The sequence below is a fragment of the Eleutherodactylus coqui genome, chromosome 1, assembly GCF_035609145.1.
Source record: "Eleutherodactylus coqui strain aEleCoq1 chromosome 1, aEleCoq1.hap1, whole genome shotgun sequence".
Lineage (NCBI taxonomy): Eukaryota > Metazoa > Chordata > Amphibia > Anura > Eleutherodactylidae > Eleutherodactylus > Eleutherodactylus coqui.
This window is the reverse complement of record NC_089837.1, coordinates 290,552,477-290,624,565: the sequence shown is the minus strand read 5'-3', so window position 1 is coordinate 290,624,565 and position 72,089 is coordinate 290,552,477. Positions and strand designations below refer to the sequence as shown.

Below are 72,089 nucleotides of genomic sequence, written 5' to 3'. Positions count from 1 at the left end.
AGTAGCATTTGCTACTGTCAAAGTTGCATCGCATGCAAACCGCGTTTTGATGCGATGCAACAGGGAGGAAGGCTCCATAGAGAAACATGGGCTACAAAACCTCGCATGTCGCGGGCATATCGCCGAACCTGCGATGTTTGTGTGTCGTTTTGTAGCATGCTACAAAACCTCTCATGTGTGAAGGAACCCATAGGAAACCATGGGCTTCTCATACATGTGATTTGCAGCATCATAGCAATGCTACAAAATCGCGTGACTTTGTTGCCCGTGTGAAGGAGGTTTAAATGTTTTGTTTCTTGTGTACATTTCACACTTTTACTGACTGACATTCCTTTTTCATATCTGAAGCAATTACAAAACACCGTATTTTTGTTTATCATAGGTCCCAAACTTAAATGTTTCTAGAGGTTTTGGTCAACCAATGTGGACTATTACTATTCTGCATATTTATTTTCTATTACCTCCTTGCATAGGTCAAAATTGATACCTAAATAGGAACAAATAGAACAAATTGTATCTTCCTCAATACCAACTAATCTTCTTGCATGGATAAATATATATATATATATATATATATATATATAATATTTTTTTATGCACTCAGAGATAAATTAAACAATCTGTTATCCTTAACCCCTTAGTGACCAAGCCTGTTTGCACCTTAATGACCAGGCCAAATTTAGGAAATCTGATATGTGTCACTTTGACATAGAATAACCCCGTAAAGGTTTTGCATATGCAAGTGATTCTGATATTGGTTTTTCGCCACGTTGTACTTCATTTAGGTGGTAAAAATAGACCGATAGAATTTGTGTATATTTATTAAAAGTGCCAAAATTGGGAAAATGTTGAAAAATTCAATTTTTTCACATTTTCAACTGCAATATCTCAAATATGTGCAAACACAATAGAGACATTTTTGATCAGCTATATACTTCCATCTGTTTATTTTATTCTGGACGCACAATGGAAAAACGTATGTTTTTTTTTAAGCATTTAGGAGATGTACAAATTTAACATTAATTAACATTTTGAGGAACATTTTGTTTTCCTACACCAAGCCAAGATTGCAAAGACTCATAGGTATCAGAATGATAGATACCCCCACAACTAATGCCATTTTAAAAACTACACCCCTTATTGTATTTACTGAGGGGTGTCATGAGTATTTTGACGCCACAGTTTCTTTTTAGGAATTAATGCACTTTAGAGGAGAAAAAAGAAAATTACATATTTTTGCAAATAAGTTATTTTAAAGACAGGATTTTTCTCTATGGTGCACATGAAAATGAGGATACTTCCCCCCCCCCCCCCAAATGGATACCCCAGTTTGTCCTGTGTTCAGAAACATACCCATTGTGGCCCTAATCTTCTGACTAGATGCAAAATGGGGAGCAAATTGAAAGGAGCAGCCAGTGGCTTTCAGAACAGACATTTTGCTTGAAGGCATTTTAGGCCCCATGGCGCACTTGGGACCTCCATGAATGACCCCATCTGGAAATTAGACCCTTTAACGAATTTATCTAGGGGTGTACTGCATATTTTGACCCCCACAATTCTTAAATGAATCTAAGCAAAGCAGAAGGAAAAAATTAAGATTTTTATTTTTTTTAGCAATTGTCATTTTAAAAATGGCTTTTTCTGTACAGCACACACATGAATGAAGACTTTCACCCCAAAATGGATACCACTGTTTGTCCCCTGCTCAGAAAAGTACCCATTCTGGCCCTAATCTTCTGTCTGGATGCACAACGGGGCCCGAACTTAACTTTCAAATTTCACGTGATCGCCATTATTCATTGGATAATGGTGAACACGTGACTGGAAGCCGCTCACCGCGGCCCTCGGTTACTGCTCTAAGCTCTCAGCTACCTTTAGCAGCAAAGAGTAAGAAGATTTTAAATTTCCCAGGCCCTACCCAGCTTCTGTGTCCGCCGTTTTGACGAGAAGTACATTCGCCGAAGCTGGGGAAAGGTCCGTGGATAAGGATCCCGTCGGGGAACATTGCCGGAGGCCTTAGGTAAGTAATTTCACCTCCCCTCATGGTTCGGATTCATGATGGGAGGTGAAACTTTAGCTTTTTTAACTTTTACGTAATTATGGTTATTCATGGGATAACGGCGATCAAGTGACCAAGAACCGCATACTGTGGCCCCCTGTGATATCTCCAGGCTCTCGGCTACGTTAGTAGCTTTTGTGCATACAGCGGCTCCCAGTGACAGCTCCGTGCTCACGGCTACTCATACTAGCCAGGAGCAGGGAGTTTTTAAATTTACCGAGCCTCCCGGCCCCTCTGCGTGTGACGTAATGACGTCTGGCACGCATGCACAGACACCGGCGTCAGGTCCTGCAGGGGTCCTGGGACATCGCGGAGGACTGGGATGAGTACCCTCAGCTCCCCTTACGGATCCAATACCAGTGATCGCGTGACCGAGGGGTTTCCCGCAGCCCCCATGACAGCTCCAGGATGTCGGCTACCTCCAGTAACCGACAGCAGGGAGCGGTCATGTCCAGAGGGAGCATGTTTTTACGTCGCTGGGGATTAAATCTTAGATGGAACTGTTTATCGGACGGCCGTGAAAACGCCAGCCTATATACGCTTGTGTTAACAAGCCCTTAGGATGAATGCACATGGCGAGATTTTACACGGAATTTCCGCCATTGCATGCTGCCACAGGATTGCATTGATTTATGCAATCCTATACAGATAGTCGTGATTTTGATTGTGGAAAACACGCACAATAACAAAATCGCGGCATGTCTTATTTCAGTGTGAGCCTCGTAAAGCAGAGCGAAGACGCCAGACAGGTAAGCCGCGGGTCACGGCAGTAGCACGGATTGCATCCCGCTGTGGGAATCTGACCCGGCCGTCTGCATTCACCCTTACTCTTTCCGGATACTTCAGAAGACAGGCTAGACATCTGAAACAATAAGCAGAATAAAGGATACTTTACATAGGGCGGTTTTCCCCACATTTTCGCTGGAAATAGTGCATTTGGGCAATATTGTCCCCTGTGCATGCAGCAAAACTAAAAACCAATCGACTGCAGGTGCTCAATGTTTGAGTGGCTCCAGTTAACTGTGAATAGAGGCAGGTGGGGCAGAACGATCTCAACCTGTTCCACCTTCACTCACTTGGACTATTGCTTGTATGTTAACACAGGACCAATAGTTGGGCAGTTGGGGGATGGCTGCTGGGTGCTTTTACACCTGACTGTTGTCCTGCGTAAAGGGGCCTAAAGTAAAGTCTATACGAAGCACTGAAGCCAGGAGAACAAAGAGAGGACACGGGTGCCTTTACATAAGGGGAACTCTGCATCCTAGCATAATCAACCAGAAGGCAAAATCTAGACAAGCCTTTTAACATCTAACAAGCCTTTTTAGCTGCAGGCAACCATCATCGACTATCAGCAGGTGAATCTTTATACTGAGCCTGGTCTACAATATAGGAAACACCTCTGGCAGCCAAACTTACACAGGCCGGCCAGCCAGCCAGGCGTCCTCCCTATGAAATCTCGGTGGATTTTGTGCAATCTGCAGATCCTGGTTGCATCCACTTGTGAGTTGCACTGCATCCCCATTGACTTCAATGAGATCTACTATATTGGCATTCAGGAGACCTAGCTGTGTGCCAAATGTAGAAGGCTAGTACACGTAATGGCCTGTAGGGGGCGACAAAAAGGCATTATGGTACTAGAGAGTAGAGGTAACCCTTCTGGGTGTGGCAAAAAGCAACTAAAAGTGTCAGTTCCTGTAACACTCAGGGGAAAGTTGACTGATAGCCAGAGTGAGAGGTGGTGTACAGACGCCGCATCAGGAATTAGGAGTCTGAAGTCTGGCATGGACCAGTCAGGGCCCGTCTCAAGTCTGACAGAGGACTCCTCCTCTAGATTCCACAGGTGAGGGATGGTGACGGAGACACTGCCTGTGGGTTGTGAACCCTTAGCATTATAATCTGTACAAGTGATGCTATGATATGGAATAAATGGTGGCAGGCGCCCGATTTAAAGAAATTCATGTCTCTGGAGCCTGTATGCACGTGGTGTTCATGCCTGCTAAAAGGAAAAGATAGCGATCCATTAGGCAAGTAACCCCAACTTGCCACACAATGTTGCCATCTACAAAGTCTGGAAGTATGGAGAATTAAAAGTTTGGCGTGATCCAAAGCACATTTTGGGGCATGGTCATAGTGGACTATCGCCAGTTTGAGCAAGAGATGGAGGAAATTGAAGAGAGTGCATCTCTCATAAGGTATTTGGTCCAAGTTGATTACAAGTTTTGTATTTCTGTGCTTTTAATTAGTTAGTTTTGTGGAGGATGCCAAAGGAGAAGGAAAGTAAAGGAGGTGGGGATTCAAGATCAAGGAAGGCATGTTGGAGCATAGTTAAGTGAAAACTAAATCTAGTAAGTTGACACCTTTACGTGTTGAATTAGTGAGTTTGTAACTTCCTAAGAGGGTGAAAGAGAAAGGATAGTAGCTGAACAGGAGAGTGGTTATCTTACCTGAAAGTAATTGATCATTAAAAAATGTTTTACTTCTGTTTTTTTTCATATCAAGAATGCTCTTGACCTCATAAATGCGTTCAGAGTTACTTTGGGCTGTAGCAGACTTGGAATTTTGGGAATATTTGTTGCGAACCAAAGGTTTAAGAAGAGAAATGTAGAAGGAATTGGGTATGCGCAAGAAGGAAATCGCAACTTGTACCATATGGGTTTTTACTTTTTCGGATACCTTGAATGGTCCCAAAAATCGAGGAGCTAGTTTATAGGAGGACACTTTTAACTTGCTTAGACATGTTTAGAAGAAAGCTATACTTTGTCACCTGAAAAAAATTGTGGAGGGTATCGGTGCTTTCAATCGGCAAACTTTTTTATCTGGGTAATTGCTCTCTCCAATGTAGACTTGGTCTCCTGCCAGATTTTGTAAAAATTCTCCACTAACAACACTACTGCCGGATCTTCAGACAGGGAAAAGATAGGTGGGAGAATCCTGAGTTGATGACCTACACAACAAGAAAGAAAGACTTATCAGTGAAGACGGAGACATAATAATTATGAGAAAACTCTGCCCAGGGAAGCAGATTAGAGCAATCGCCTTGATGTACGTTGGTAAAGTGACGTAGGTAATTAGTCAGGATATGGTTGGTACGCTCAAGGTAGGTGACTGAGACAAACTCACACCAATAGGCAAGGAGAAAGATTCCCTGCTCAGCTAAATAAGAGGGCAACGGCCTATCACCCTGTAACTGGGCTGAGAGCAGTGGGGCGGATTACCTTCTAGAGTTCTAATAGAAAGTACACAGTTATGAGTCCACTCATATAGGAAGAGCAGAGCACTGCCCGCATCTGCCCAGAAAAGCAAGAAGGCGGCATACACAATTAGCCAACCTCAAAAGGTTCCTATTATTTACTCTATACTCTGTTAGTATCCTGATTCCCATCCTGCTGAAAAATACTGATACATGGCCTTAATGGTGTACCTTTGGAGAATCCCTACAATTCCCAGATTTTTCCTGCTGACATGCCTTCTCCATGCAGTGCCACAGTATCTGTGCCTGCATCCTGCTTGCCAGAAATTCTATTCCCAGTACCGCTGACTCTTGAAGCTAATCAGCTACCGTGGCGGTCAAACACTGTACTTCAGATCTTGGACGATTCTTCCACTTCTCACTCTACGGCAGTGGTTAAAGCACTCAGCAGTCCCCTGCTTCATAGAGTTCCCGTGCTACAGGTCGCCATCTTCACCCCTAGGCAACTCATATGGCACCACAGATCCCTCCTGTATATGTATCACACTTTCTCTAGGCACTCCATAACTCCCCAGGTGCCTCAGAACCAGAAACCGTGAAAAGATAAACAATAGCTAGGGTCAATAAGTAGAGTTCAGGGAGGCAAAATTTGTGTAAATGTGTGTATTCTATGAATATAGCTCAGCTGTAAGCACTTTTGCCTTTTAGTGCTGGGTTCCTAGGTTCAAATCACATCAAGAATAACATCTACATGAAGTTTGAAAAACTCTATTCAGATGTTGCCTTTTGTTAGATTTGAACATACAATTCTAGTACTGCAAAGCAGCAGTGTTAACAATGAAGTCGCCACAATTGTCCTGTGCCAGAGAACTGCATGGCAGCAGTGCTAACAATACATGTTCTTTATTTTTCTTCCTTCTTCTCCATCCAGGGGAAGAAAGTTAGAGAAGAATAAGGGCTAATTCCCATGGGCAGATTACGGACGCGTATCCCGCGGCGGAAATCAGTGGCGTTGCCCCGCAGCTATTAGGTTCTATTGAATCTAATAGCGCAATGCTCACGGTGCGGAATTCCACCGTGGAATTCCGCCCTGTGAATTTACCCGTACTTACCCACTCAACACAGCGGAAGATAGTGTGAAAACGCTTCCCCCCTACCGCGTCGTGACGCTGTAGGCGTGTCATATGACGCTGCCGGCGCGTCATGCACTCTACTGCGCATGCACGCCGGAGTGTCATGCGAGACGTTGGGCAGCAGATCCGGAGGTAAGTATGGGGTCTCTAAGGGGGGCGCCGTGATGGGCTCCGCTGCGGTATTCCGCTTGCGCAGTCCGTCACGGCCGTGGGCATTAGGCCTAAGGAGGAAGGGGAGGAAAAAGATGAAGGAGAATAAGATCCTTTCCTCCTCCGGGGTTCTGGGTTCAGGTCTGATTATGGACATTTGCATGGTGTTTGTATGTTCTCCCTGTGCTTATTCTTATTTTTCTTCTTCTACCTTCTCCAGAGGAGAAGATGGAGAAGTGAGCTGGCTTAGTTGTCAGCACTACTGCCTTGTGATGCTGTAGGTTCAAATAAATACAAGGGCAACATCTGGATGTTGATTTTACAGTACGTTTTCTTTGTGTTTATGCTTCCCATTCTCCTCCTCCTCTCAAGCAGAAAGGAAAAGTGTGATGGTTCAGTTGTTTGCACTGCCAACTTGCAGTGCTGAAGTTCAAATCTGTCTAAGGGTAACATCTGGATGTTTTGGTTTTTTTAATGTTCTCATTTTGTTTATTCTTGTTCTTTTTCCCCTCTTCTGGCATAGTACAGACAAGTGCGGTGGCTAAGCTGTTAGCACTGCTGCTTTGCAGTGCTGAAGTTGTAGGATGAAAGCTGACCAAGGGTAACATGTGGATGGAGTTTTTCAAGAACCCTCCCTCTTTACAAAAAATCCACACAATTTTATCACCTGGACGATCAGGATGAGTAACACTAATCGTAGCACCACGCATCAACTCTCCTGCATAGCAGGGTGATTTCCCCTTGAGCCCACATAGATCATAAAGAGTGGGAATTGTGGTCTACATGATATCTGGGGAACAGGAACAGCTACATAAGGCTTATATAGTTAGCCCCCTTTGTGCAGTCACAATACCTGAGGGTTCCACAGGTTGTGTTCCATAGCAGAAAGGGAATATTAAAAATCTTATCCTTCTCTATCTCAGACATTTGCCAGCCACTTATTGCATTACGGATTTCCCCCTTAGTTGAATTAGATGACTTCTTAACTTCCTCTTGTGGAAAAGTGTGCAGCGATCTTGTCCTCTCACCTTCCAAAGCAGACTGGTATACCACACAGCCTTTCAAAACATTTGCAACCTGCCAAGCCACGGGTCACCTGGATCTCCTATAGATTTTCCCCCTATCCATTTCCCCACCCATGAACTTCCATTCTCTGGCAAGAATCTGGAATTCAATGAACTATCAGAACAGACACTACCGCATGGTACTTATGGACAATTTTTGAGTCTACTAATACGAAAAAACTTAGATGTTCTACAAACATCAGCTGACTACTCCTTATTCTAGCATATACCCTGCAATGGGCCATTTAAACAAAATGAGAATCTCACGATTCTCGTTTGCCCGAGCAAACAAACTAGTGACACCATCACCAGCTTTTTCACACTTGGGTTGCCTGTTTAGAAGGTTGGACTCTTGCAGAGTATCGTGTAGTTCTCGCTCACTTATCTTTCACATTCCTATGAGTAAATCAGGAAGATGGAAAAATACCTCTGCAGTCCCACCTATCGGGTGGCAGCATGGTAGGATTCTGACTTGACTAGTGAGAGGCCCGTGATGTGGGTCGGGAGGGTATCAGCTCTTCTTAAGGTGAGCAACTAGAAGGTGTGTGGAGACGCCTAGGAGGTAAGGAGACCTATATGGCCATCCATGCTCCTCTTGGAAATATATGCAAATAAGGAAGACAGAACAATACCTCTGCAGTGCCACCTATTGGATGGCAGCATTCTTTCAAATCAATGTCAGACCCTTTAAACAAGTCTTTAAAACAATTTTGGGGAATTGAGGACCAAGCCAGAAATCCATACAGCTGTTTTGGGGGTTTTGCCCCTCATCAGTGTACAGTAGGATTCTGGCTTGGCTAGTGAGAGGCCTGTGACGTGAGTTTCAGACGGCATAAAAGTCAGTGCAGGCTCGGATCCGTGAGGGGAGGTGAAATTACTTACCTAAGGCCCTCGAATTAGTCCCCCAATGGAATCTTTAATCACGGACCGTCCCCATCTTCTGCTTATGTGCCTGTCAGCAAAATGGCAGCCGCAAGCGCAGAAGCTGGAGAGTGCCCAGGAAATTTCAAATCTTCTTGCCCCTGGCTACTAAAGGTAGCCGAGAGCCAGGAGCAGTGACTGAGGGCCACGTTGAGCAGTCCCCGGTCAAGTGATTTCCGTTATCCAATGGATAATGGCGATCATGTAAAAGTGAAAACGTTAAAGCTTAATCTCCCCTTACCCATGCAACCCGTGAAGTGTGATGAATCTTCTTACAAGAAGCCTCTGCATTTGAACCCTGACGCGATCATCCTCCAGGGACGCATGTGCCCGTCATTTTGCCCAAAAGCCAGGGAGGGCCCGGGAAATTTAAAATCTCCTTGCTCCTGGCTACCAAAGGTAGCCGAGAGTGTGCAGCAGTGAGCGGAGACCTTGTTGAGCGGTCCCTGGTCACGTAAGTTCCATTATACAGTGGTATACAGTAATACACAGATCAATCAAATGCATTGGATTACACAATTCCACTCACATTAGTCGGTCGGAATTAGGTAATCCACTTGCAGAAAACAGAACGCAGCAGGTTCTATTTTACCGTGGATATCCACGGCATGAAGGCCCATTGTATGTTCTGGTATTTTTTTGTGCATAAAGACATAAGATTAAGGCCACAATGTTTCTGAACACAGGACAAAAAGGGGTATTTGTACATCTACTAAATGGTTAAAGGGGTTGTCCCGCGCCGAAACGTTTTTTTTTTTTTTCAACAGCCCCCCCGTTCGGCGCGAGACAACCCCGATGCAGGGGTTAAACAAGAACACCGGACAGTGCTTACCTGAATCCCCGCGCTCCGGTGACTTCTTACTTACCTGCTGAAGATGGCCGCCGGGATCTTCTCCCTCGGTGGACCGCAGGGCTTCTGTGCGGTCCATTGCCGATTCCAGCCTCCTGATTGGCTGGAATCGGCACGTGACAGGGCGGAGCTACAAGGAGCCGCTCTCTGGCACGAGCGGCCCCATTCAGAAAAGAAGAAGACCCGGACTGCGCAAGCGCGTCTAATCTGGCGATTAGATGCTGAAAATTAGACGGCTCCATGGAAACGAGGACGCTAGCAACGGAACAGGTAAGTGAAAAATTTCTGATAACTTCTGTATGGCTCATAATTAATGCACAATGTACATTACAAAGTGCATTAATATGGCCATACAGAAGTGTATAGACCCACTTTGTTTCGCGGGACAACCCCTTTAAAGAAAACTAATGTATTTCAAACTTGCCTCCAGAATAAAGTAAACAGATCGAAGTATATGTTATCAAAATATGTGTACAGTATGTTTGTATATATGTGACATATTGCAGTTGAAAATGTGAAAAAAATGATACATTTTTCAAACGTTTCCCAATTTCCGTGCTTTTAATAAATATACACAAATTCTATCGGGCTATTTTTACCACCTAAATGAAGTACAACATGTGGCGAAAAACAATGGCAGAATCACTTGGATATGCAAAGCCTTTACATAGAGTAAATAGAGTTATTCTATGTTAAAGTGATGTCCAAAATTTGGCCTGGTCACTAAGGCACAAACAGGCATGGTCAATAAGGGGTTAAGAGCTCTGGGGTGGATGCCATTTGGACCGTTCGCCTTATTCAACTTTAAATGCACAAGTTCACCTACAATATCAGCCTCCAACAACAGTGAATCAGAGCCCTTACGAGACGGAAGGATCGTCGTTGAAAATCAGTCACTTCTCGTTCAGGACTTGGCACTCCTATGTGAAATGCTGAGCGTGGAGTGTTTAGACTTACCAAGAAGTGAGGGAGCCGACGATGATACTTATCCTGGCTGCAACTGAGTGACAAAACTAAAAGTGAATGAAAAGCGAACAATGGCTCAACTTTGGGCCGAATGCACATGGCCAGGTCGGATCCCGCAGCGGAGTTCGACCCTGTACCTGGCTGGTGACCCCTGTGTACCTGTCTGGATTCTTCATAATCTGTATTCTGGATGTAGCGGTCGGTGCGCCGGCACACATGCGCAGTACAGATTATGCCGCGCCATCTTTGGATAATAACGCGGATTCCGCAACCCTTCTGCAATGATTCGGAAGGGCCGCGGATCAAACAGCTTCCGTTGACTTCAATGGAAACTGTCCACGTGGAATCCACGCTGTAATAGAACATGCTGCAATTGTCCCTCCGCAAGCAGAAAATTGCAATTGACTTCCGCTCGTGGATAGGGAAAAGCGGTTTTCAAAAGCGTGTTTATAGGCAGTATTTGCTGCGGAATCAAAAGGTGGACGCCTGCTCCAGATTCCGCAATGCAAATATGCCCGTGTGCATGTGGCCTTAGATGTAGCTTTTATTGTGCACTTTCATTCGCTTGAGCGAATTTTGAGCGGCAATTGTTACATGTAAACGGGCCTTGAGCGTGTACAGTGCATGTGAGACGCTGATGGGAGATGGGCAGGACAGAGAAGCTGATGTGATATAGTTGGTAATAGCAAGGAATGACATGTAGTTTTGGAAGCAGAAGGTGGTGTTTAGTCAGTCCAGGCTGACTGAAGATGGATCTTGTCTGACTATTGCTTTAACACTTTGACAAATTAAAAATCTGGGCCAGCATCATGGTTTAGGGCTCGTTCACACGGGCTACAAAATGCCTGTATGTGAAGCCCATAGTTTCCAATGGGTTCTTTTGGGTTACAAAACCTAGCGATGATCTTGTAGCCCATGTGAACGAGGCCTTATTCTTTACTGCTCTTACCCCTGATTGTCAGCTTGCCTGTTTATGATGGGATTCATCTTCATCATACGATTTTGCTGTTGTAGAGTCCCCATAAAATCAGTTGCTTCTAAGTCCTCATGTCCACAGCACGAGCGGATTTCCGCAGTGGATGCACTAAATTTATTTTTTTATTGCTTGCGGGAGATGGCGGATTGCAGTTTTTTTTTGTGCGGATGTACGCGTATGCACTGCAGATCATCCATGCAGGAAAAATCTGCAGCCCCACCTCCGAAATAGATTTTAACCGCGCGTGAGCCGCAATAAAATGGAGCATGCTGCGATTTATTATCTGCGCATGGCATCCGCAAATCATTTAAAATCAAATCCGCAGGTGTTAAATGAAGTGTGGATGCCCCATGCTTCTCTATGGGCGTCTTGAACTGCAGATCTCCCGTGCAGATTCCGCAAATCAACTCTGTGGACACTGGGCCTTAGGACGGTGGATATCCATCAAGGTTATTATGAATATTGATCAAAAACAGTACAAAGGAAAAGATGGCTAGTTAAAAGAGGTCTGGTGCCATCTTATTCTTCCATAGCCATATCCTATTGATAGCTGGAACAGAACAGAACTTTAGACATATCTTTTACTTTCCTCATAGTACGTTCCGAGCCCTGAAATAAAGCTGGTTCATCGGCTGATCGCTCATGAAGAACGTTTAGACGGGCTGATCCTATGTGAAGCGCTGAGCAGGGAGGGTTTCCACTCAGCGAGAAGTCAACAATGATTGTCATGCTGAGTGAAAGTGAGTAAACTGCAAATGAATAGTACATGATGGTTGTGCATTTAGACGTGATTATCGTGCAAATTAGTTCTTTTGAACTGATTTTTTGCTATAATAGTCCCATGATAATGACCCTAAAGTCACTGCCAGACATTGCTGGCAGCGGCTTATTTCCCTTGACAACAAAAGCTCAGGCATGTAGAAATGCAAAATGTGATTGTTCCCAGCAAGAGAAACCAAGTATTCTTGTAGATATGATACCTTTCAATGGCTAACAAAAATACATGATGTTATAGTGAGCTTTCCAACCTCTCGGGATTCTTCCTCAGGTATAATGAAGTAGATTTAAAAAAAAGCCCATATTCTCTCTCTCACTCACTCACTCACTCACACACACACACCCCTAGCTTCCGACTGGCTCAAGCCTTGAAGGTCCTAGCAGCGTGGGGATTTACTTAATGCTAGGATGGAGGGTTACGCTTACAGCTGGTTTCAGTATTAACCCCAACACTGAAACCAACCCTAACCCTCCATGCCAGCCACACCATCCGTCTCCGTGTCTGGCACGGCTGCAGAGTGCAGGCAGGCCGCCGGTCCCTCACTGTACGAGTCCACAGCCCACTGCAGTAAGTCAGACCCATAAAAGCCACTGGAGCACCGTTACTGAGTGGCAGGACCTGAGAGGGAGGAGTGGTCGGCCTGCGAAGCAGGCTGTATCTGGTCACCACCCACACTTCTGGTGGCAACAAGATACAAGAATACCTGCTTATTGCTGCAGAATCTGGAGGGGAGCACTTGCTCGAGATTCTGCAGAAAAAAAAATCTGCTAGTGGACATTGGGCCTTAGTGTTAGGGGGTCACCAGGCCTGTGTGTTATCTGTGCTATAGATTTCTCATACTTCCCAGTCAAGCATAAATCCTCTTGAAGAATTTAGGCCTCTGTTGAAAGTGTCAAAAGTTGCCATACGTTTATACTCCCAAATTCTTCTATGGTTTTGAGACTTGAAATTGCCTGTTAATATGGTGACTGTCATGTGTTCTATGGTGTGTCCCTGACGATAAAAGTGCTCAGCCACAGGGAATCCTGTTTTTCTGTTTTAATTGTGTGGATCAAGGATTGAACACTCTTGATCCTGCTTTCCCTCATCTGCCATGGGAACACCCCATACACATTAGATGGACATCAGTCCTGCTGAAGCAGGTTCGGCTACCATTTGTGTAATGTACAAGGCCACGTATTCTGACACTGCTATTGGGGAGGTGGGGACCTGTAGACTGTTTTACCGGAGGGTCCTCCCTTGACCCACATCCACCCCGGTGAGGCCTCAGCAGGTCTGCATGACTCTAGAACAGGAAGCCTTTTAAATATCTGGCTTTTTGCACTTTCCCAGTATTGAGACTTGTTCCATCACTAAGCTGACAATCTGATAGCGGGCGCTGCGGCCGGCGACTGTCATACGTTGTGGCACATTTTTGTTCACTGTGTAGTGTAGGATGGGAAGAACGCTGTGAGCCCTTCAGATTGCCAAGGAGCATTTGTAATTACCTCAGTCTTAATATTTTGAATATGAAATGTATTCCAGTTCAGCTAATTAGCATGATCAGTGTGAAGGTGTTGATTAATTAGCAGTGCAGCGGCCACGTGCCTGTAGTAGCTGAGGACGAGCAGCAGCATTGTGTACATACAGCCGAGCACATGTGTAGCTGGAGACATGTGATCCCGCTCAAGTCCACTGATGTGGCTCCCTGCACTCTCCCGGCTGAAGCAGCCTCCTCCCTCCTTTGTCTGGAGCCCCACATTACCGCCCTCCACACTCCTCTTTCTCTCGCGCGCTCCGGGTTTTGTGAGCTGCCACGCTCTCCCGCACTGCATTATGGGGCAGCCCGGCCAGTCAGTGTGATCAAGAATGAAGATCCGGGGAAAAGCGCCCCTCCCCCCGGCCGGCGCTCTCAGCTCTTTGTGCCTGGGTCTGGGGGTCACAGGAGTAGCTCCACTATTGGCTGCGGTCAGCCCGAAGACATGGCGGCAACATGCGCGACTAATATCGTCACTGTGTTAATCACTATGGCTTCTGGGCTAGTCCTACAGACATATACGAGCTGTACATCCACAGCCGCCGCACACAGCAGCCGCGCATGAACGCAGCCATGTGACCACGTACATATATGTGCACAATGCTCGGGGCGCCGCACGTTACTTGGTTAGAACACAATGAAGATCAGTCCTGAGCGAACACACACCTTGTGACGTAGCGACGCTTCTACCCGCCCTGCGCTTGTCACGTGACCCACCTCCCTCCGGGTTCCCGCGCTCCGCCCCCGGGTCTTACTGCCCGGATCGACTTGGTTGTCAGTGAATAGGTGACGATCGGATGACTCCGGATCTTATCTCCAGATCCAGGTCTTACTGTCCGGCTCTATCTCTCCTTATTTATAAGCCTATAGGAGGAGGGTTCATTCTCTGCGATCCAGCGCCGGCCCTTGCTCCCTTTTCATTGTGTCCCTGCACCTGTACTGACTCCAGATTCCGGGCTTTGCGGAGCCAATGAAAGCGGCGTGCTGCCATCTTGAATCCAGCTCCGTGTTTTCCCTCACTGTCTATTCTGTACCCAGCTCCCATTTCCCCCTTTTTTTCCATCCCCATGTGAGACAGTGACCCACCTCCGGGTCTTACTCGCGCCATGGCTATGTGAGCGCTTCAGGGCTGTGCTCCCCTTGTAGGCCAAGCATGAAGGGACCGTCCAGCTCCACTTGTGCTGTGTGACAGTCCTCCAGATCCGGAGCGCGCTCCAGTCCCCAGGCTTTATTTCCCCCGGTGCCCGCTCACAGGTCCATCACCAGTGCGAGCTCCAGTTCCGGGACTTGTAACCCTCCTCCCAGGCTCTATAGAGTATTCCGGGCAGCGGCAGGACTGTGCTCCCGTCCAGGAGTCCGGCCCGAGGTTTCCTCTGTGTGAGCAGGAAGCTGCCAGCCCGGCTCCTTCCTCGTGCTCCAGCAGCCGGGTCTTGCGGCCTCCGCCTCCCCCAGTCCAGGACTCCCAGCTCCGCGCTTTGCGGCCTGTCTCTCCTCCTCCTCTCTCGGTAAAATGGCCTCTCCTCCTCCTCTTCTCTACCGCCTCGTGTCCGACTAAACGGCTCCCCTCCTGCCCGAAGCTCGCCTGACGCCCGGGGGGGGAGGCCGCCTCCATCCCCACCCTCCTCATAGTGCTCCATGGCCGCCCAAGTGGCACCGGCCTCCGGCCCCAGCCTCGGAGGAACCCCGCCCGCTGCCGGTCCCGAATTAAAGAAGAGCCCCGGGGACCCCCCTCCTTCTGTCGAACCTCAGGCCGAGGCCCCGGCTCAGGCCTCCGCGGACTCCGACCCGCCCGAAGCGGCCAACGGTACCCGAGCGGCGTCGACCTCTTCGCTTCAGGAACCCGGAGAGGCGCCTGCGGCCTCCGCCGCCTCGTCGCACACGCCCGGGGGATTCGGTTTCTCCTCCTACAACCGGGGAGTCTTCCAGTCTGGCCCGGGCCTGGACTACCCGCCTCCCAACGAGGCCTACAATTCCTATCCGGCCTACCCCAATCGGGCCTACCAGCCGGGATACCCCCCGCCTCGCCCGGCTGCCTCCACGGGCAAACCCCCGGCTCCGGCCTACCCTCCTCCGCCACGGTTCGGCCCCTCGCAGCCAGCAGCTGCCACACCGACTCTAAACCAGCTGCTGACGGCGCCCAGCCCGGGGCGGGGGTACCCGGCCTACCCCGGCGGAGACTACTCGGAGCAGCACAAAGGACCCGAAGGCTATGCAGCCGGCTGGGCCGCGGGTCAGAGAGCCGTGCACCCGCCCGGGAGCCCCGGCAGCAGCAGCGGCCAGAGCATGCCCAGGACGTCGCAGGTAATGCGGGCACCGTGTGCTGGAGGGAGGGGGTGAGGGGCGCCGGACCACGGGAGGCATTGTGTGGGGCATCTGCCTGCAGACAATGAGACATGGTGGGACACAGGGCTGCTGTTGTGTGGGAGGGGGTGCTGAGCGGGTTAGGGGGTCTGGGGTAGGGGGTGCTGCCCAGTGTGGGGGGTCTGGGGTCCTGATATAGGGGGGCAGGGGCCTCGGTGTACATGGTGCTGCCCAGTGTAGGGGGTCTGGGGTCCTGATATAGGGGGGGCACGGGCCTCGGTGTACATGGTGCTGCCCAGTGTAGGGGGTCTGGGGTCCTGATATAGGGGGGGCAGGGGCCTTGGTGTACATGGTGCTGCCTAGTGTAGGGGGTCTGGGGTCCTGATATAGGGGGGGCAGGGGCCTTGGTGTACATGGTGCTGCCCAGAGTAGGGGGTCTGGGGTCCTGGTATAGGGGGCAGGGACCCCAACCAACAGGCTGCTGTCAGTGTAGGGGGCAGGGGCCTCTGGGTAGGAGGTGCTGGCCAGTTTGGGGCCTCAGGGTAGGGGCAGGCATACGGGGTGCTGCCCAGTGGAGGGGGTGTGGGGCCTGCTCCCTCTTACTAAGCAGTTTCTCAATATTGCTAGTAAGATACCAGTTACCTGAATCTTGAGGGCCTCCATATTTGTTCGCCTTCCTTCTTGGCCTCTTGGCAAACAATTACCGCCCTCATACCCCACCTGGCCGTACACCCTAAACTGCACCCCAGCTTCTCAAACTGTTTAGTAAAGGACTATAATCTGTGGCCAGCGAATTCTTCCTTGCGGTCTGTTCAGTTGTATGGCTGGACAGGTAGCCATTGTGCTCAGGAATCTGCCTCTGGTGCCTCATTGTTTTGGGCTTTCTGACATCTATTGTCAATCTATTACAAAAAGTGCAGCTGGCTCTTGCAGGGGCTACATACCCCATTTATTCTACCTACCTCCCCTAGTGCAGCTGGGATCATATCTGACAGCGGCCAGTTGTAGCTTTGCCTGCCATTAGTGTGAGGTTGTAGGGTAGGCTCTAGAAGGCAGACCACGGCCGGAGACTACTTGTTGGTATCTGTCTTTTTGGCTGACACCTTCATCAAACATCTCGGTGCCAGTTCTTCCTGGGACTTCTCCAACCTTGGTGTAATAACCTTGCTGCGGACACTTACATGTCACGCTTCAGGTGACCCCCCCCCCCCCTCCCAGTTTAGTAGCTTCCAGTCTGGGGTAATGTTTGAAACTTTAGGATCCACCTTTTACCAAGGTTGTTGCGCCTGGTTTCAGTCAAAGCTGGTGCAAAAAAATGTTTAGACAGATTTATTAATGGTTTGCGCTAAAAGGACTGCGCCACGAGGCCGCGGCTCACATGTGTACGGTTGATGTGCTCCAATCTTTAGGCGCAAGTTAGTGGTCTAAAGTGAACTAACCAAGAGTTTAGTCTAAGTAATAGAAAAGTGTCTCTAGCAAGATGATCTTGCAGTGTTAGGCCTCCTGTCCACGGATGATATATCACTGAGTTACCCGCGATGATAATCCGCACGCGGATAACGCAATGAACGCTTTCCATAGGATAACGAAAGAAAGCGCAGCCCAATGTACACGAGCAGAAAATCGTCACGATTTTCCGCTCGTGTATAAAAATCCCTGTGGCGGCTCCCACGCTGGTATATCGCAGCGCCCGTGGACAGTCGGCCTTGCTGTAAGTTCATATTTTCTCACACTTAACTATTAGCGCTAGCAAATGTGCAGCAATGGTTTAAAGAACGCATTCAAGATTGATCTGATTGTATCTAAAAAGTTTAGTGCCAGTGTTGTATGAAATGTTGTAAATATTGACTATCTTGTTTTATGTTCACATCCAATGATGGGCAGGGATGTATACCTCCCCCAAAACCTGTTGCCTTCGTCCGCTTCTAAAATGTTTTTTTTTCCCCACGCCGAAGGAACCTCACTTAACTTTAAGTGGTCCTCTCCCAAAGATGACCAAGATCATGGTGATTCGCCAACCGGCATTATTATATTTACTATTGTGGGAGTATATGTTCTCTATATAAGACAATGGGGAATAAAAATCTGGATCCATATATTAGTCTCTTGTGGATCGTTCTAGAATGCTGAATTGGCCTGTTGACAAGCAAGTTTTCACTTATCTTTATCCCCTGTTTCTTATGTGGCTTGTCTATCAAAAATCCGGCCCGTATGTGCACCATCCTGAGATCATGATCAAATGACTTTAGCTGATACAGCTTCACAAAAACTAAAATCAGGATTTAAAAAAAAAAAAAAAAATATATATATATGTGAGTTTTGCCCCTTAAACATTCCCACCGTGTTATATGATGTAAAAATGACTTTTCCAAGCTTGTTTTTGTTTTTTGTCCTCTGTAGCACGAGATACCTTTTTGTAAGTTTCCTGTACCGTTGTGCTAAAGAGCCCAGAAGTGTCTGCGGGGCGTATACGTCCCTCCAGCTGTCCTGCTGAATGGTCACTAAGTCAGCCCTTATGCTGCTAGTGGCATCCACTGAACCTATAGAGAACCAGTGCATGCGCAGTATGTTTCCCCTTTCATGAGCAGAACAAAAAATTGTCTTGGGTGTGCCAAAATCATTAGTGTGCCCACTCTCTGCTGGAGCATCCTGTGGGTGAAGTTTGAGGACTAATTTAGAAAAGGCTTTTCATGTCACTCGCTTAAGTCTGGTGACATGTCCGCTTTAAGGATAGTATTATCCCCAAATGGTGGCTCAGTGGTTAGCACTGTCGCTTTGCTGCACTGGTGTCCTGGTTTAAATTTGACCAAGAACAACATCTGCATGGAGTTTGTGTGTCCCGTTTTATGCATAGACCTCCTCTGGGTACTCAAGTTTCCTTCTACACTACAGAAAATGTACTAATAGATGAACTGTGAGCCCCAATGGGGACGGAACCCAATAGCAAGTGTTGTAGAGTGCTGCAGAATATGTGCGCTATGTACATGTGATACAAAGCAACGTGCCCACCTATAGGGGAATATCCACTCGCAGTCTAACGCTCATCACTTGAGAAGTAAAGCATTTAGCAGAGTCCTGTCTCTAAGGCCTGTGTCGCAGGAACGCGTTTTTTGCCTCCGCAGTACGCAAGGAATAAAACCATTGATTTCAATGGGTTTGTTCACACAATCGTATTTTGCGTGCACATTTTGTTATATTTTCCTGCACATTTGTGCAAAGAAAGGGCACACATTGAACTAATTACACTAATTGCCCATTTCAATGACTAGGAGCATGGTTGCTTTTTTTTCCCGACAACTTGCAAATGTACACGATTTGCACCTTAAAAAAAAGTGTAGTATGACACGCACGGGCGCCCATTCTGCAAATAGATGGTGCGAATGCTCTTACCCCCCTGTAAAACCAGGTCTAAGGCCTTAGGTATGAGACTTCATGGTTGCACACAGTGCCTATCCTTTAGAGCCCTTTTACTCAACCCGATCATCATTCAGATTCTTTCTAGATGGCAGGCATCTGAGTGATGAACAGGCCGTGTGATGTCTGCAGCGGCTGGCCGGCAAACAATATTTGGTCCTTTGGTTTCTGCAGGCATACAAATTAACTGACAACCGGCCAGTGTAAAGTGCCTGTCCATCTAGGAACGACATCCTGTTTACTGTGAATGGAGGGGTCCGGCCTGAGTCTATGCAGCAGCAGATCCTTGCTGCTGTGTGAAGGCATAGGACTATCGCTAGGATGGCTGTCGGCACTAAAGCGCCCCACAGTCATCCCCTCGGTAATCAGGGCTTTGGAGTCCCATTTTGGTAGAGTTGGTAGAAATGTACCAGTTCTAAGTGTGGCTTGTAAAAATATGGTATTAATTGAATGCAGACTTTGTTGCATATTTTTCTTCATAGGAATTTAGGAAAGTTGACATGTTCAATAAATATGTTCATCTAAGCCCATATTTATCAAAATCATTCATATCTAGGATGTGGAAACGGCAATAGAAAACCAGTTATTGCCTCTCCTCTCCATTAGCCCAAGTACCATAATGCCGCTTCTAGTTGGGATGAGTGTGTGCTGCACGGTCTGCACATGCCCAGCAGTCATCTCTACAGACCAGAGGGTCACAACGCTGATGAAAGGCCTGAAGTTATCTTTAATACAGTAAACTTAAGACATGTCGTATATGAAGGAGTCAGTCTGGCAAAATTGAGTGGTCTTAGTCGGAGGTTTGGCTTCCCAACTCCACAGCCCTGTATAGTAATCCACAATTGTAAGCTGTAGGTACCCTGTTTACTGACTTGTGGCACTATTATAGCAATATACAAGCTACTTCTGAGACTTCTATAGCAGAAAAGATAATTAATGTTCATTAGAGCCTAGTTATTGATGTGTTTTGCCAGGCTTGTGTACTGTTCGGGTTTTCTGTCATTGGTTTACTTACTATAAAGTCTACAGACCCTTGGAGATGACAATTCTTCCTCACAGCCACTTAAATGGGCGTTTTGAAAAATCTGGCTTACAAGTGCATGTAAATATTGTTCCAAGGGTTTTACATGCTGCTGTCCATTATAATGTTTGATTGTCTCCATCAGTACATTACGAATATAGCAGTTTGTACTGAAGTAGCATGACAGCACATCTCACATAGCCAACACTTCATCTTATCTTCACACGTTGTTGACTACTTAGTGTCCGGGTGTTTTCACCTCCTAGGGCAGTATATGAACTGAATTTAATTGTAATCTATACCATAACCTTAATGTAATGTGCTGTGATTTTTAGGAACCTGTTGAGCGACTGTGCTATATCACGTTGTACTTGGTGTAGCTTATCTCCAACTTTTGCCACATGTTTGACTTGAAAACAGATTATTTTAATTCAAAAATGTACCCCAAACTTGTAAATGTTGGAAACTCTGACATGAGACTTAATAAGGACACAAGTGCCATACTTCTCAGTGCAAGTACACTACAAACCCGTAATGTTACCCCAATGTAACTGCATTCCGAAATATGCTCAAATGTTCAGTTTGGAAAGCCCTACTTGTTAGGATCCCTTGTCAATTGGGGGACATTCACTTTTTTTTTTTTTTTTTTGTCTTGCGTGCAGGGGGTTTTCTCTCCAGTTCTGTCTAATCCCCCAAAATGGAATTCTGCTGGATCCCCATGACCGAACCATAAACCTGTATTGCTCAGATGGAGACCAGTAAGGCCTCCTTCCCACGAACGGGTTTACGCCGCATAATTCGCGGCGAAAATCCGCTGCGTTGCCCGCAGCTATTAGGTTCTAATAGCTCAATGCTCACGATGCGGAATTCCACCGCGGAATTCCGCACCGTGGAATCTCTCGTCCTCACCCGCGGCATGCTCTATTTGCCGCGGGTGTACGCGCTGACGGCTTCCATTGCAGTCAATGGAAGCCGTCCTTTCACGCTATCTCCCGCTGTAACACAGCGGAAGATAGCGTGAAAACGCTTTCCCGCCTACCGCGTCATATGGCGCGGCTGGCGCGTCATGTGACACTGTGGGCGTGTCACATGACGCGGCGGTGGGCGGGGAAGCGTCTTCACGCTATCTTCCGCTGGTAAGTATGGGGTCTCTGGGGGGGGGCGCCGTGACGGGCTTTGCCGCGGAATATTCCGTGGCGGAGCATTCCGCGGCGGAGCCGTCACGCTCGTGTGAAGCCGGCCGAAGGCTTTCCATTCATTTCAGACTTGTGGTTGAGGCCACATCTGAACATACGCTATGTGCTTCATGTCCCTGCAGTGCCAGTACAGGGACATTGAAACTTTTAGTCCTCGTTCAAATCAATGAGTTGTGTGCGTAATATGGCACACGTCCTTAAGGCCATTTTCACATGGCCTTAAAAAAAAAAACAAAACCCAAAAAACGCATGAATATGAACCTCATTCTTTTGAATGGAGTCCTAGAGAAGAGCGCCATGTCCTATATTTTCGTGTCCCTTGTAACACATCACCTATTGTTTTCAATGGGACAGGAAAACGCATCTGTGTGCAATGTGAGTTTTCCCATGAAAACTATGGGAAATGCATGTTTATCATCCACAACTGGAGGATCGCTACTTTACTGAAGTGATGGAAGGCGGTTTTGACAAACTCTTCGTATTGCCATAAAAGTGCACATTGGCGAGTGCAGTATTGGGTTGAGCTTGTGGGATGTGTGTAGGAAGCCTCAGGGTTCTGCTTGTTTGTTGGCTGGTCATTGTTTGCATGGGGCAATGATGGGGAATGGATTTTTGTACTAATGTTCATTTTGATCGGTCATTGGTGGGTGTGAAGCAGCTTCAAGATTGTGATAATGGTAGAGCACAATAGGGTGACCCAACTATAATTGGATTTCATGCAAGTAGAAAGCATTCTTCAGCAAAGTTAACTAAAAAAAAATACATTTCAAAGTTTAATTTAACTATAAATGTGGCCATGTAACTTGTGCCCCACTTACACTGAACGATTATTGCTCTAAATTTGTACTAATGAATTTGAGTGATCATTCATTGTAAATGCTGGAAATGCCATATATGACATGTTCCATAAATATGTTCATCTAAGCCATATTTATCAAAATCATTCATATCTAGGATGTGGAAACGGCAATAGAAAACCAGTTATTGCCTCTCCTCTCCATTAACCCAAGTACCATAATGCCGCATCTAGTTGGGATAACATTTTTGTACACAGTGGCTGAAAAACTGTCGCTGGCTTCTCGTTGCGTGTAAATGCTCCCCACATAGAAGCGCTGAGCGAGAATCCAGCGATTGTCTTTCAGTGTAAAATCTGTACACAAGCACTGACTACCTTAGCGGTGACATCCGCGCTGTGTAAAAGGGCCATTAGTCGGTAGTCGTGAACTAGTCCCTCCCCTCAGTAGATGCTGGTTGTCAGGAGGGATAAGAGGTGTAAGCTGCTGCCAGGCTCCTACTGTGGAAGCAAAGCTTTAGGCTCGTTGAAGTCCAATGGGTCCAATCCTTCTGATTTAAATGCCATTGGGCATTAGATGGCAGTCAGGCGTGTATGGGCAGCTTTAGACTAGGTCACATATGAGGGACGGCTTTTGGTTCAGTTTTTGTTTTATGTAATAATGCTCTGTTTGCAGAAATGCACTTAATCTACTGACTTTGTTCAGAGACCTCTGCTACTAGAATCTTGAAACCTTTTAAGCAATAGGCTATTAGGAGGGTAGCTGGTGAGACATGGCCAAACTGCGCACAGATACAGTATGCAAGTCGGTGCAGCTTTCTAGTTGCCCGTTTAAAGATTTGGTAATGGCAGCGTGGTTACAGATACTGGCTGACTTAATCAGTTAAACGAATACCCCTTTTAGAGGAGCCGACTCCCATTGAGCGAGTGACGTCACCGCTAACTCGTTGGCACTCGTGCAGCCTGCTTAGACGGGCAGAGGCATCGTTGGCTCCTTCAAACGAGAACTCCGTTTTAGGGACTGAACGATTGCTGCTTAAACTGAAGGATAAGTGAACGAGCCAACGATGGGTTTTATGCCTGCGGTAAATAGACGAATGAAAAGTGAACGATTCAGTTATTGGCTCTTGTTTAGACCTAACAATTATCGTTCACTTTCACTCATTTAAACATCTTAAGGTTTGTTTTATTTATTTATTTTTTAAACTATTATTTTTAGGTGTAAAAGCAGCATAAACGACTGCCCTATCGCGTTATGGCCATCGTTAAGGCTACTCTTCAAGCACCGCCTTTGTACAATGACAACTCAGACATTCAGAGCTATGTGCGCCACTGACCTGCCGCCCGCAGCTGTTACTACTAAGGGCTCATGTCCACGGGCGGATTTGAACTGTGAAATCCACACATGTGCCCTGCGCGGACGATCTACAGCTCAAGCCGCCTATAGACAATCCTGGGCGCCCGCAGCTAAACTTCAGCATTCAGATTTGTTTTGTGGACCTTTTTGGTCTGGGAAAACCAATTGCAGCACGCTCCATTTTGCTGCAGGTCCCGCACGGACAGCTTCCATTGAAGTCAACTGAATAGCGGCCAGCCTGCAGCCTCCACTGCAGATGGACTGCGGGAAAGCAGGAGATTTAAGAAAAACCTTCACTGCGCATGTGCAGCGGCGTGCCCGCCCACAACCGCAGTAGAGAAGATGGAAGACCCGCACAGCCACACAGAGGATCTGGACGGGTAGGTAAAGTCCTCTTGCCGCGGACAGGGTGGGAGTTCTCTGCGGGCTCCCACCCAAGGAATCCGACCCGCCTGTAAACATGAGGCCTAAAACGCACTCGGTGTGATTGGGGGAGCTGATTGCAGCTGGATGCCAAGCGGTGGCCAGTTGGGTACTGCTGGAGGCAGGGTCTTACAGGCCACCACTTGTCTGACTAAAATGCCTGTTGGAGGTAATACACTGCAACTAGAGAAGTCGTGCAATGTAGTATCTAAGCAAACAAATGATAACCTATTCCTTTTGTGGGAAAAATATGGCTTAAAAAATAGAATGTGTGTATATAATATATAATCTCTATCTTCATATTTTAAAACGTAAAGTCACTTTCCCATTAAAGCATGACTATGGCAAAACCAGAAAGAACCTACCCACTGCAAAATTGGTATTGCAGTGCTTGTAACAACCCATACTATAAAATTGTTCTTCTGCTTATCGTGCATAGTTTAAATTTTTTTTATCATATTGCCTCCAAAAACTGGAAAGAATCAAAGTTCATTACGTGTCCAAATGGTACTAATGAACATGTCAACCAATACTGCAAAAATCAAGTCCTCATAAAGCTCTGTAGATGGTAAAGTAAGTGTGCTGGATCATTACAATTTACTGAGGTTTTTTTTAAACTTTACACACACAAAACCATATGTAAAGGCCATACAAACGTGTTAACCAGTTTCACTATGAAGGTACCATGTCATATAATCTGCATGTTTTGGGAGCCAAGGTGTACAAAGGACAATCAATGTTATTGCATTTTCATTGGTACCACTTCTTTGTATACAAAAAACAAGCCGCATACAGCTTTGTAGACCTTAGACTATGATGCCACAATGTAGAGAACATTTTGTGCAAAGGTAGTAAGACAGAAGAGAGCACTATTTAAACTGAATATTAACATAGTTGTACCCACAGAATATGAAATTGTCATTTACTCTGCATGGTAAACGCTGTTTAAAAATAACTGCAAGAATTGCTTATTATGATCATCCTATTCCTCAAAGGTAACCAAGATCATATACTACTAACAAAAACATCAACCTGCAAAAGACAAGCACTTGTACAGATTTATAGACAGTTATGGCTCTGACACAAATGATTTCATTGTGCAAAGATGGTAAAATGTAAGCTATATAAACTTGGTATGGCTCTAATCATACTGACTTGCAGAATAAAAGTAAGGCCCTCATGTCCACGGGCGGGTCGATTCCACATGCAGGGGCCCACAGCAGAATCTGACCGGGGCCGAGGACTGCTTACCTGTCTGGGTCTTCACTGTGGAAGCGCATGAGCAGAGTTTATTTATTTTTTTAAATCTGCTTTCCCACAGAAGCCGTGGCGCATCAACAATTCAATTTCGGGCGGGCTGCAGATTGAACAGCTTCCATTGACTGCAATGGAAGCCGTCTGTTTGGGACCTGCAGCAAAAAAGCATGCAGCAATTTGTTTTCCGGGCCAAAAGGTCCGCGAAACAAAGCCGTGTACTTTAATTCAGCTGCGGGCGCCCATGTCTTCCTATGGGTGGCTTGAACTGCAGATCGTCTGCACGAGTTGATCCACACGGATTCCACAATTCAAATTTGCCTGTGGAAATGGGGCCTAATAAGTCATTCATGCCTTAAAAACAAAACGTGGGCAACCATGACAGGGTTGATAACTTTATTTTTTTAATCTAATTCTTCTTTTTCAAACCTCCCCGGCCTTCCCAAGTAAAACACTAAACCCCTCTAATATACCCCACACTACTTGGGACTCATCCATACTGGTGTTGGCCTCTGTTATAAATGTCCATTTCTCTGTTCAGCTTGCGGTGCAGAGAAGTGGAATCTAACAGAACATGGAAAAGCAATAAGTGTGGATGTGCCCTTACATATGCCCTGACTTCTATAAATTGGCATGGCAATAAAACTGCAGATAACTTTTTCTTGCACACCTACCTCATAACTGTAAGGGGTGTATTTTCCAAAATGGAAAATACCTTTTGCGGGGTTCCATTGTACTTGAATGCAAATATGACTTGGCGTCCAAAAATTATCCATCCTTCTGAGTTTTGCCATGTTTTCAAACCGCAGACTTTCTGTTGGGGGTGTGTCCTCCCCCGGGCTGACATGCGTTTTTTTTCCTCTTCTTATTTACGCCAGAAACTGACATAAGTTATACCAGAAATCTATGCCGACTCTTAGCCTTTGTGTAGGCATACAGTGGAGCTGAGATGTGCCTAATGTACGAAAGGGTGTGCCAACGAGAGTAGGACCGGGCATATGAAATTCCCTTAATGCCACCAAAAAAGTGCCACTTAAAGGGGTTATCCCGCGAAAGCAAGTGGGGTTATACACTTCTGTATGGCCATATTAATGCACTTTGTAATATACATCGTGCATTAAATATTGGCCATACAGAAGTTATACACTTACCCCCTCTGGTGTTGGCGTCCCCGTCTCCATGGCGCCGACCAAAGCCTTCTGCCTGGATTAGATGCGCTTGCGTTGAAGGGGCCACTCCGGCGTGCTCGCGCCGCACAGGTCTTCTGCGCATGCGCAGGAACCTCTGCGACGCGAGCACGCCGGAGCGGGACAGAAGAGGGCAGACTGCGGAAGCGCGTCTAATCCAGGCAGAAGAAGGCTTTGGTCGGCGCCATGGGAGACGGGGACGCCAACACCGGAGGGAGTAAGTGTATAACTTCTGTATGGCCAATATTTAATGTACGATGTATATTACAAAGTGCATGTATATGGCCATACAGAAGTGTATAACCCCACTTGCTTTTGTGGGAAAACCCCTTTAAGTAAAAGCATCTCAGTTATTACCACATAAAGTGACACATGTCAGTCTTGAAAAATGAGGCTGTCCCAAAGGTCAAAACTAGCTGACCTACTAAGGGGTTTACTATAGATTTTACTATTTGAAAAGTATGCAGGCAAGTATGTCCATATGACTTTTTTTTTTGTTCCAGCATCCTAGCGGTATGGGACCCTAGCTGCATGTAGTCTACCAATAAAGGCCCAATGTTCACGGGCAGATTTTATTTATAAAATCCGCGCATGGCCCCCCACACGGGAGATCCTTGTGTCTTGCTGCCCATAGGGATGAATTGGCATCCGTAGGGCAGCTAAAAGCATGCAGATGGGATTTCTTCCCAGCATGCAAAGAAATCGCAGCATGCTCCATTTTTCTGCTAGTCTGCCTCACGGACGGCTTCCACGGCTTCCATTGAAGCCTACGGAAGCCGTCCGTATCTGCGGCACACCCGCAGCTAAATTAAAGCTCTGCCGCAGAACCGCGGGGAGGCAGACATTTTTAAAAAAGTGTGCGGCACGCTGCCGGCGTGCCAAGCCCATCGGCCGGGCGGAAGAAAGAAGATCCGACCGCGACGTAGGGGAGATCCGCAGCGTCCGGTCAGGTAAGTAATAAGGATTTTCTGGCCTCATGTCTGTGGGAAAAGAGGGATCCGCGGCGGGATTCTGTGTGGAGAATCCACGTGGGCCAGAATTTTTCCATGGACATTAGGCCAAAGATTTTCTGTTAAACAAACTTACTACATTTTAATGGGCTATGCCTCAGTTCCCATTCCCACATGTGTTGACACCTTTAATTTCTCTGTTCCGTTTTTTTGGGGGAAAAAACACAGAATTTAGTTTTCTGTGCAAGAACTGAAGTAAAATAGAGCATGCTGCAATCTTTTTTTTTTTTTTTTTTTTTTTTCTTTTTTCCCCCATAGCATGTTATCGAGTTACTGCTGTGAAATCCGGAGCAGAATGCCCGCTCTGGATTCCGCAGCAAAAATCCACCCTTGGACATTATTCCTTATTCCGCTGAAAAAAGAGCACATTTGGAACTAATTAGCCATTCACTTTGGTGTTTGATGTGCACAAATGAAGATTCCTTGGGTACTGGTGTATCTTGTCTCCATCAGAACAATGGGTGGAGACATAGCTGCTGATTGGCCTCATTTCTCCACTGTCATCATTTTGTCATGTAGGCGTGCTTGTTAGCGGCGCTGTCGACCTTCTGCTATGTAAGCTACCCATGGGGCTGCTCTGGCCGCTGCTGGCCCCGTTGTTGCTAGCATTGCAGTCATTGTGGGTGCGCTGGCTGCCAACTCGACTCCCGTCCCCCGCTGTGACTGTCACCGCCGGGCTCGCGCAATGTTATCTGCTGTCACTTTTACCACCGGGCTGCCTGCAATATCTCATGCTGTCTCCACGCCCCAGAAGGCAGCCCCACTCTGTCTAGCCATCCCCTGGCAGCCCCTTTCTTGACAACAGCGCTCTGACACTACGCTCCCTTACCGAGCTGGCACTGGCGCTGCCGGCAACAGTGCTCTTACCCTCCATGGCTCCGATCCGCAGACGCAACAGTGCTTCTCGTCCACCTCCTGAAGGCAGCTCAGTCAGTCCTGCTGACTCAGTCACTCCTGTAACACTAACCCTCCAGCCACTACAAACGGTCACCCTAGGCTAACTGTAACCCTAACCCTGCAGCCACGGGAAATGGTCACCCTAGCCAATGAGGAGATTGGGGGCGTTAACAGGGCGGATACACTCAATCACTGTCTCCAACCATATGTCTGGTGGAGACTAGACGCACCAGTACCCATGCCTTGTGAAGGTAAAAAGTAAAATATGCTGATGCACACGCAAAAAACATAGTTCATTCTGCAGAAACTCAGCACTTCATGGAGCAAAACTGGGGTCAAAGATGGGATTAAATTTAAAAGAGAAAAATTAAAACTCTCCTCTAAAGCTATCCCGACATTTGCTTTAGTAAATACTTGAAAAAATAACCATTCAGAAGCAACTTTTTACATCTCTGCCTTGTGCTAGAAATGTGTGAATAAATTCACAGCTGGATGTTACCTCTTGGGGGCAGGAGTGTTCCTACACACTTGCTGTCCAATTAATGCTTAAGGTGGGTCTCTGCTGGCGCACTCCTCTGACAAGGGGGGGGGGGTAATGGTAACGCCCAGCTATCCCCCATTTGCACAGGAGAGTAGCAGCATATTCATGGACACTTTCAGCACTCTTCAAAATAAAATGTATCATAATATGTAATTCTGAAAAGCCATATCCATCCAGTTCAGTGGTTTTTCCTGCGGTGTTGATCCAGATGAAAGCAAAAAACAATTTTTCTCATCTTTAGGGCTCCCACACACTTGCGTGGTTTTTTATTTTTTTTCCCCCCCGTGAATGTCAATGGGACTTTCTAATGTTGACGCATTGCACAAACTTGCGATGCATTAACAGTAGAAAGTCCCATTGACATTCCTGTTAAAATAAATAAAATGCAAGTGTGTGGGAGCCCTTAAGGGGAAGAAATTCCTTCCAGACTCCAAATTTCGCAATCTGAATAATACCTGGACCACCGCCTCTTCTGCAGTAATCAGTGACTATATGCTCAGAGTATATCCTGCGATTTTTCTAAGAGTTCTGGGTAGCACCTCAAGAGTTCTGAAGAAAACTCTTAATGCTCGAAGCTCTAGAACCAATATTTACAAAGTTCTTGCTGATTTAGTAATATCATTTTTGGAAGTTAGCACCGCAGAGATACATTTGTTGATTTTTTTTTTTGCCTAATTTGCTAGAACTATTTCTAAAATTAATTGGGAACTCTAGAACTCTTTGGGGTGCATCCAGAACTTATAAAAAAATTAACTTTTTTGAAAGATGGGGTGCTGACTTCAGAGGTCACAAATTGCAACAAAAACGACCTGATATTTTTATTCTATGGGTCAGTACGATCGCTGCGATACCAAACTTGTATAGTATTTTTTTTTTTTTTTTTGCTGTAGTACTTTTATTTATTTTTTTTAAGATATTTAATTTTTTTCAATTTTCTGCGGTCATTTTGTGCGCGCAATACCTTTTTTTTTTCTTTTTTCGTCGACGTAGTTGAGCAGAGGCTCATTTTTTGCGGGATGTCCTGTAGTTTCCGATAGTATCAATTTGGAATACATACGACTTTTTGATTGCTTTTTATTGCGTTTTTTCTGGGAGACAGGGTAACTAAAGTGTATTTCTGGCGTTCTTTATTTTTTTTTCAGATGTTCACCGTGCGGGAAAAATAATGCACTACTTTGATAGATCGGACTTTTACGGACGCGGCGATATCAAATACATAGTTTTTTTTATGATTTTGATTTTTTAATAATGGATATGGCAAAAGGGGGGTGATTTAAACTTTTATAACTTTTTTTTTTTAACAATTAAAAAAACTATCTTTTTTTCTTTTACATTACTTTGAAGTCTCTCTGGGGGACTTTAACATGCCGATGCTTTGATCGCTCCTGCAGTATGACGTAATGCTATAGCATTACGTCATACTGCTTTTTTACAGGCAGTCTTTCAAGCCACCCTGTGTGGATGGCTTGATAGGCAGTCTGCTAAGGCAGCCCTAGGGCCATTCATTAGGCCCCCGGCTGCCATGACACCTGCACGGCTCCCCCGATCTCACCGCGGGGGAGCCGTGCGGGACCCCCGAACAGCGTTTGGGGGATTTAAATGCTGGTGTCAGAATTGACAGCGGCATTTAAAGGGTTAATAGCCGCGACCGGCCGAGCGCAGCTATTGCCCGCGGGTGTCAGCTGTAATAAACAGCTGATGCCCGCGCTGTATGGAGGGAGATGGCGCCGCTACCTCCCTCCATACACGTCCTGCAACAGCAGGACGTAGTTTTACGATAGGGCCGTCACTAAGGGGTTAAATCTCATTTACCACTTTTCTACCCAAACTCCCAGTTTATCCAGATCCACATGTAACTAGATATTGTCCTCACTTGTGTTAATTACTTTACACAATTTAGGATTATTTGCAAATATTGTATAATCCTCCTAAAAACATTAAGAAATATACTTAAAAAGACAGGGGGTCAGTATTGGGCCCTAGCTAATTGAGTATGTACCATTTAATAACCACCCTCTGCTTTCTATAACTGAGATGGTTACTTACCCACTTACACACATTATCACCCAGAACAAGCATTTTCATTTTCTTTAACAAGCCTTTATTCAGCACAGTATCAAACTCTTTGGAACTGCAGATACACAAGATCCAATGACTCTCCCTGGTTCAGCCTAGAATTTACCTCCTCGTAGAAGCTGATCAGGTTGGTTTAACAGGAATGATCTCTCATAAACCCACGCTGATACAGAATTATACAGCCATTTACCTTGAGGTACTCCAGGTTAGCATCTCTAAAGGTGCATTTACACACACAGATGGCGGCTCAAAATTAGTCAGAAACTGACAGTTTTGAGCAGTCATTTTGCATTCGCTACTAATGGGCTAATCAGCCCATTAGAAGATAATTAGCTTCATTTGCATGTATTTAGAGAACAGCGGGTGGTCTGTTCTCTAAATACATCACACTTGTTCTCCAGTGGGACAGCTGCCATAGAACTCAGCTTGCAGTCTGTCTCATCAGCCCTGATTAGAGATGAGCGAGCATACTCGCTAAGGACAATTACTCGAGCGAACATTGTCCTTAGCGAGTACCTGCCCGCTTGGAAGAAAAGATTCGGGTGCTGGCGGGGAAGAGCAGGGGGGAACGGAGGGGAGATCTCTCTCCCCCCTGCTCACTTCCGCAACTCGCCGCTCACCTGCGCCGACACCTGAATCTTTTGTTCCGAGCAGACAGGTACTCACTAAGGACAATACTCGAGTAATTGTCCTTAGCGAGTATGCTCGCTCAACTCTAGTCCCGATGTATTTTAAGCAGAGCTGAACTCAGCGATGGTCGAAAAGTGCATGCTGAACACACATTTACGCACAACTTATCGCTTAAAAGATGGCTTTTGAGCGATAATCGTTGTTTGTAAAAGGGCCTTTAGAAACCCTTCAAACATTTTACAAACAATGCAGGTTAGGCTTGCCTGTCTGTAGTTTACTGGTCCACCTTTTTGACTATCTGCACCACATTGGATATCTGCCAGTGGCACAGACCCCGTCACTTAGTCATTAAATATAAGAAACTGGGATCTGTCTGTCACATTACTTAATTCCCCTAGAACCTGGAGGTGTCTGCCACTGGAACCTGGCAATTTGTTTATTTTTATCTTATGGCAGCTCTGCACTAATGTCCTTGTCTAGACTGGTAAAACGCTGCGGGTTCTGCTTGCATACGGTTATGCGCAGGGTGACTTTAAAAAAAAATAAAAAAATTCCCTATTCTGTTTCATAGCTGGGTTCTATATGAGAACACCGCCCATTTGCAATGTATTGTGTGTGGACAGTGTTTCATACACTGCCGATAAAGTATAGGGCTCACACTGCATGGTATGCTGAAAAATGGAGCATGCTGCATATCAATATGCACAGTTTACACGCACATGGATCAATGAAAGTTCATTGACTTCATTCATTGAGTATTACACCGCCATACATTGCACGCATAATATGTGGGGAAAAACATTTGTGAACAGAAGTCCTGAAGGCCCATTTACACACAAAGATGATCACGCAAAAGATGGCTTTTGAGTGATGATTTTGCATAAAACTACTAATTGGTACTAATGCCAATTAGTAGCTTATTAATGCATGTGAGCCGCCGGGAGCTATATTTGGAGAACCGGGTGATCTGTTCTCTGAATACATTCCCTTTGTTCTGTCGCGGGCTGACAGCTGAGACAATGTTATCAGCGCTCCCCGCGAGGAACACAGCATGAAGACCCTGCTATCAGCTCTTCTGCCAAATGATGGATCTTAGGCCGAGCAGAAAAATGAAAGATGGGCACATTTACAAGCAACGATTATCGCTCAAAAGATGGCTTTTGAGCGATAATTGTTGTGTAAAAGGGCCTTTAGAGTGGTGACCTTTACTTTATCACTCTGCATTTCAGCTTACATTTGATTTCCTTGAGTGAATACACTGGTGAAAAAAACTAACACATCTGCTTTCTCATGGCCCTCTATAATTTTTCTGTTTGCCTTTTAAGGGCCAACACTTTGTTAATCTTTTTGCTAGTTGTATAGTGTAGGGTTAGTTTTACTTTGTCTATGAGTCTGTCTCCACCTTTGCTGCTTTTTCTGGAGTTTTTTTTCCTGTTAGTTTTTAGCGTTTCTTCACTGCGTTCTTGTTTTAGTAATTTCTTTTTTTTTTTGCCCTGTTTTACATCTTTATTGAGCCACATTGGTTTTCTCTTCATGCCTAACCTTTTATTCCTGTAAGGTATAAATTGCTCACAGTAAATACATAAGATGGTTTTACAAATTTCTATTTATTGTCTTTACTCTTATTGCTGAGGACATTATTCCAGTCAATAAGGTTAAGAGCATCTCTAAGCAGATAGAACTTTTGTCTTCCTAAAATTTTAGTATTTGTAGCTACCTGACAAAAGCCCCTATTTTAGTAACCTTTCAACTTGTTTCTTATGGCCACTATTTTTTTGAATAAACTAAAGCTGTTCGTTCATTGCCCAGTCACAGCTTTCATCCAACCAGGTGTCCATTATTCCTGCTGTCAGTTTTCCTCAGGAATTACTTCCAGTTCAACAACCTTATTGGTCAGACTTCTACCATTAGTCACCATACAGTTTTTTTTTTTTTTTTTTTTCCTTTTCATATCAAGTGTATCCCTATTAACTATTCTGCCAGTTCTAACCCCTCCCACCAGCTTAAACACTCCTCCAACCTTCTAGATATCATTTCCCCCTGTCTAGCTGCACCCTCCCAAGTGTTATGGACAGCTGACTCGCAGTACACATTCTGCCGATTGGACAGCCTCACGTGGGGGTTCCCCGGAGAACAATTTCTATGTGAATGCATCTTCCCAACAGTGAAGTTTGGAGGAGGTTCTGTTATGGTGTGGGGGTGTTTCTGCTGGGTAGAACTGGGGCCATTGGTTCTACTGAGGTCTACCCTTAACACCAATGGGTACAGAGATAGTCTAGGCAGTGTAACGTTTCCTGCCCTGTGGCAATACTTTGGTACAGCTCCGTGTCTCTACCAACAGGACCGAGCACTATGTCATACAGTATGCAGTGAGGCATTCACCAGCCCAAATTTTCTCTCAATCCCATGAAGCATCTTTGGGACGAACTAGAACGCTGTATCCTTCATCCCCTGTATCTGAAGCTATCGTCGAGGACTCGAGGCAAATCCTTCCACACATGTATTGGAATTTGGCTGAAAGCAGCCTAGGAGGGTTACTGCAGTCATTAAGGCCAAAAACAGCCCATCATTGTCTTTAAAGTGTGAATAAAATCCAATTTTGTCACCTGTGTCCCAATACTTTTGTCAACATAGTGTATACTGCACAGTGGACACAATAAGAATTAAAAAAAATTGGTAATAGCAGATTTTGTAAAACTTGCCTCTAGAGAGTCATTGAAACATTGTTCCCAAAAGATGGGATAAATGAAGACTAGGCCCTGCAAAAAAAAACAAACAAACAAAAAAAAAGCGCTCATAGCTATTAATGGACAAATAAAAAAAGTTATGGCTCTTGGAATGTAATGATACAATTAGATCTTTTTTTTTTTTTTTTTTGTGTGTGTGTTTTTAGTGTATAAAAAATTGGCAGAAAAAGACCACATGAGCCATTCAGTCCGCTCTTTCCTTTTTACTTAGCATACATCTTATCTTAGGCATGCTTGAAGTTCTACTTTGATTTTCCAACCACGTCCGCTGGAAGTTTATTTCCACCATCTACTACTTTCAGTGCGGGAATCTGCAGAAAATGGAGCATGCTGCAATTTTTGTCCCGCGTGCCGGAATAAAATAACAGCAGGTATTTAATTACCTGCAGATGCTCAATAATTGTCTATGGGCACATTGAACTATCGATCATTCGTGTGGGTGATCCGTGGAGATCCTGCAATTCAATTTTGCCCGTGGACATGAGACCTATCTTTTTGCGTTGATGGAACACATCGCACATTAATGCGGTGTGTGCAAGGTTTCCCATTGAAATCAATCGGAAACACTGCTGATTTCCTCCCTCTCGCGCGTGAAAGGAAGAATTTCACAGATTCTATGTGTGAAAACCGCCTCGCCACTATGGGTCAAGCACATGTTCACGAGCGTAATATCTAGCTGAGTTTCCCAATCTGATCTCACTCAAGTGTAGGTAGCCTTAGGCTGCTTGTCCACGGCATTGCGGAGCTGCCCCGGGGGAGCAGGAGCCAGAGGACAGATCTCCGCTGTGAGCCTATCTGACAGATGGTCTCACCGCGGAAATTCGCAGCATGCTGCGATTTGCCAGCCATGAGCGGAGGACCGCTATTGGACCGGGTGGGGGGGGGGGGGGGGACGACGACGACTGCGCTTTCAAAGCGTGCACTGCATTCCCTGCGGGGAAAGCAATGCAAAAACGCCCATGAACAGGCAGCCTTAGGGTATCTGTGTTCGCATTGAGCTTGGTGTTTGCATGGGAAAACTGTGGCAAATTCTGCATCCAAAACATCAAATGCCAAGCTGCTGGTCAGGTCATGCAGAAGTGGCATCACCTGACCAGTGGCTTGGCAGTCGCTTGAGGGTGTCGGGGCATGGTGTGGGAAGTGTAGCATTTGCTAGAATCTGGCGGTATTCAGCTGAATGATGTGTATTTTGACTCTATTAGATGTGTAATTTGCCTCTGAATTTTCCAGTACAGATATTCTGCAACACTTCTGCCCTGTGTGAGCATACTCTCAGGCGAGCTTGCCTACAGCCTTTACAAGTTTCACATGTTGAGGTTTAAAAATTCAGTACTTTTTCCCCCTAAGTCGTATCAATCGTTACACCAAAGCCACATTGGTAATGTTTTCAGTAGTACAATGTGGGATTTGCTCGGAACTCATTGGCAAATCATTTGCAAGACTGATGCTGTCATTTCGGCCTCTGGTACGAACACTGCTGTCCACCCGTTACTCCTGAGATGTTTGTCAATGTGATGGGGAAGATATCTGTAGTGGAGGCTGTCAATAAATGGACCCTTAAAGAAATTTTAGTACTCGCCGCTGAAGCCTGGGAGTGCCTGAGCAATCATGTTCACAATGAAGGACATGGACTGCCTGCCGCTTCTCCTGGGTTCTGTGCGGTGGAGAGTGGTCAGGGTAGGGGAGTATCAAGTCTTTATTTCAAGCCTGCTTAACTTTATATTATTAAAGGAACCAGTCCACATAGAAATGCACTTAAGGAGGTATATTGTGTAAGCTATTCTGCATGATCACATCTCCCTCACGTAGAGGATAACTAAATGGAAAATATTCTCCTGTGATATCACCATTTACCTATAAACGGCAAACAGCGCTGCAGTGTGGCACAAAAGGGAACTTATTGGCATGCTATAAACTTTCACCCTTCCTCTTGTCTGTGATGTGTGGATTGTGTAACTGTCTTTTATAGTTTTGTAATTAAATCCCCAAATCTTCTCCTTTTTGAGTAACCCTGTGTGCATGTGCAAATCTATAGAATAATCCTATTCTCAGAGCATTGCAGAACTAAAGCTGATTTCTGCATACATGATGTGTAGGACTCTCTTGATGCAGCTTGCAGGTGTCTGATGTGGATGCTGTTGGTGATATGGCTGATGCTAAGACATGTCCCGGTACACCCCGTTAGACTCTTAAGATAATAAATCTTGGCTGAAGTCCTGTAATGCCACCAATGGCCTCCACATCAGATACCTGTGGGGTGTCTTAAAAGCCTAATGGGCCATTTACATGGGATGATTATCACCCAAAATTTGTTCAAACAAATGGATTTGAGCGATAATCATGCAGTGTAAATGCACAAAAATCGCTCGCTTTTAGTTCACAGGTTGTTAGCTGACTTTTCAGTCACATTAAAAATCATCGCGGGTTTGACGGTCAGTGTAAGCGCTGAGCGACAAGCCCGTGATCCAGCGGTGAAGTCTGTCAGGGTAAATGTTCTGCACGAGCGCCAACAACCTTAGCGGTGACATTATCGCCTATGCCATTGTGTACCCGACTGTTGGCCCATGTAAAAGGGACTGTAGAGCTACAACTTTAATTTTTTTCTGTTGACATGCTTATGTAAGGGCTTCTGTTTTTTTGGTTTTCCAGGTTTCAGTTTGTGGTATACATAACTTTATCATCTAGATCTGTATGTTTATAGCAATAATTTATATAATGTTTTACTATTTTCTTTGCACACACAGACCCAGTAAAAAAAAAATATACCAGCATATGTATTTATTGCTGCTGCATTCTATGAGCTAAACGCTTTTATTTTTGCGTTGCTGCAAATATATATCACAACTTTTTGCAAGATGAGCTATAGTTTATCGATGCTATTTTTGGGAACTTGGCATTTTATTCACTTTTCTTTTTTTTTTGAAAGCTGTATTTGGGGACCTATATTTTCGTTTTCCATTAACGGAGCCATATGAGGGCTTATTGTGCTGTAGTTATCAATGGTGCAGTAGTTTTTAAAATGAAAGAAAACAAAACTGTGTGTGTGTGTGTGTGTGTGTGTGTGTGTGTGTTGTATGTATTCTTTTTGTGTGTGTGTGTGATACTGATATGTAGAATTAGTAATTTGGCCAAGGTGAGAGCGATGGTCATCTTGGAAGATCAGAGGAACCTGCAGATCCGTGGCATAATGCTGCAGTTTGCCAAGTAGTGTTGGCACACAAAAAAAGCAGACATGGATGACCCCTGTATGGTTTGTTTTTCTAGCTTTGCTTCGCAGTTATCAATGTAAAAAAAAATGGACCTTCATTATTTTTTTTTTTTTTTTTTTATTTTACAAAAAAAAACATGCAAAGTATATGGATGTAAAACTCTGAGTAAAATGTCTTTTTGGTCCAAAAAAATATATAATTTCACTCAGAATAATCTCTTGCTGGAGATGAACTCTACTGTTGAGGCACGCAGACTGATGTAAATCTGTGAAAGCCTGCAAGGTATTTGGTGCGTGCAGGGGTATATTTTATTATAGCAAAGCTAAAAGTAACTTTTTTACTTTTTGGGGGGAGGGGGGTATAAACGGGATTCATTGCAGGAACTGCTGCTGATATAGCTTAAAGCAAACAAAAGACCTGTGGGAGCGTGGCAATTGCTTAATTTAACCCTTTCCTGCTTCAGGGCGTAAGTTTACGTCCTGGCAGCGGGGTACTTCCCGCAACAGGGTGTAAATTTACGTCCTGTGGATAGCGCGAGATCATAATAGATCTCACGCTATCTAGCAGTGGGAGCTGGCTGCTCGTGATAGCCTGCCTCCTGCTGCAGCAGCGGGGGTGCATCGGAGATGCTCCCCCCGCTGTTAACCACTCTGTTAACAGCGGGGTCAACTGCGCTCCCTTTGTGAAGTTGCCAGGCTCTCACGATGTTATCACAAAAAAGCCCGACTGGTTGTCATGGCAACAGGATGCCAGATACCGGTGTCCTGTATTGCCAGTGCCTGTGATCGCTGGATTAGCGATAAGGCATTGCAGGAGAGAAATCCTGCATTGCCTTATTACAGCAACAGTGCTGTTCTGGAAGCCCCCCAGAAAGAAACAAATGGGGGGGGGGGGGGGATTTTACTACCTTTTTTTTCTCATATTAGCGTAAAAAAAAAAATTTAAAATCCCACATAATTGGTATTGTTGCGTCCGTAACGATACGTGCAATAAGTTGCACATGCTTTTTATTCTGCACGTAAAAAACGCTAAAACACTGAGGCAAAGTGCTAATTTTTAGCTTTTTGCGTCCCTAAAAATGCAATAAGTGATCAAAAAAGCCGTATGTGCCCCAAAATAGTACCAAAAAAACCCAACTCGTCTCGCAAAAAACAAGCCCTCACAGAGCTCCGTACATAGAAAAAAGAAACCGTTAAAGGACTTTGAATGCAGCGATTTTAGGGGGAAAAAAAGTTCCTAAAGGGGTTTTATTGTAGAAAAACCTAAATACATGTAAGAATTTTGGTATCTATGTAATCGTACCGACCCGCAGAAAAAATGTATTGTGCCCTTTGAACTGCATGATTAACGCTGTGCAAAAAAAATCTGTCAGAATTGATGCGTTTTCTCTCCCTCTTACCATAAAAAAATAAGTTTTACAATCGTCTATGTACCCTCAAAAACTACAGTTCGCCACGCAAAAAACAAGCCCTCATACGACCGTGTCCACGGAAAAGTAAAAGTTATGGCTTTTAAAAAATGGAGATGAAAATCCGCAAAAAATCGTTGCGTCCTTAAGCCCAAAATAGCCCATTTCCTTAAGGGGTTAAAGAGTGGTTTTAATTGTGTGTGTGTGACTAAGGCCCAATGTCCACGTGCGGATTTTAATTATAAAATCTGTGCGTGGCCCCTGCAACGGAGATCTGTGCATCTTGCTGCCCATAGGGATGCATTAGCATCAGTAGGGCAGCTAAAAGCATGCGGATGTGATTATTTTAATTCCCCCCCCCCCCCCCCGGTATGTGGGTCACACGCATGGGAAGAAATCGCAGCGTGCACCATTTTCCTGCAGGTCTCCGTACAGACGGCTTCCATGACCTTACCTACGGCACAGCCACATCTGCTTTTGTACAGTGCCACGGATACGTGGGAGAGCAGGAGATTTAAAATAAAATAGCACTGCGATTGCGCTGGGAGCGTCGGCTGGCGCTCCCGGAAGCATCTGCTGTGCTGAAGAAAAAAGATCCGGCTGGCGCAGAGACCTGCGCTGAACCCGGAGAGATAAGAAATTATTTTTTTCCTCTTCGTGTCCTCGGGCATGCTCGGATACCGCTGCAGGATTCAGCAGTGGTATCTGTGCATGCAAGTGGGCATGAGGCCTAAGGCCCAATATCCAACAATGGGGTGTCCGCAACCAAATTAAACGCTGCAGATTTGATTTTTAGATGCTTTGCGGATGCCCCGCGTGGATCTAAAATCACAGCATGCTTCATTTCTATGGGAGATGAAAACGCACAATTCACGTTTACCTGCAAGCCATTACAAAAAAAAAAATTAAGATGATCCACAGTGCATCTGCTGAAAATACCTGCATTGAAAATTGGCGCAAGCCATGGACACTGGGCCTTAACCCCTTAGTGACGGAGCTTTTTTGCTTTTTCCCATTTTTGTTTTTTCCTACTCCCTTTTAAAAAATCGTAGCTCCTTAATTTATCCATCGACGTCGCTGTATGAAGGCTTGTTTTTTGCGGGATGAGTTGTATTTTTCAATGGCACTATTTATTGTACCATATAATTTACTGAAAAACTTTTTAAAAATTCTTAGCGGAGAGAAATGGAAAAAAACGACATTCCACCATCTTTCGGTGCGTCCTGTTTCTACAGCACACAAATTGCAACAAAACCGACCTGATATTTTTATTCTGTGGGTCAGTACGATGACTACGATACCAAACTTGTATAGTGTTTTTTTTGCTGTAGTACCGTACTTAAATTTTTTTTAAAAAGATATTTAATTTTTTTCAATAATTTTCTGCGGTCATTTTGTGTGCGCAATACCTTTTTTATTTTTTCGTCGACGTAGTTGAGCAAGGGCTCATTTTTTGCGGGATGTCCTGAAGTTTCCGATAGTATCAATTTGGAATACATACGACTTTTTGATCGCTTTTTATTGGTTTTTTTTCTGGGAGACAGGGTAACTAAAAAAGTGTATTTCTGGCGTTCTTTATATATTTTTTTTTTCAGACGACGTTCACCGTGCGGGAAAAATAATGCACTACTTTGATAGATCGGACTTTTACGGACGCAACGATATCAAATACATATTTTTATTTTATGATTTTGATTTTTTTAATAATGGATATGACAAAAGGGGGGTGATTTAAACTTTTAGAACTTTTTTTTTTTTTTTACAATTAAAAAAACTTCATTGATTTATTTTTATTTTTTTACAGTACTTTGAAGTCCCCCTGGGGGACTTAAACATGCGATGCTTTGATCGCTCCTCCAGTATGACGTAATGCTATAGCATTACGTCATACTGCTTTTTTACAGGCAGTCTTTCAAGCCACCCTGTGTGGATGGCTTGATAGGCAGCCCTGGGGCCATTCATTAGGCCCCCGGCTGCCATGACACCTGCACGGCTCCCCCGATCTCACCGCGGGGGGGGGGGGGGGGGGCGTGCGGTACCCCCGAACAGCGTTCGGGGCATTTAAAGGGTTAATAGCCGCGATCGGCCGAGCGCAGCTATTGCCCGTGGGTGTCAGCTGTAATAAACAGCTGATGCCCGTGCTATATGGAGGGAGATAGTGCCGCTACCTCCCTCCATACACGTCCTGCAACAGCAGGACGTAGTTTTACGATAGGGCTGTCACTAAGGGGTTAAACTGGCTTCATAAAGGGGCTTCATAAAGGCATAAGTGCGTTTACGTGCGCCTGAGCACTACATAGTTTGCGGTATAAACAGGTTTTTTGTTGGTGCGTCATTGGCGTATCGTACTGTACCTTTTTGCCCCACAAGACATGTTCGTTTGCCCATGCAAAATAGGACTCGCCAATTGAAATGGCTAATGCTATCCAGTGTACATCATGGGCCATGTATGCAGTCCTGGAACGGCCGTTTGAGGGTGCATACTGCTGTACAAGATGGGAGACTGTTGCAGATCTGGAAGCCCAGATTCAGGACCTAAATTAGCAGCATACAACACTGAGATCCACTGAAAACATGGAAGGGTGTTTGCTGCTCACTGAGCAGACAATCGCTAGGGTGGATGGTAGTTTAGGTGAGCAGACAGTCGCTGGGGTGGATGGTAGTTTAGGTAAGCAGACAGTCGCTGGGGTGGATGGTAGTTTAGGTAAGCAGACAGTCGCTGGGGTGGATGGTAGTTTAGGTAAGCAGACAGTCGCTGGGGTGGATGGTAGTTTAGGTGCTACGGTGTGCCAGTTTAGGACTAGCCTCCCTAACAAGTTTGCAAAGTTGTCACATGGGGGGAATCTCATTTCAGGGTCAGCACTGTTGCAGCATGATATGCTGACCACCAGGGGGATGTCTGCTCCATTAATAAGAGGAATTGGAGTGCAGGTCAGGCTAGACAGGACCTAGTGGTGGGAGACTCAATTATTAGGGGACAGACAGGGCAATCTTCCAACAACCAGAGAGATAGTACAAGGTCATTGTCTACATGGTCTTTCCACCCCACCCCTCCCCCACTGTAAGTAATGCAAATGGAGTTGGAGCAGTAGGAGGGGTTGGTACAGTTAGAACTGGCAGAACAGTTAGGGATACACATAAAATAGTCAAAACCACCGTAACTGTATGGTGACTAATGCTAGAAGCCTGACTAAGGCCTCATGTCCAGGGGCAAAATATGATTTAAGATCCGCAGCGGATCTCCCGCATGCGGATCCACATCCCATAGGGATGCATTGACAACCCATGGGTAAATAAATACCTGCGGATGGTCAATAAAAGTGTTGTTTTTTTTTAAAACGGAGCATGAAAAAATCCGGACCATGCTCCATTTTCGTGCGGGGTCTCCCGCGGGGATGGCTCCCGCGGGCTTCTATGGAAGCCGTCCGGATCCGCGGGAGACCTAAAATAGGAATTTAAAAGTATTTACCCATCCGGAGCGGACCGGGAAGGTCTTCTCTTCCTCACGGCCGGATCTTTCTTGCTTCGGCTCAGCGGATGTGCCCGGCGCATGCGCGCGGCACGTCGATGACGTGCCGCTGGCGTGACGAATTCATCCGCCGGCCGAAAAAGAGGATCCGGACGTGAGGAACAGCAGACCTTCCCCGCCCGCTACGGATAGGTAAATTCTTTTAAATTCTTATTTTCAGCCCTCATGTCCGCGGGTCAGGAGGGACCCGCTACGGATTCTACATGTAGAATCCGTAGCGGGCCTGATTTTCCCCGTGGACATGAGGCCTAATAAGGTTGACTTACTGGAAGTAGTGACTGAGGAAAACTATGACCTAGTGGGAATAACAGACCTGGTTGGATGAAAGCTGTGACTGGGTGGGTAACTTACGGGGTTATAGTTCAGGTGGAATTCGAAAAAATAAATAACCCCAGAAAGGGATGGAGTTATTTTTATGTAATAAGGAGATGAACATGTGTAGTCTGTGGGTAGAGATACTTATAGGGGGTTTCCTGTAGGCCGATAAAAATGTATTACTGTAACTAAGGCAAATGGATGAAGCTGCAAATCACAATAAGGTAATTATTATGGGGGACTTTATCCAGATATAAAGTCGGGACGCTGAAACCTGTGGATCCCATTAAGGAAACAAGTTTGTCAATAACTTTTGGAACTTGTACATGACCCAACTAGAGGGGCGGACACTTTAAACTTAACCCTTTCCAATCCACTGTCTGACGTCTAAAGACATTCTGATTGAAGCCTGTACAACTTTGATGTCGGAAGACGTCCGGCAGGGTAGTCTTACTGTATGTTACTGGCCGCTCTGTTGTCAGGGGGCCTCTCCAGCATGTCCCACACCACAGTACTGGCTCTAGCCATCAGATTCCAATTGTCTTATAATGGGGAGTTTTATCAGGGTAGTACATTTTTTAATACATAGGCCCCCTGCACACAAGCGGAAATTCCCCGGGGGGATTTCTCGCAGAATTTCCGCCTGTGGAAGCTGCCATAGTATTGCGTTATAAAAAGCAATCCCAGACAGACGGCCGCGATTTGTGCGTGCGAAATCGCGTGCAGAAAACAAATCGCGGCATGCTCTATTTCCTTGCGGGGCTCTGCAAGCTCTGCACAGAAATGTCACTCGCCGGCTCCGCTCTGCACATGCGCCAGCTGGCCGACAGACGGCACATCAAAGATCCGGAGCCGTGGGAGCAGGTGAGTCCCGCGCTGGTCTCTGCAGACGCTCGGGTCAGATCCCGCTGCGAGGATTCTCATAGCGGGATCTGACCCAGCTGTCTGCAGGCTGCCTTACTGTTAGAGGCTCTTGCCTTACAAAAATGGGTTAAGAATAGGTGAAAACAAATGTGGCTCAATCAAGATGTAAAGGGGGCAAAAAACAAACCGTGTTTTAAACTACTAAGTACTAAAGTACTAAACCTATAAGGAAAAAGGTTATGTAAAAAAAAAAAAAAAGCATCAAAGTTTGAGACAGACTAATTACCAAACAGTAAAGCTAACTCTAAACTGTTCAACTATGTAAATGGCAAAAAGATTAAAACAGTGCTGGCCGCTTTTTTTTTTTTTTTTTTTTTTTTAATAAAGTAATGAGGGAAAAATAGAGGTTGATAATGAGAGCAGATTTGTTTAACCCCATAAGGACAAAGCGCTGTAAATATACGGCGCATGGTCCTTGGCGTTAATCCCCGCCAATAGCAGAAGTACAGTGTGGGATTAAAGCCTCTGCTGCTGCGATCAAGCAGGAACAGGTCGGGTTCTCAGCAGGTAGGCCAGCTGCACACGGGCAAATTTGCGTTACGGAATCCAGGGTGGGCCTCCGTATTTTGCAGCAAATACCTCCCATAGAATGCTAAGAAAAAGCGTCTTTTCCTGCACACGAGTGGAAATCAATTGCAATTTTTTTCCCCCACTCGCGGTGGAAAAATCGCAGCAGGCTCTATTTTAGCGCGGATAACACAAGGATAGCTTCCATTGAACTCAATGAAAGCCGTCCAACCTGCGGCCCTTACGGCAGGAAAAAGTATAGCTTTAAACTGCACTTCGCATGTCCAACAGCTCACCATGCGGAGCATCCGCAGTGCAGAAAAGACAGGTACGTGCGGATGCAGGGCAGGCACAGGGTCTGATCCTGCTGTGGGCTCCCCATGTGGAATCCGACCCGGTCATGTGCAGCCGGCCCTAGTCATAGCTGAGAAACAGAAGTGGTTTTTAAACTGCTTTTACTTTCTCCTTTCTCAGGTACATAGTGCTCAATGTACAAAAGTTAGTGTTTCCCTGCCAGGGTCCCAGCAGACCCTGACAGCTCTGCCAGTGATTAGTCACTACAGGGGATGTTTTTTCCTGTACCTGAGGCTTCTATGGATGCCCCAGCTACAGTGGAGAAGTGTCAAATAAAAAAACAAGACCATGTGAATGTCATAAAGACCTTTGGGGGGACATTCACATCATGGGGGACATAGATGGTAAAACGTTAATCCAGGGATTCTAGTTGCCAGTCTTAAAGTTGGGAAGGATTTTTTTCCCACTAAAATTAGGAAAATTTTCTTCTACCTCCATGTTTGCTTGTTTTTTGCCTTCCTTTAGATCAACATTGGTAGGTAGTAGCCTGAACTGGATGGGCAGCCTACTACCTTTTCCAGCCTTACATAGTTCCTATGAATCATCCTTGCTATTTCTTATGCTTTTCTTGATCCTGCATAGAAGCTTTAGAGACCATCCAGCTTTGAAATCATCATGTGAATATCATCCATTTTATTTAAGCCTTCCCCAAAGATTGAGGAGAGACCAGTATTACACTGCTGTATGCCCCTATCCTCATTCATTCTGCGGCTCATATACAGTGTATTACAGTTCTGTCATTTCTTACCACAATCCAAAAACGTACCGATACTTTAATCTGATGCCAATTGGGGGCCGGAACTGATGTGGGTGATGACTATCTCTGTCTGATGCCACAGAACGCCGTTGCTATATAATAGGATAGCATGAAAGGAAATGTTGGTGCTTTTGAACGTTACTTAATTTTTCACAGTTGTTTTTGGCAGCAATGCAAATTAGCCATGTGTCCAAGTGTTAAGAGCCAAAGCCTGCACAGTGTGTGGTGTCTCTTCCGCCCACCTCCTCCCTTTATTCCTCATGTGCAGGAGATGGGTTAGGTGTGGCTGGTTCAGAAAGGCAAATTTTAAAGTTTTTGGAATGGGCACCCCTCCCCCTTTTTACCTCTTGTCCCTGAAGCACAGATCCTGTCATTCATTCCCTGCCAGCGCTCCACACCAGACAGCTAGCTCTTGGCCGCACTTCAGATGGGTGTACAGCTGGGACCTGTTACACTTCGGCTGTTTGCCCTTCCAGTTATAAATAGCTCTTACCGCCAGCCTTCATCTGAGCAGTCCCAGAGGTAATAAGCAGGTTAATTACTGTGGGAACACTGGCAATCCATGTATTCGCCCTCCATCGCTGCTTACACAACCCTTCACAATATTGTGCAATGCTGCAGTAATCGTCAAGGCTCATCACCAGTTCTTAGAAAGTGTGCAGAGTACAAAGGGATTACATATTTGGGGGCGGGGGTGGAGTCTTTTGATGAAAGTGGTTTAAATGTGTGTGCACTGGGTTTGGGTTGAAATGCATGTTATATACTTTGGTTGCTAATGAATTCGAACGTATTGCTAATGTGTAAATTCTATTTAACAGCCTGGCAGTCCCATGGATCAAATGGGAAAGATGAGACCCCAGCCATATGGCTCCAGTAACCCATACAGCCAACAGCCTGGTCCTCAGCAAGGGCATTCTGGTTACCCAGTACAGCCTTACACGTCACAGACGCCACAGAGATATCCAATGGCCATGCAGGGTAGACCTCAAGGAGCAATCAGTATGCAGTATGGACAACAGGTACATTTGTCTGAAAGTTAAAACAAACACTGTATGATGTATTATACATGTTTGAGGTTTCGTTTAGACAGGTGTATTGTACCTATGCTTAAAGGGGTTTTCCATGGAAATACTGTAGTCCTCGATAGTATTTTAACGGAAAACCCCTTTAAGGCTGGGCTCATATTGCCGTAAGCGTGAAACAGCAGGGGTCTACCGCAGCATTTTACGGCTTTGCACCTGGCTGCAACCCTGTGTATGGTGGCAAAATTGTACTGCACGTGATCGCGTACTCATGCATGTGGTCATACACAGTACACTTTTCTTGTTTATATTTGCCGCTTAGCAACGCGTATATCCGCGGCCCATATGCAATGGGATTGCATATGGGCTGTGAGTATATATGTGACAGTAGAGAACAATGGGCTCTCTCGTGTATGTACGCAACAAAATAAACATGCTGCGTTCTATTTTCCACTCATGGGTTACGCAATTCCGACACTATAATGTGCATGGAACTGCGTAAGGCAATGTAATTAATTTTGAGCTACCGCATATCACACAGGCATACAGAGCCTGCGTAATACGCAATTCCAATACAGTCATGTGAGCCCAGCCTAACTGTCAATGTTCCAGATGTAACACACAGACCTCTGTGGTCGTACTGAAATTATTTAATGTACCATAGATCCAAATGGTTCATAAATTTGGACACTGACAGGTAAACACATAATTAGGCCCCCTGTATCTTTGGTCATAGCAAATGTTGCCACCTTCTGCAAATTTTTGGTGTGATTTTTGAAAAAGATAATTTTGGTAACTGGTAGTAATAGTCTTCTGTCAGTATTTTATCGTAAGGCTGCTCACACGAGCGTCTGTTAAAATGTGTTTCAAACACAACGTGTTTTCGAACTGCATGCAAAAGCATTTGATGTTTTTAATGCACTTCATCATTACAATGGGTGATGAGGTGCGTTAACATGCACTAAAATAGAGCTGGCAACATTCGAACGCTAGTCTGAAGCCCCATTGAAATCGGAGTTTAGCGCAGCGTTTCAAACGCTGCAGTAAATGCTTTCAAAAGCATGTGAGTGCGGCCTAACGGTGGCGTGACGTCCAAAGTCTACTTTAATTTATGAAAGTATAGAAATCCTCTACTTTTATGGTAAACAAGCGGCACTATTTTTAATGTAATAAATCTTTCAAAGCACGCCTCGCCACGCGTTAGTCAAGCACTGAGCCCCTATACACTTCCAGCCCTGCCATGTAAGAGCTTTAACTTTTGTTGCTTGCTCAATTGCCTTCATTCAGTCAGGGGAAATCATATTAGCAATATAACCCATTATGTTAATACCCTAAAAATTGAAAAGTACCCTGTGGGAAACTACAGTTCTTTGTGGATGCCATGTCCTACAGTTCTGAGCTTGGGAGAGGGAGCATTTACCCTCATGAATACAGCAGACTCAGAATTGAGTTTGCTGTATTTTCATCACTTTTGTTGACTAAATGGCACTTTTTTTTATATTTCTTTTTTTGCGGTTTTGGCCCCTAGGAATTGTTATGTCTGTAATACTGTGCTCATACATGGGTCATCTTATTCGGATGACAGATCTTTTAATCCCATTATGCTTTCCATGCATGACTTACAATCTGGGGAATTAACCCTCTGGCCAGCTTCACACAGGCGAGAAAATCACACGAGATCTGTGCGTTGTGAGATGCACGAATATGAACCCCGTTCTTTTGAATGAGGTCATACACATGAGCCATTTTATTTATTTTTTCTTCCTGTGATGCGAGAAATCGCAGCTTGTCCTATCTTTTGTGCTTGCTCTCGCATCAGCGATTTTTGACATAAAAACGCCTCCCATATTAAACTTCGCATGTTGGCGATATTGCACTCGCCCTTGTGAAGTTGGCCTTAGAAATACCATCTAGTGGATGCCAGGTCTGAGTCAAGTTCTGTAAGCTGACATGGGTAAATGTTGCATTGTTCTTTATACTACAGTTTTCCACATTGTCATAATGGAGATTTTAGAATTGGTGCATTTAACATAAGAGAGTCTGTCTTAAGGTTTCCCTTTTCGTAAAATATTATTCTTCAGATCTGCTGCTTATTAATCCATTTGTTGTTTCTATCTCTAGATGACTTCATATGCGCAACAAGGCCCTGGATCCTATTCTCAGCAGAGCCAGTCACCATACTATAACCAGCAGAGCCTCCACCCTCCACAGCAGCAAACAACACCACCACAAACCCAGTATTCTCAGCAGCAGTCAGCTCCTCAGTCTTACACACAGCAGCAGACGTCCTCTTCTCAGCCACCCTCTAGCCAGCCTGTGCAACCCACCTTCCCCCAGCAACAGCAGTCACCATCTCCATCGCCCTATACGCAACAGCAGCAGGGGCCCCCAACAAGTTCACAAAGCCAGTCGCCATACACCCAGCAAGCTCCACAGTATCCTACATCACAGCAGCAAGGATCATCCTATTCCACATCTGGAGCACAGCAGGGGAGTACCTATACTCAGCAACGCTTCCCTCCACCACAGGTACCAAAGTAGTCTTAGATTTTTATCTGGGTGTATTTGTGTCTTGCTTTTTTTGTTTGTTTGTTCCCACTCTTTTTCTTTCTTTATATAGGTGGGTGACACAATTTTCTAATTGGATTTGAAACTCTGTTTAATCTGTGATTAAAGTGTATACTTTGTGTTGCTGAGAATACCAGTGCTTTACTTATTACCAAATTGTTGATTTGGCTACTTCTAAAGTTTTTACAATCTCTTGTGGTGTTTCATTTGACACTTCTTTGGACCACATATTGAAAGTTCTATGAAAGCTACCAAATTTAAATTCAACGCCGACCCTCAACCTTCTTAAAGAAATTTTAGCAGAACACATTATTCCTTTCCCCATAGGCAATAATTTGCTGATCGGGGGGGGGCTCACTTCTGTGATCCCTGCCGAACTCTAATGGGACTCCAGTGTCCCCTTCTCCTGTCACTGCAAGGGTTGCTTCTTACCCAGCAGTGACGTCACTCTGAATTTAGCCCTGGCCGAGCATGAGCAGTCAGCGATCCATTCATTTCAATAGGAGTGATGGAAATACCCGAGCATGTGCACTGATCAGGTATTCGGGAGTCCCGTTGAAAGTGAATGGAGTTCTGGTCAGCGCTCTGTTCAGAGTGCTGTCATTGCTTGGTAAGAAGCACAACCTCAAACCTCTGCAGTAACAAGAGAACGAGACACTGCAGGCCTGTTCTTGAGATTGGTGGGGGTCTCATCAGTGAGACCCCCACTGATCAAGTTATCCCCTATATTGTGGGTAAGGGATACCTTGTTCTCGTAAAAGCTCCTTTAATTTCTCATGGTCCGTTGCAACCAGTCATACCTTTGAATGTGTAAAAATGGATGGACTGTCTATAAAAAAAAAAAAAGAGGGAAAAAAAAGCTGTAATTCCTAAACTGTTAATGCAGTATTTAAAGGAATGCTGTCTATAGAACAGGAGGTGAATAACTGATTTTTATATACAGTAGCTTTGCGGGTAAAGATTTCGCAAAATTTAATTGATCTGCTTATCAGACCTCTGCTCATCTAGAGGATGAGTGGTCAAAGATCAATAAATTCCCCTAATTTATACATCAATCTACTCTGCAGCTCCCGGCTTATAACCTGATGCCTGCAGATCAAACAAGTTCAATATGACAGGTTATATTTGAACCCCATGATTTGAAGATATACACTGACATTGAGAGCTTTGTTCAAATCCATTGTGGTGGTTTTCAAACACTAAACTATGAAAATCCGTCACTGTCCAAATACTTGTACCTCATTTCTGCATACATTTATTTTGCAGGAGCTCTCTCAGGATTCCTTTACTTCCCAAGCCTCGTCTACCCCATCTCTGGGTTCCAGCAAGGGACAGGAGGATCTCAGCTTGGGGATGCAACCACGGCCCTCTAGCCTTCCAGTGAGTTGATTTTTGCAGACAATTCAAATGAACAGTATTTCTTAAAAGCAACCCTTCAGTCTGACACACAAACGTCTTACCCAGGGATAGGTAAAGGTACATGGCAGGTCTGAAGGCCAATGTTGCGCCTTTAACTGTCATGGCAACCCATCGGCATCCCTAATTTGCATCCCCAACTTTCTCAGTTTAACAATTTAGATGGCATTGTCAGCGTTAACTTCAACATCTAAGGGTTGAATGACCAACCTCTTTCTGATCCTGACTCTTTGCTGTAGTATGCATGCTCCCTGCCCTGACACCTGCAAGTGATGGTGTAGGCACAGCTTCTGTGTTTACGACATTACTGGACCCACATGAGTACTGCATATCTCCTGTGATGTAATATTTTGGGAAAGGGTTAACGTGTAGCATGCTGTAGTGGTATGTATCTGGACATTGGTGTCCTTTACCATGGACATTAGCGTTAACAAAAAAAAGTGTTTGTTTTTTTTTGTTTTTATTTACTTTTTTCATGCAGGAAAAAGTGTAAATGAGGACTAAGGCCTCATGTCCACGGGGAAAATCAGGCCCGCTCCGGATTCTCCATGGAGAATCTGCAGCGGGTCCCTCCTGCCCCGCGGACATGAGCGCTGAAAATAGGAATAAATGAGAATAAACTCTCCTCCCATCCGCTCCGTTTCTTCTCTTCGCGCGGCGTCATCTTCTCTGCGTCGCGGCCGGATCTTCTTTCTTCGGCTCGGCGGATGCGCATGATGACGTCGGTGACGTGCCCCGCGCATGCGCCGTCCCGAAGAAAAAAAGATCCGGCCGCGACGGAGAGAAGATGGGGCCGCGCGAAGAAAAGAAACGGAGCGTGTGAGTAAATCCCGATTTTTGTCTCCCGCGGATCCGGACGGCTTCCATAGGCTTCAATAGAAGCCCGCGGGAGCCGTCCCCGCGGGAGACCCGCATGAAAATGGAGCATGGTCCAGATTTTTTCATGCTCCGTTTTTTTTTAAAATCACTTTTATTGACGATCCGCGGGTATTTATCTACCTGCGGGTGGTCAATGCATCCCTATGGGGTGTGGATCCGCGGGCAGGAGAAGTGTTAAAATCCGCTGCGGATTTTAATTCTTATTTTGCCCGTGGACATGAGCCCTAAGGGTCCTTTTTACATGGGTAGATAAACTACCCATAACTATCAACAATGGATCTAAGATGTAGCATTGAGACAGCGCTAGCTTTATGTCCTGAGACAAAGGTCTTCAGATTTCAGGACTCTACTTTTATCTGGTTCCTGTCCTTCTCCTGTAGCTTCCAGAAAAACCTCAGATTCAGGATCGTGGCATATTAAGAAGGCAGCTCCATCCATACACACATCCAGTGCAATTCATGTACTCGGAGGGTCTACACATCTCATATCAACTGCAATAGATGTTCAAGTAAAAAAGCCATTTAGATGGGAGATTGGCTGTGATTTTAGACCTTAAAATAGCATATTGAAGCTTCTCTTAAATGTATAGAATAGGCGATTAGAAGCCTTTTTGCAATATAATTAGTCCCCCCCCCCCCTCCTTTTTTTTTTTTTTTTTAAATAACCCTATCTATATAGCTATGCAGCTAGAAGTTTTGCTATAGAAATTAATCTTCAGTTACCTCAAAATGGGGCGGAGTTCTTCACTGTGCCTGCACTGTCATTTGTAGTGCTGGCGTAGCGGTTTTATATATGTTGCAATAGCTGCCATTTGAATTATTGAATACATATTTACCCCATAGTATACATCATTTAATAGTAAATCTGGGGGTGTTGTGTGAGGAGAAACCATCCGGGGCTGCTGACTACTTTTCTTCATGTCGCTCCCTCTCCCTGCTGGAACCACAATGCACTCTTAGTGCATCAAACCTGATGCACGGGGACACAAAGTGCAACAGGTGCATTTGGTAGGGGTGCGAGTGTGTAACGTTACACTCTAAGGCGGCAAAATACAGTAAGTACATTACAAACGTTCATATCACGCATCCTACTGATACCTAAAGTTTTGCATTTAGTCCTACTTTTTGCTTCTTTAGAATGGCAACTTATAGCTTCTGTGAATAGGAAGAAATAGTTGTGTTAATATAAAACCATTCTTGTGGCTTTAAGAGACTTAAAGGTGTTGCCCAGGAATTGTTCTTGTCTGATTTTTAGTTTTTTTGCATATGCTGAAAGCTTGCATATTTGGAAAATCTAATTTACTGTGAGGGTTGAATAAATTTGATTGCAACTATATGTAAGAACTGACACTTATCTGGGTTGGGTATCTGCTTCATTTTCTTCTAAGGGGTTGTCCGGCTACATGAGTTTTAAAAAATTAGAGCCAAATGAGTTAAAACAATAAAACGGTACTTGCCTGTCCTCAGCATCGGGTTTTTCCCGGTCTGTGTTGGTGACCGCTGCCTGCCATTCAGAGGCCTCAGCGTCATCGCCCGTTCTTCTGGCGACAGCTCTCACATCCTGGGTGCCATGCTCACGGTGCTGAAGTGCTGGATCACTAGGGCTGAAGACAGGTAAGCACTGTTTTGTTTTAACTCATTTGCCTCTAATGTTAAACTCTTTGTAACTGGACACCCACTGTAATCTTCATTTCCTATTACTTTTTGTTGCGGTTTTGAACGCTTCAGAACCAATTACCAGATTTCCATAGTTGTTGTCGTCTCAACATACAGTGTTGTTAACATACTCTTAATTTGTTCTGGGACAACAAGTTAAACCTTCTGTCCACAACTATACCGGTAAAATGCTGCGGGTCTCCCCACAGCATCTTACCTGTGTTTGTAAATACTGGGTCTCTTTTTTTTTTTATTTTTTATTTTTTTTAAATTTCCTAAATCATTCACTTTTCGTTCATCTATTGTAGGCAGGCATAAAATTCATTGTTGGCTCGTTCACTAATCCTTCGGTTTAAATACTGGTCGTTCTGCCCTTCTCATTCACTTACACAGTAACTGAACGATTTCTCATTTGAACAAGCCAACAATGTATCTGCCTGTATAATCAGGCTGCCCTTACGAACTTGTCATTCACTCGTTTCAAACAATAAATAGCTTGGTGTAATTAAACCCTTAGGCCTCCTTCCCACGAACGGATTTATGCCGCGTAAATTCGCGGCAAAAATCCGCTGCGTTGCCCCCTGCTATTAGGTTCTATTGAACCTAATAGCACAATGCTCACGATGTGGAATTCCACCGCGGAATTCCGCACCATGAAATCTCCCGTCCTCACCCGCAGCATGCTCTATTTGCCGCGGGTGTACGCGCTGATGGCTTCCATTGCAGTCAATGGAAGCCGTCCGTTCACGCTATCTCCCGCTGTAACACAGCGGAAGATAGCGTGAAAACGCTTTCCCGCCTACCACCGTCGCGTCATATGACGCGGCCGGCGCGTCACGTGACACGGCCGGCCGCGTCATGTGACGCGGTGGGCGTGTCACATGACGCGACGGCGGTGGGCGGAGAAGCGTCTTCACGCTATCTTCCGCTGGTAAGTATGGGGTCTCTAAGGGGCGCCGTGACGGGCTTCACTGCGGAATATTCCGCGGCGGAGCCCGTCACGCTCGTGTGAAGCCGGCCTTACACTCAGGTTGTGTAGCAAACAAAATAACGCTTAGTATTTTTTTTTCCCAAAGCTAATATACTTTTCTTTAAAACTAGACCAAACTTCCTGCCTTAGGTGTAATAGAGCAGTAGAAACAGTCAGGAATGAGAGCTGTTGGTTGGTGCAGCTATCACTTCATCTTGCACTTCAACCTCCTCCTGTCTTGGGCTGTATTGATGCTTGAACCGTGATCATTGGCTCCAAGATTCTTGCCTTTGAAATGGGCATAATGTCAATGTTCAAGCTGTCCCCTACAGCCTTTAGCAGCAAGGCCATGGATGTAGGAGATGTGTGGTTGGCAGGGAAAGAGTAATGGTGAGAGAACCTAAACCTCTTCATAAATAAAGGTTGTGTCCTGATGCTAAAATCACCACAGAACCAGACGACTACTTTCCTAGTTACATCTAGTGGTCCTATGGCGTATACTCCACCCTAGAGACAGAGCTGTTTTTTTTCTTCTTTGCACCACATAATTCCTATCAGTTTTGAATATATTTTCTTTTCACGTTCCCTTCTTGGTATTGAGGCCATCCTCTTTTCGGATCCTGGTATCAGCTAGGCTCCCTTGTAGAGGGGCGATCACGTTCCACGCCTTTTTTACATGGAGATTTAATGACCATGTCATTTTGGACCTAGCTTGTAAGGCTGGTATTGATCCTGTTATAGTTACTTTTCACCCTAACATACTAATGACTCAAGTGCTACCATACAGTGAGAAGTTCTCAAATGCGTCCTACGAGGCATACTGATTTCCCATGCCTGTAGATTGAAGAAAATCGGAGCAGGAGATCTCGTGCTTCTTTATGCTAAACTTTTCCAGGTTAGAAACCTTACATAAAAGGGTTTTGACCTCTGACTCCTTGGAATTGCGTCAAACTAGGTTATATCTTCGCCACCTCCTAGATCAGAAAGATGGATGCGCTAGACATCAGCTCCAGCGCCTATATTATGAGTTAGTAGGTAAGTGTCAGGTTACTTGCCCGTGCCCTCCGTCCATGACGCAGCCCCTCTTAAATAATTTCCCTTCACTCCCAACACAAGGGGAATATACATTTCACTACTAAGATATTAGAAGAATTGGTTGATGCAAAAAAGGCCTTTGATTGGGTGCAATATTATAAATCCTCTGTTACACTCTAAATTGGTTCCATCACGAACCAGACAATCGGTGAGGCTGGAGAGCGAGCTCCTTCACATTTACCTAGCTTTACGCTTATGGATTTCTCTACCCCCTAGACCACCTTCCCAGCTGAACTCTTAGGCCTCACGTCCACGGGCATGCACTGTGAAATCCCACAGCGGTTTCCACCCGTGTCCACAGCCATGAGATCAAAATTGTCGTAGTATTCACCTGTCCGGACGCTGCGGATCTCCCCTCCGTCATGGACGGATCTGCTTTCTTCTACCAAGCGTATGTGCTCGGCACACCGACGCTGTGTGTGTGTGTGTGTGTGTGTGTGTGTGTGTATGTATATATCTCCTGCTTCATCCACAGCACAATGGCAGCAGCGGATGTGCCGCGGATCCGAACGGCTTTCATTGACTTCAGCGGAAGCTGTTCTAGCTGGAGATCCGCAAGAAAATGGAGCATCCTGCAATTTGTTCCTGAGCGTGTGATCTGTACCCTGGAAAAAAAATCACATCCGCATGCATTTATTTGCCCTGCGGATGCTAAAGCATCCTTATGGGCTTCTGGAGCTGCGGATCGCCTGCACGGATTTTATAATTAAAATCCGCACGTAGACATTGGGCCTTAGTTCAAGAATCCTGAGCTTTTAGGACAGGAGTTTGATAATCCTTGGTCTCTTCTCTACCCTAAATCCACTCACCCTGTTTTTTCCTAATCCAGCCTTCCAAATGGCTATGACTGCTTCCCACAATTTAGGTTACCAGGCCTCAGCGGCCCTACAGATGCGTCACTAGTTTAGATGGTGGGTCATCTTCTGGAGTTTCCAGGTGGCCAGTCCAGTGGATTGTGGCTATTACGTTTCCAACTTTCGAATTTCTCGGCCAACTTTGAATTTCCATTTAGTGGGATTTAACTCCTCTTTGAAAATCTGTTCCCCCCCCCCCCCCCCCTCCCATTTGGTGGTGTGGCTCTGCAGCCTGCTTCGGAAGACTGGGGGTTACCTCCCTGGTCTCATTTATAATTGCTTGGGAGGCTAAACTAGATTTGACCTTTTTCTACCAAGGATCGGAGTAAGGAGTTATTTCTCACACACATCTATTTCATGTAAACTACAGGACAAACATGGCAAGATCCTTACTGCATGGTACAGGACACCCACCTTGCTCCTTTCATTCTACCTGGAATGTTCTAGCCTTTGCTGGCGTTGTGGTATGCCCTAGGGTCTTCAAATGGCTTGCTTGGTCATCCCATGTCTTTGGGAACGTGGGAGGATTTCCAGCTTGCAGGAGTGTCATGACATGTTTTCTGAGATTTCTAGATTAGATGAGTTTATAGCCCAGTATCAAGACCACTGCAACAAATTTTTACAGCTCTAGTCTCCATGGATTTTGTTTCAGGATGCTCTAGAACTTTCCACTTGGCTATTTAGTCTGTGAATGGTGTTTAAGGTGCAGATTCACCACTACCTTTTGCTCCCATTCAGTCCCCGTCCCCCCCCCCCCCCTTTTTTTTTTTTTTTTTTCTTATATAGTAAATTTGTTGTCCAGTCTGGTTGTAAAATCAGGCACTTTAACTCTTTAACTATGAAAAATTCAGTCTATCCTCGGCGCATTTGAGTGCATATTAAAGGTGGGGCTCATGACCATGTTTTCATCACGCGTCCGTTGCACGGATGTATGACGCGCGGTGAATGGAGTCGGTTAAACTCAATGGACTTTCATTGTTTCATGCACACTGGCTGTAGGCACTGCGTATTGATACACGAGAAATAAATCACAACATGCTCTATTTCTTTGCATGCGGCGTGACCCCTATACCCTTCCATGGGCAGCGTTCTCGTACGCATCCCTGCGCTGAATAGAGCGGGAAATGTAAAACTTTTTTTTTTTTTTTTTTAAATCACACTGCGCGAGTCCGCGAGCGTGTGATACACGGGCATGCGCATTGCCATGTACAATCTCTGCCGGCAGAGCGTATGGCTGCAAAATCTGTAAAACACGTAGGTAAGGCCCACAACATTGTATACCTATGGCTGTGTACATGAGCCCTTACTCTTCTATGTTATGCGTTGTCTGTTCTTAATACCGTTCCCCCAAAATAAGACCTACCCTGAAAATAAGCCCCAGCATAATTTTTCAGGATTTGCGAGAAGGCTTGAAATAAAAGCTCTACCCCGAAAACGAGCCCTAGTTACAGTTCATAAAAAAGGGCAATAGAAATGCATTTTTTCAGCACTCTTCACACTGGTCAGCTGGGTCACCTACCCAGCACATTCTGTCCAGGTCCTACCCAATGTTTTCCAGAGTCACGGCGCGATTTCCACAGCCCGTGGCTCAGCTAATCAATGCAGCTCTCAAAAAAACAATTACAACCATCGCTTTGTGGAGGCGGGATTTATGACTCCCGTAACCATGAAGTGATCCTGTGTGGGCAGCCGAGGGCTTTGTCTGCATTCTTACCGCTCAGAATACGCAGTAAAACACAGATAACAAAGGTGTGAGCGACCATAAGGGTTGGAAGTGCCAGTCTCTTGCACACAAATTGAGTAGTCCAGCTGTTATCAATAGGACACCCCCTGAAAATAAGCCCTAGCACATCTTTTGTAGCAAAAGTTATATAAGACCCTGCCTTTTTTGGGGGGAAACCAGGGTAAGTGTGATTACACTGTAGAAACGAGATTTACATTAAGAGGTTTTAATGTACAGTATTGGAAAGAATGTCAATAGTTTAGTTTTTGTTTCTAAAATATTACTGTCTGCACAGGATCTCTCTGGCTCAATTGATGACCTCCCAATGGGTGCTGAGGGTGCTCTAAGTCCAGGTGTCAGCACTTCTGGGATCTCCAGCAGTCAGGGCGAACAGAGCAATCCAGCTCAGTCACCATTCTCTCCCCATACATCACCCCACTTGCCTGGAATCAGGGGACCTTCACCCTCCCCTGTTGGCTCTCCAGCCAGTGTGGCACCTTCTCGGTCTGGTCCGCTGTCCCCGACATCTGTGCCAGGTGAGTGCATTAATGAGTTTCCTTTTTCCCATTGTGTGATAAGTTTGACTCCTTCCTGCACACTTGCGGAAACAAATTGCGGTATCCACAAGCGGAGGAAAAATCGCAGCATGCAGAAGTTTGTGGGGGAAGAAAAAATCTGTACCGCGCATGTCTTACTGCTCACCGTGTGGACCATCCTTGGTACAGATTGAAAACGAAAGTGCGCGGATGCCACTGCCCCCAGGGCCAGATTTCGCCCTGGGATTCAGAATGCGAAGTCCGGCCCTGCCGTATGCAAGCGGCCTTAGTGTTGTAATTTTTTTTTTGCTTATTTTAATAGGAACACAGATGCCACCGCGTCCTCCTAGTGGACAGTCAGATGGTTTAATTCACCCTACTATGAACCAGGCTGGTCTTGGGCAAGACAGAGGTGAGATGTGTAATGGTTTTTAATTCAGAAATAAACTTTCACTTTAAAAAGCACTAGTTTGTCAGTTACTCAAAATAGACAAACAAATATAAACTCTTCAGTAAGTTAACTTGTTGTCTGATTCCCAGGGTACATGCAGAGGAATACTCAGATACCTCAGTATGGATCTCCACAGCCTAGTCAAGCACTTTCTCCTCGCCAGTCAACTGGCGGCCAGATGCATGCTGGAATGGGACCCTATCAGCAGAATTCTATGGGTAGCTATGGACCTCAGGGAGGACAATATGGTCCTCAAGGTGTGTGGTTTAATGCAAGTAGCCTTTATAAACCAAATGTACTAATTTTGTACATTATGTGTGTTTTTGTTTTTAATCTGTTATGTGACAAGTCATATATTTATGCTTTCCTCTTCACAGGGGGGTACCCCAGGCAGCCGAATTATAATACCATGGCAAATGCAGGATATACAGGAGGTGGTATGGCTCCTCTTGTTGCAAGTGGTCAGATGCACAGCCAAGGAGGCATGCCACAGTATGGAGGACGTATGAGCCATTCAGCAATGGGCAATCGACCATATGGTCCAAATATGGGGAACATGCCACCGCAAGTTGGAAGTGGGATGTGTCCACCTCCTGGTATGAACCGTAAAGCACAAGAGCCTGCTGGAATGCATGGCACTGCCAACTCCATACAGAACAGGTAGGAATTCTAAACTTCATAATCATAAATTAATTGATCATTTTGTTTAATGGTATTTGCTTATTGATGATATCTTATTTTTCCAGGTCACCTGGTTACCCTAACATGAATCAAGCTGGGATGATGGGAGCTGGACCTCCATATGGTCAAGGAATGAACAGTATGGCTGCAATGATGAATACACAGGGACCTCCCTATATGGGAGGCAACATGGCCAACAACTCAGGTAAGCGTTATTTTGATAGTGTGTTTTGCAGTTAAATCTAGCTTTTGCTTCACGATCAATGAATAATAATTTCTTTGACAGGCATGGCTGGGAGTCCAGAACTCATGGGACTCTCAGATGTTAAACTGACCCCAACTCCCAAGATGAATAATAAAGCGGATGGAACACCTAAAGCTGAGACCAAATCAAAGGTACTTTAAAAGTGGAGAGGGAAATCCTTTTTATACTTCCAGTTTTTTGTGTTTTTTTGGGGGCCACATTTACTTATCTTTGCCTGCAATCTGTTACTTTTAACAGCTTTTTTTTTTTTTTTTGTTCTAAAAGTGACCCATAAAACCAGAGAATTAACATGTTACATTCTTTAAAGGTGCTGAAAATTGAATGAAAGCATGTAGTTCTCACAGTTTCATGGCATATGTTAAATTGTTGTGGGCTTTAATACTGATTTCTGGTATCTAACAAAAATAGCAATGGAATCCTCGGTTGATACTTTATAATGGCTAAATGAAAAGAAGACAAGTTTTTAACATTTGGGGCTCTCAGACTTATGGTCCTTATGTAGGTGAAAAAGGGCAGAAGCTTAGAATGAGCTTCACACAAAATGGAAATTTACTTAAGGCAAAACACTTTATCTGATATGTTCTGATCCGAGATACAAAGTGTTGATATATTAAAAGAAAATGACTCCAACAATCTCGAACACCCTCATAACACTTGGAACAGGAACAAATGTCATAAAGTTTTGTAAAGCTGCATTTTGTAGGCTATAATGGATATTCAGCATACACCGTATAGACTGTGATTCAGGGGTGCTTTTGTAGTTCTGCTACTGATTTTAGGAACCCACCTACTATATCAGTGTACTTCTGATCCCATAGATGAAGTAGGAATGATACCTTCAGCAGCTCTGCATACAGCAGAACAAGGAGGGTTGTCTGAGTTCTGTCAAGGGGGATTTAATAGTGCGCTATAGTTCACAGGAAGACCTACATACCTGCTGTGTATAGACAGGAGAATGACCACCTGTCTATACAGCAAAGCAGATTTTGGACTGGCGGTAATAGTGGGATCATTTGAAGCACCTACCCATAATAAAAGTACTCAAAATCCGTGGAAGCAACTGATCTGGGTGGAAACAAATTACCCTCCTAAAATATTACCTTGCATCCTGGGGAAGAAGGGGGTGAGGAAGTGCTTTTTTTTCACCCCTTAAAGACATAGCCCCTCCCATTTTTGTTGTACCCCCACCCCCACCCCTTTTTTTGTTTTTTCGTTTTTTTTAAAGGGGAAAAAAATATATATATATAACTCTCTATCGCCATTGCTGTTTTGAGGGCTTGTTTTTTACGGAGCAAGTCGTATTTTTTAAATGGTACTATTTACCATATAATGTACTGAAAAAGTTTCAAAAAATTCCAAGAGGAATTACCCCCCCCCTAGTTGTGCGTGGGCTCATTTTGTGTGGGACATCCTGTAGTTGCCATAGCATTACATTGTATTGCGGTTTGACAGGCATTCATCAAGAAATGCCATAGGCACTGCTTGATAGGCATTCTGCTATGACAGTCCTGCAGCCTTTCAGAAGGCCCCCAGCTGCCATGGCACCCTGCGATCTCATCGCGGGGAAGGGGAGAGGGGGCATATGGGACCCCCGAACATCAGTCGAGGGATTTAAAGGCATTTAGAGGATTAACAGCTGTGATGAGCCGCGCAGCTGATCGGAACTGTTGCGGGCAGCTGCCGACTGTAAGAAACAGCCAGCAGCCACAATGTTTGGAGCGAGATCGCCTTGCGATTTCTCTCCATACACGCCGCGAAGCTGCAGGACGTAACTGTACGCCATGCAGCTCTAAGGAGTTAAGCAATGTGCCAATCAGACTTCGTGGAGGCATCACAACAATGGACCGGATCTTGGACAATAACCTTTCACATTTGTTATCTTTAAACTGCTTCAGCTGTTTACTTCCCTGCTCATATTGATGCTTCTGCTTTACATGACATTTACCCCACTATTGCCCTTTTACATATCTTCAGATTGTGTTAAGCCTTGGCAGGTGAAGAGACCCCAAGTTGTTTTGAAATCTTGCTCCTTGTCTTCATCTTTTCAGTAAGCCGTTTAAAAGGTATCTGCCGTTGAGGACTCTGTTTTTCTCTATTAGCTGCTTGCTAAAACATACTTCCGAATTTTTGTCCCATATGTCACACTATTTTTCTTTATCTCGAATTATTGGAATTAATATCATGGCTATTTTATGGTTGATCAATCTTTCTCCTCATTAGTTGTAATCCTTCTGTTTTCATTGTCTACAGAAATCCAGCTCCTCTACCACTACAAACGAGAAAATCACAAAATTGTATGAATTGGGGGGTGAACCAGAAAGGAAAATGTGGGTAGATCGCTACCTATCTTTCACAGAAGAAAAGGCGATGGGAATGACTAATCTGCCTGCTGTTGGCAGAAAGCCCTTAGACTTATACCGTCTCTACATGTCTGTAAAGGATATTGGTGGCCTCACCCAGGTCTGCTGTGTGTCCAAACAAAATTATTACTGTTCTGGATTGTTTTGTTAGTTTGTCCTTTAAATCTCCAATGTGTTTTTTCCTGTAATACAGGTAAATAAAAACAAAAAATGGCGAGAGCTTGCAACAAACCTGAATGTGGGCACATCAAGCAGTGCAGCTAGCTCTCTTAAGAAACAGTATATACAGTGTCTTTATGCATTTGAGTGCAAAATTGAAAGGGGAGAAGACCCACCACCTGATATTTTTGCTTCTGCGGAAGCTAAAAAACAAGCAAAACTCCAGCCACCATCACCGGGTAAGGCACTTTGCAGTAGTTTTTCATATGCATGTTACAATGGTAATTATCTTTTTTGTCTGCCTCTTCTTTTTTTTTTTTTTTCCTTTTAATAAATTTATGGTTTCCGTACATTCAGCTGGCTCAGGCTCCTTGCAGGGACCGCAGACTCCTCAATCCACAAGTAGCTCCATGGCTGAAGGAGGGGATCTAAAGCCCCCTACACCAGCATCTACCCCACACAGCCAGATGCCTCCCATGCCAGGCATGAGGTGAGCTTCGTCTTTAAAAGTAGTACTTTTTTTTTATTGCCGTTGAAAAGGAGAAACCCATTGCCTGAATGCAGGTTTACATAATACTCCTCTTTAAGGGCGGCTTCACATGAGCGTGTTTGTGTGTGCAAAATGGGCGTGCACTTTTTGCAAAGAATAGAATTCATTGATTTCAATGGATTCGTTCGCCTTACTTTTTTGCACGCAGAGATACAGCATACACTATTTTTGTGCGCATTTGCGCACCAAAAGCCCAATTGGAAGTTTTTAAGGTGTGCAAATACGCAAGAGGATGCGTAAAACACTGCACAAAACAATTAACTCTTCTGGAGCTAATTGGTCTAAATTGCATTTTTAACCACGGAAAAGGGGTGTGTCACATGTGAACTGGCCCTGCATGCACAAAAACAGTACTCTGCGCCAATTTACCTCATCCAATCTTATTAATGGCGCAAATTTGTTGCGCTGAGATTGTGTGCATACGCTCGTATGAAGCTGCCCTAACTTGTAATGTGCTGGAAGGATGAAATAATAGCAATAAAGCTAACAAACTTTGCCCTGGGCAATGTGTACTACCATACACTCCTGTACTTTATCCAGTATTTATATATCCACCAATACTACTACTTTGATGGTCTTAGTAATTCTATCATGTGCAATGAACCATGCAGTGTTGCAACCCATTAATGGGGACAGATGAATACTAACCAAGAATTGATACTCTACATTCTTTGGTACAACTCCGCAATGATTTCAATCTCTTAAGCTCCTTCACCCTCGCCGAAGCGGAAAAAACCTTTTTGGGTTAGTGATGCAGGACTATAATTGGCTGGTATTCATTTTCTTGGAGGTCCCTCACTGTAAGATTACAGGATATAGAAATTTTGTCAGTTTATAGAGGGGGAAGACATCCCAGAGATGAATGCGAGTCTATATCCCATGTGAGACAAATTGGTGAGCAGCCAAGATATATTCTCTTGACCCTAGCTACTAGTTTTATCTTTTTAAAGCTTCATTGCCACATAGAACCTTTGGTGTGCACATGTCGTATAACTCCTTATTTTGGTTAGTCACCTTAAACTATTCATGTTTCTCCCCTTAATGTCTCTGCATAAAGGAATAACTCGGTGGGCCTCCAGGATGCATATGACGGTTCAGATCCTTCTTACCAGAAACGAAATTCCATGACTCCTAATCCTGGGTACCAATCGGACATGATGGGCAGAATGTCTTATGATACTAGCAAAGATCCTTATGGCAGTATGAGGAAAGGTGAGCGTTGAGCTTGCAATTGTGTGGAGTCTGAAACAGTCTGTAAAATGTTTAACTGTATTGGGTTAATGATTATTCCCCACACATGTCATTTAGGTGCTGATCCTTTCATGTCTTCAGGTCAAGGACCCAGTGGAACTATGGGAGACCCTTATAGTAGGGCTACAGGCCCAGGTATGCCAAATATGGCTCAGCGCCAGCATTATTATGGCGGTTATGATAGAGGGAGGTAAGTGTACTGCAACGTTCAATATACTGATCAAAATATTCCCTACATGCAAAAACTTCATGTGTAATTTTGTGGGTTTTTTTTCCTTCCTTCTGCTGCAGACCGGAACCTGGTCTTGGCCCAGAAGGAAGCATGGGGAGTGGTGGCACTCAGCCAAATATGATGCCTTCCAACACAGACAGTGGCATGTACTCACCGGGACGCTATCCACAACAAAGGTATCCACCCTCATGAAAAAAAACATGTTATGTGAAGGGACACTCTTGTGCGTGCTTAATAAAAATATTGGGCTAACGGATCTCCATCTTCACCTTTTGAAAATGGAAAGATTTAATAACTTACTTTTTCTTCCCTACTCTTACACTTTTCTTTCTAGGCATGACTCCTACAGCAATCAGTACACTTCGCAGGGTCCATCAGGTAGTCCCTATCAAAGTCAACAGAACCCAATGTATCAACAACAGGTAAGAGGGCGGGGGTGGGGGTTAAATTGGGCTGGCTGCAAGTTGTCATGCTTTCCTTTCTTTGCCAAGATGGGCTTTTCTTCTGTCCAGCTTCTGACAATCAGTGTGCCAAGTGGGTAGTCAACACCACTTGCTGTCAGTGGGTGACGTTGGACTTGATTGACATGTCTGGCTCTCAGCACTGAATGTGTCAAATGAGTAGTTCCCACAAGTTGCTGTCAATAGTTGACATCAGACCAAGATCCCATCCTAGTGAAGCGAGGGGAGTATGGTTTAATTTTTTCCCAATCTAGAGTCAGCAAGGTCACGGCTGCTAGCCCCTTTGATTTTATCTTTTGATGGGTTCTCTTTAAGATGTACTGTCTTCTCTCACCAGTTTGTTTCAATCTAAACTCATTTATGCGCTGATCAAACCTTTTATAAAACTGAACACACTAAGTCAGATTAATATGCTATTTCATAAGACTGCTTTGCAAACTTATTGTTTCTTAGAATTACAAGCGTCCAATGGATGGTAGTTATGGCCCATCTTCTAAACGCCATGAAGGAGAAATGTACAATGCTCCTTATGCTGGGGCACAGAGTGGACAAAGTCAACAACAGCCACAACCTCAACCGCAACAAACACCTGGGTCAGGGGTGCAACCTCCTACTGGACAGCCTTCTCCAGCTCCAAGTTCACAGACTACTCAAGACCCTTATGGTCAATATGGGAGTGGTTATCCACAAGGTGCTGGGGAACGAAGACCTGCGTCTACAGGGCCAAATCAGTTTCCTTTTCAGTTTGGGCGTGAACGGATGTCATCCACTCCAGGGAACACCACACAGCCACCTCTGCCACCGAGTGGCATGGGAGGCTCTACAGAAGGAACTCAACCTGGAGCTATGTGGCAAGGTCGAGGAGATATGGCCTACAATTATCAGGGGAGGCCTGGACCTTCTCCAGCCAGTACACAAGGACCTAGTTATCATTCTGGGCCACCTCGTGGAGATGATATGGTGCATTCAGATCAGCGACTTAGCCATGAGGGCCAGTGGCCACCTCACGTTAACAGGCAGCAGCCCCCCTATGTGCCTGCCTCTGGCCCACCTCTGAGCAGAGTGCCCCCACAGTCTGGATACCAAGCCTCCTCAAGCATGCCTAACCATCTGCCTCAGGTAGCTAGTCCAGCCACCCCTCGGCCACTGGAAGCCCACACCTCACCCAGCAAGTCCCCATTCCTGAAGATGCAGAAAGCTGGACCCCCTGTGCCTGCATCACATATTGTGCCGACCCCAGCCCAGCCACCCCTTATTCGCAGGGATATAACTTTCCCTCCAGGTTCGGTGGAAGCCACACAGCCTATACTGAAGCCACGGAGGCGCCTAACTTCAAAAGAAATTGGTATGTTACTACAAGAGAATGCAGAGAAAAAAAAAATGTCATACTACTATTTGCTAATAAAAACCTTAAAGGGGTTTTGTCATTAGTAAAAAAATTCTATACTTGCCTATTCCTCCCCAGGCAATCTTACCGCATCTTCTCCTCACCGATCGTCTGCTGGCTTTTCCAGTCCCGAGGGTCACCTCACTGCAAGCTGGACGGATCCTCCTCTTCCTGTGATGTAAACGCACACTACATTCTGCTTCCTGCATTCCACTGTCTAGCAGAAAATGCTGAATCCTCAGCCTGCTGTAGCGCATGCTTGCGGCAATAGTCTGTGCCCGCGCACTAAAGCAGGCTATTGAGGATTCGTAACTTCATGCTAGGCAGTGAACGCTACGCCTCTAGTGACGTAGCGTTTACTGCTCTGCAGCAAATAGACGAAACTTCACAGGAAGATGATCAGGTTGGCCGGAGGCAACTTGACCCTGGGGACTGGAGGAGTAAGAAGACTGCCTGGGGAGAAATGGGTAAGTAAAAAATAAAGTTTTTTTTAACAATGACAAAATTAAGGCCTCATGTCTACTAGCCAAATTGAATTGCGGATTCTGCATGCGGATTCCGCGGGTGAAATTTTGCCCATAGGAATATCATTGGCCATCTGCAGTCAATTAAATTGAATTTTGCACCTGCAAATGGCATTTTAATTGATTTGCATTTTTCACTCGCGGGACAAAAAAACGCAGCATGCTCCATTTTAGTGCGGATTCAGCGCAGATCAGCCACATTGCTATCCCTTTGCTATCAATAGGTGCGGATAGCCGCATGGAAAAAAAAAAAACATTTAAAGCAAATCCGCGCGGAATCTTGCAGAAATCTGCGCGGATTGTATTTTTCTAGTGGACATGAGGCCTAACATTTAAGTGTTGCTTGAAGCCTACACAACTAATAAACCTTTTGGAAACCAAAATACACAACTTCTGTGAAGTAACCAAATACTCAAAGTATGTAAAATGCTGAGTGTTTAGCAGTTGTTGAATTGACCCTCCGGTCATGGACAGGCAAAAATGGTCACACTGCTTCTCTGACTACCTGGTAGTTTACTACATGCTGCTTTGACTGGCCGCTGCTGCTCACATAAGCACCACTGCCCAATCAAAGTAGCGTGTAGTGTCTTAGAGTAATGGAAATTAATTTACAGTGTGCATTAGTTAGTTGAAGAAGCAGTGCAGACATCTTCATTTGTCCACGACCAAAGGGTCGTTTTAAAGAATTCAAAATACCACCTTGCTTGAGAATTCTCTAAGTGGTCACTGACTTTTCAGCAAACTTATGTGATAATGAGCAAAACTGCAAATCTTTAAAAAATGTGTTTTATTTGTGCTGCCCATAAAAGTTTATGAAGTGGGAGGAGAAGGAAGCGGCTACACTCGTGCTGCTGCGGCTAATAGTGCGTGCTGTGTGACAGCTAGGGAAATCACACCTACATTGCGCAGTACTGTTGTAAAATTTCCTCCATCCTGCTGTTTATGAAGTCTGCAGAGAGAAGATATCCTGCTCTTCTGTGTGTAGTGTATAGACATATAGTTGGTCTACACCCACAAGCTCAATAAAGACTGAGGATTGGAGATAGATCCTGCAGAGGAAAATGGGTGAAAAATGCAGGATACAAAGTTATAATAGAAATGCTGTTACTCCTCATGCGAGCACGCAGAAGCTTATTCTGTATTGATAAGTATGCTTTGGCTGTGCACAACTTCCTCTGGAATGCAGCCTCACCATGTTGGGAAGTGTCACAGCGGAGGACACGTATGCACACCTGCTTCATTCTTTTCTATCTCCATGGGTCCCATAAAAAAAAAAAGACTTGAGTGGAGATGTGCATCCTCCATGGCCCCACACTTCCTGACATGCCTTGACTGCATTCCAGATAAAGATTTTTTTTTTGCCTCTTACAAAGAAGTGGACAGTTATAAGTGTGCTACTGCAAGCGGTTGTTTGAAAGAATACATACTTTTAGAGATGTCTGGTAAACCCGTGAATGTGTATTGCTTTTTGATGATATCCCTTTTTTACCTTTTTAGGGACTCCTGAGGCTTGGCGTGTGATGATGTCATTGAAATCTGGCCTCCTTGCTGAAAGTACCTGGGCTCTGGACACAATTAACATTCTTCTTTATGATGACAACAGTATCATGACATTTAACCTCAGTCAGGTGAGGTTATATATTTAATGATTTAACTTCTGTGGATATTCTACCCCTTTAATTTTGAGCTTGCAAATTATATATTTTTTTTTTCTTGTAGCTGCCTGGGTTACTGGAGTTGTTGGTGGAATATTTCCGACGATGCCTGATTGAAATCTTTGGGATACTCCGGGAGTATGAAGTTGGAGAGCCTGCACAAAAAACCCTACTTAATCCTTCCACTCATGGCTCTCGCAGCCCACTTATAGGTGATGCAGAGTCCAGTGATGAAGACGACTGCCAGCTGTTGACAGATGGTGATACCCAAAGTGAGGATGAGGGTGAAGAAGAAAGAAAGGCCTACTCTGCTCCCTGCAACTCGGGTGAAGATACTCAGCGTCATACCAGCAAGTTTGACAAACTTCCTGTAAAAGTAGTTCAACGGGAAGATGCCTTTGTCTTGGACTGCTCGCACCAGTTGGGTCGTCGGCAAGAATTTGATAGTGGCCTCTTACACTGGCGAATAGGAGGGGGTGATACAACTGAGCACATCCAGACTCACTTTGAAAGGCGTTCTGAGCCCCCTTTTTGTAAACGGCCCCAAACAAAGCGTCGCTCAAAAGAGCAGCAGCTTCCAGTTGCTGAAGATACAGCTGCCACAATAGATGATGTCTTGTGTTCTCGATCCAGTACTTTACCGTCAGATTCAAGAGAAATTGCTGAAGAGGACTCTGAATTTCAATTAAGTGGTAGTCCACCATCACGTAACAGACATGGTCTTAAAATCCTAGAAGATGAACCTCGCAGCAAAGATGAAACCCCACTGTGCACATTGGCAGAATGGCAAGATGCTCTTTCTCGCCGTTGTGTGTGCATATCAAATATCTTGCGTAGCTTGTCTTTTGTGCCAGGCAATGACTTGGAAATGTCAAAGCACCCAGGACTGTTACTGCTCCTTGGGAAACTTGTGCTGCTCCATCACAAGCACCCAGAAAGGAAACAAGCACCTCTCACCTATGAGAAAGAGGAGGACCGAGACCAAGGAGTTAGTAGCAATAAAGCTGAATGGTGGTGGGACTGTTTGGAAATATTGCGTGAGAACACACTGGTCACCCTTGCCAATATATCCGGTCAGCTTGATCTTTCCCCATACCCTGAAAGCATTTGTTTGCCCATCCTTGACGGTCTGCTACACTGGGCAGTGTGTCCATCAGCTGAGGCTCAGGATCCATTTGTAACGTTGGGTCCCAATGCAGTACTTTCCCCTCAGAGACTGGTTTTGGAGGCCCTTAGCAAATTGAGCATTCAAGATAGCAATGTGGACCTAATACTCGCCACACCACCTTTCAGTCGTCTCGAAAAGCTGTATGGGACATTGGTGAGGTTCCTAAGTGACAGAAAAAACCATGTGTGCAGGGAAATGGCAGTGGTGCTTCTAGCAAACTTGGCACAGGGCGATAGTTTAGCAGCAAGGGCAATTGCCCTTCAGAAAGGCAGCATTGGTAACCTACTAGGTTTTCTTGAGGATAGTTTGGCAGCCACTCAATTCCAGCAGAGTCAGGCTGTCCACTTACATGGACCCTCTGCTCCTTTTGAACCCACAAGTACGGACATGATGCGACGGGCCTCCCGTGCCCTGCTTGCTTTGGCAAAAGTTGAGGAGAACCATTCTGAGTTCACACTGTATGAGGCCCGTCTGCTGGACATCTCAGTGTCTCCACTAATGAACTGCTCCGTGTCACAGGTCATCTGCGATGTTCTCTTCTTGATTGGTCAGTCATGACAGCTACAGTGGATGACTTCCCAGAATGGTTTGCTCCTCCCTTCACCATAGAAAGGAATCCTCCCTGACTGTTGATTCCATACCCTCTTCCTTTCCTCCCTTTTTATTTATGCAAAAACTACGTCTCAATCCACTGTCCGCCCCAGAGAGGAAACCTGGTCACCCTTGTGGAATTTCCCACCCACTCTTCCTCTCTGTGTTTTGGTGTTAACCAAAGCTACTGTATTTCCGTGAATCTTTTTTTATCTAGGGGAAGGGGCTCCACTGTAACTACACTTCCCTCCCCCAAGTCTACTGTTTATTAGGCCCACAACAGCCAAGGGATGGGCTCCATATTCTAAGGAGATAAAGACTTCTGAATCTTCAAGGAAGGAGGATGATTCCCTTCTTTTATCTTAAAATTAACTTGCTCTACTCCTCACCTTGCAATCTTTAGACTAGAATTTGTGTGCCCTGAACCTTTTAAACAGAAGAAAGAAAAAAACAAAAAAAAAACCCTGAAAAGAGACATTACCTTTTTAACTGTGCTGAGAAACCCCGCAGAATCCAATCGGAGCTGGAAAAACCCACAACCTCAGAGACTCCAGATGTAGGTTTTTAAATGGAGAGCGGCAAAGGTCGCTTTTAGTTTCCGGAGGAGAGAGACGCAGAGAAGTCGCTTTTCCCCCAAAGTTTCATGTGAAGCAACACCCTTACCTCTTTAAACTTAGATTGTAATAATCGGAGATCGCCTCTTATAACTGGTTTTAACCTTTAGCTTGTAGGTTGCAAGCTGCGATGTCTGTATATATATGATGATGTACATTAAAGACACACCTCTTGTATTCCCCTCAATATTTCCTCACTTAACCCTCACCACCCTCACAAGCTCTTTCTTGGATCTATGGAAAAAATGGAGGAAGGGTCACAGTTACTTTGCCTAAGGCCCTTCCAACCACCCTCCAAAAGGAGGAACCTCTTATAGATGGTTTGACCCACAGAGCAGCAATCCCACCCATTACCTCTTCCCACTTTCGCCCTTTGTATATCCAGCAATCCTATCAACTTTTACTTTTCTCCATTTCCAATCAAGGTGTGAGTTATTTTATTTTTTTTTTATTTTATTTTTTTTTAGTTTCAGTTCCAACAATTTGACAATTTTTTTCCAGCGATTTTTCTGCATATTTGTAGCTCTGAAAAATGTAAATTTCAGCCTATTTCTCCTCGTTTTATTTTTATTTTTGCTTAATGATATATCATTTATTCAGTATGAAATCTTTATACTCTATGTTCCCGTGTTAAGAATAAATGTACATTAAATCTTGTTAACAGAGTTGTAAAGAGATTTTCTATGAGTTACAAATTCTGAAATCCTTTCCAGCTGATCATGTTTCAGCACCGTGCAAATGCTTGGCTCGTTTCCCTTCATTACTTTTATTCTTACGTTTGCTAGTTCCTAGATTTGTCATCCTAACCTTGATATGAAAATGTAAGTATTTTTGTGTGAAACAAGCCCACAACTTTAATCTGGCTGTGTACCAACATAACCGATTGTCAGGTAATATCTGGAGTAGCTTGCAGTCTGTGGTCATTGTTGGAGAATGTGGGTGAGAGGAATACAGTATTTTACTCTTTTATATATATTTTTCCCTTTTAAAGTATTCTATGCATACTATAAAGTAGTAGATATCCTTAATTATCCTTAAAAATAGTTTCCAGTCTGTGGATGGTATCATACAGAGCAGGAGGAGTTAAGTAGATTGGTATACATATTGGTTGAAGGACTCAATCTCACTAGTAGGTAATTTAAATCCTTCTAAACCTTGGAACCCAGTGGGCAGTCATTTTCTGTGATTCACAGCTTTCCCTGTATGAATGTGTATACAAAGATATGTCAATCGCTGCTAAGACCGCCTACTGGACTCCTGAGCCAAGAATGAGCAGATATTTTAATAAATTACTAATTATACTGTCTTCACATATATATCAATCTACCCAGCGCACTTTACTCTAAAATATGGTGCATGTAGATTAGATACATTTTCAATGTGACAGGTTCCTTGTCAATGCTTGTTCACTTGAAAATGTATGAATACATTATAATTCACCTTGTCAATGTGATCTATTCCTAGTCTGACACTGTCAGCACTCATTGGGCAGTGATAGACTAGGTAGAGACACATGGCCAGCTGGTAAAATCAAGTTGTCTATTTAAATATTTCTAGGAGCAATAACAG

General features: G+C 44.9%; 1 protein-coding gene across 1 annotated transcript; it reads left to right on the top strand.

Annotated features, from left to right (window-relative positions):
* The first annotated feature begins 14,379 nt into the window (after positions 1-14,379).
* Positions 14,380-71,185, top strand: ARID1A (AT-rich interaction domain 1A). The gene is made up of 20 exons (XM_066572980.1): positions 14,380-15,904; positions 46,272-46,472; positions 48,597-49,004; positions 50,310-50,423; positions 57,931-58,171; positions 58,494-58,583; positions 58,712-58,879; positions 59,000-59,282; positions 59,369-59,508; positions 59,590-59,699; positions 61,819-62,028; positions 62,122-62,326; positions 62,445-62,577; positions 63,695-63,849; positions 63,946-64,078; positions 64,180-64,296; positions 64,455-64,542; positions 65,035-65,926; positions 67,990-68,120; positions 68,212-71,185. Exons 1-20 carry the CDS (start codon positions 15,239-15,241, stop codon positions 69,871-69,873), a joined length of 6,147 nt encoding a protein of 2,048 aa, XP_066429077.1. The 5' UTR covers positions 14,380-15,238; the 3' UTR covers positions 69,874-71,185.
* Positions 71,186-72,089: the final 904 nt, after the last annotated feature.

What these genes read in the sequence shown, in the direction of transcription:
- ARID1A (XM_066572980.1), top strand. Translation starts at nt 15,239, where the DNA reads ATGGCCGCCCAAGTGGCACCGGCCTCCGGCCCCAGCCTCGGAGGAACC. An exon ending in AACGCTTCCCTCCACCACAG is followed by an intron (nt 49,005 to 50,309) that starts GTACCAAAGTAG and finishes TTTATTTTGCAG; the next exon opens with GAGCTCTCTCAGGATTCCTT. An exon ending in CCTCCCATGCCAGGCATGAG is followed by an intron (nt 62,578 to 63,694) that starts GTGAGCTTCGTC and finishes CTCTGCATAAAG; the next exon opens with GAATAACTCGGTGGGCCTCC.